Source organism: Symphalangus syndactylus, chromosome 8 (genome assembly GCF_028878055.3).
Source record: "Symphalangus syndactylus isolate Jambi chromosome 8, NHGRI_mSymSyn1-v2.1_pri, whole genome shotgun sequence".
Lineage (NCBI taxonomy): Eukaryota > Metazoa > Chordata > Mammalia > Primates > Hylobatidae > Symphalangus > Symphalangus syndactylus.
The window spans coordinates 114,968,734-115,040,822 of NC_072430.2; the positions used below are offsets into that span (position 1 = coordinate 114,968,734).

Genomic DNA, 72,089 nt, shown 5'->3' on the forward strand with positions numbered 1-72,089 from the left:
TGGATATAATATTAGTAGTTGACAGTCTGGTTTTTCTTTCAGCACTTTTATTACATCATCACTCTCTTCTGTCCTATAAGGTTTCTACTGAGAGAGCTGCTGATAGTTTCATGAAGACTCCCTTGCATATGACAAGCTACTTTTTTTTTTCCTGGCTACTTGCAAAATTCTTTGACTTTTGAAAATTTGATTATGATGGTCCCTGATTTAAGATGATTCAACTTGGTATTTTTGACTTTATGGTGGCACAAAAGCAATATACATTCAACAAAAACTGTACTTTGAGTATACATAAAACCATTCTCTTTTTCACATTCAGTACAGCATTTAATAAATTACATGAAATATGCAACACTTTATTATAAAATAGTCTTTGTGTTAGATGATTTGGCCAAACTGTAGGCTAACCATGTTCTAAGCATGTTTAAGATAGAGTGGTCCAAGCTATAATATTCCATAGGTTAGGTGTATTAAATGCATTTTTGGCCTATGGTATATTCAACTTATGATGGGTTTATTGGGATGTAACCCCATAGTAAGTTGAGGAGCATCTGCATAATGTATCTTCATGTAGATTTCTTTGGGTTCATCCTAGTTGGAGCTTGTTGGTCTTCTTGAATCTGGATGTCTATTTTCTTCCCCAGATTTGGGAAATTTTCAACCATTATTTCTTTAAATAAGCCTTCTACCCCATTCTCTCTCTTTTCTACTTATGAAACTCCCATAATTTGATTTCACTTGATGATGTCTCATAATTTCCTTAGGGTTTCCTCACTCTTTTTGTTTCCCTGACTGGGTAATTTTAAGTGGCCTGTATTTGAGTTCACCAATTCTTTGTTTCTTTTTCTTTTTTTGAGAAGGAGTCTCACTCTGTCGCCCAGGCTGGAGTGGAATGCAGTGGCACAATCTCAGCTCACTGTAACCTCCGCCTCCTGGGTGCAAGTGATTCTCCTGCCTCAGCCTCCTAAGTAGCTGGGATTACAGGCACTCGCCACCACACCCGGCTAATTTTTGTCTTTTTAGTAGAGACGGCGTTTCACCATGTTGGTCAGGCTGGTCTCAAACTCCTGACCTTGTGATCTGCCTGCCCTGGCTTTCCAAATTGCTGGGATTACAGGCATGAGCCACCACACCCGGCCTATTCTCATTTTTTCATGCATTGTTTTCTTGATGTTTTATTTCATCTTTACAACAATTATTTTGAATTATTTGCCAGGTAATTTGTATCACTTAATTTTATTAGATTTGTCTGGAGATTTATTTTGTTTCTTAGTTTGGACTGTATATCACTGTTTTTTTTTTTTTTTTAATGTGACTCAACTTTGTGATAGCATCCATGCATTTGAAGAGACAGCTACCTCTCCCTGTGTTTACACACTGGCTTCATACAAAGGAAGACTTTCACCAAGCTAGACATTCTGGGAACTTCAAAAACCTTTTTGGGAGAGATGCCACTTCTCTGGGTCTGTGCATATAATTTCTCAATTAGAGAAGCTTGCCTTTTTTTTTTTTTTTTTGAGCTTGTAATCTTTCTCTCTGTGTCTCTGGTGTCTATATGTAGGACTACACATTCTCTGGTCCTACAGTAGCAATCTGCTGCACTCTCACTTGTTCTCAGTGGCCACCAGGAATCCAAAGTATGCTGTTTTCCTGTCAGCACCCTGTATCAGGAGAGGCAGATATCCCTCAGTCCTCTAGAATGTGCGATGCACAGTCCACTTCATTTTCCCTCTTAAGAAACCACAAGCTGTGCAGCTCCTGATTATGTTGAGTCATGCCAGCTGCAGCAAGCTGGCCCATGACTCTCCTTTGTTCTCAGAGACCCCCCCAGGTATACAAACTATGCTGGTTAAGTCAGTAGTCCGAGAGGCAGAAACCATTCCCTTGGGGCAGTCCTCCAAACAGTCAGAATATTGGATGCAGGCTTCACTATTTTCCCTCCCTCCCAAAAAGAGAAGCCTCAACTTGCATACCTTCTCTCAATCACACTAAGTCTTTCTGGCTGCAGCAAGCCTCCCTCCACTTGTTTTTGTTCTCAGTGATCCTTCTCCTGTCCCACCCCAAGCATCCAAATGATACATGGGGTAAGACAGAAATCAGTCACCAGGTTAGTTTTCCAAAAACCCTGAATGCTGAACTCATGCATGCACCACTCTTTTTTCCACCTTAGGGGAAGTCACAAGCTGGGCTGTTCTCTCCCAGTGCTAAGCTTTGCTGATGTGGGTAAAATCAAATTGCTCTTCTTACCTATTCAGTGTGGATATTCTGGTTTTGTTCCTGCCAGGGACAACTTCTTACCTGGATTCTGGAATTCTCCTAAAGGTATTTTGGTTTGCATATTGTTGTATCAGTGTTTCTGTGGAGAAACAAGGGCTGGAACTTCCTATTTTGCCATCTTGATAATGTTTCTTCCTAGCAACTCAATTTTTAACTGGGTAAGAACTTGTAAGAGATCAAATAAACATGTTGGACATTCACTATTATAAGTGGTAGAAAATGCATTATGTGAATCAACCAAACTTGGATCAATTCTAAAAATAAAACACCCAGGGAATATGCTTTTGTGAACAGGAAGATAGGGTTATTAATAATCACACTTATTGTATCAGGCTTCAATTTAGAAGTTGAGGAATAATGAGTTTTTCCTATTTATAATTAAGTTTCCAAACTTCCTGGGTCAGCTTTTTTCTTAAGCACTGAAGTGTTCCTGGTTAAATGGCCTCTAAGGCACTATAGACCATCATTTTATGAAATTTTTATATATGAATAATGGTGAATGACAGATGATGGCAAATAAAGAAAAATGAAACCTCTAGTATACAACTACTACTCATAACATGCTAACTTTTTTTTAAAGAATGTGATTGATCTGCTTTTGTGTTTAATATCTTTAAAAAGTTGGTTGGCTAATCTTGACTCCTTATAAATTCTAAATGAGAAGCAGAGGGACCTCATTCTTCCCATAGGAGCCTTGATGATTCTAGATGACTCAAATGAATTTAGTATAGATATCTTCCCTATCATTCTAATATTACCAGAAGTATGTGAGTCTTTGGATTGGAAAAACATCTGATTCAAATTATAAACACATTTATTCCAATTAATTTTCTTTTACTTGCTGAAATCACCAGTACAGAATACTGGCCACCTCAAGACCATCCCCTTTGCCTTGAATTTGTGTCATATCAGAAATCGGACCCCAATCATTCCAGCTCTTTCATGCTCCTGCTGCTACTACATAGTCCTTTGATTTCACAAACATCATTTAATTTCTTCAACTCATAAGCCACTCCTGAGTTTACTTTTTCTCTATTTAGTTGAAATTTATGATGGATAATTTAATTCCATGGTACTCAAAGTAGGCTCTGTGGCCAGCATGGGCATTATCTGGTAATTTTTTAGAAATGCAGAATCTCAGGCACTTCCTGATCTGCATTTTAGAAATTACTTAAAAAGATCCCCATGTAATTTGTATGCACATTGATGGTTGAGAAGCTTTAATTTCAAAATTTCTTCAACCAGTTTCATTAACTCACATATACTTTCTGGGTCAGCTTTGTTCTTAAGCACTGAAGTATCCCTGGATAAATGACCTCTAAGTCACTTTAGACACCCCCCATCACTTTATGAAATTCTTCCGTATGAATCATGGTGAATGGCAGATGATGGCAAATAAAGAAAAATGACATGTCTAGTATATACATTTGCTACTCATAACATGGTAGTGCTGGTGTAGTTCCACAGCACAGTGAAATTACTTGTTTATACTCATCACATCTAAACAGCCTTTTGTGAGCAGATATCATTTTATCTTTTTAATCTTAGCTAGATGCTGTTACTAGCATGTTCTAGCAACACAGTGTTGTTGAGTTCAAGTTAACTTCTAAGTCATGAACCAATTAATAAGCTGCTTATGACATAGCAGGATCAGTAACTATTCTAAAATAGATCAGTAACTATTCTAAAATTTGCATCTTAATGGAGGATTACTGAAGAAAAATGAATTTAACCTAAATTATTAATAGTAATACTGTGAATTTTTGAGAAGTTGGCTGAGTTGAAAATAATTTTGGGGGCTACTGGGTGAAATTCACCCCTGATATTTCACGTAGGTTCTTTTCTATTTTCCTTAAGTGTCAGCTGTTCTGAGAAATAAAGGGACAGAGTACAAAAGAGAGAAATTTTAAAGCTGGGTGTCTGGGGGCGACATCACATGTCGGCAGGTTCTGTGATGCCCCCTGAGCCGTAAAATCAGCAAGTTTTTATTAGTGATTTTCAAAAGGGGAGGGAGTGTATGAATAGGGTGTGGGTCACAGAGATCCCATGCTTCACAAGGTAATAAAATATCACAAGGCAAATGGAGGCAGGGCGAGATCACAGGACCACAGGACCAGGGCGAAATTAAAATTGCTAATGAAGTTTTGGGCATGCATTGTCATTGATAACATCTTATCAGGAGACAAGGTTTGAGAGCAGACAACCGGTCTGACTAAAATTTATTAGGCGGAATTTCCTCGTCCTAATAAGCCTGGGAGTGCTACAGGAGACCAGGGCATATTTCATCCCTTAGCTATGACTGTAAAAGACAGCTGTCCCCAAAGCGGCCATTTCAGAGGCCTCCCTTTAGGGTCACATTCCCTTTCTCAGAAATGTTCCTTGCTGAGAAAAAGAATTCAGCAGTATTTCTCCTATTTGCTTTTGAAAGAAGAGAAATATGGCTCTGTTCCACCTGGCTCACAGGCAGCCAGAGTTTAAAGTTATCTCCCTTGTTCTCTGAACATTGCTGTTATCTTGTTCTTTTGTCAAGGTGCCCAGATTTCATATGTTCAAACACACATGCTCTACAAACAATTTGTGCAGTTAATGCAATCATTACAGGGTTCTGAGGCAACATACATCCTTAGCTTAGGAAGATGACAGGATTAAGAGATTAAAGTAAAGACAGTCACAGGAAATCACAAGAGTATTGATTAAGGAAGTGATGTGTCCATTAAATCTTCAAAATTTATGTTCAGAGATTGCAGTAAAGACAGGCATAAGAAATTATAAAAGTACTAATTTAGAGAACTAATAAATCTCCATGAAATCTTCACAATTTATGTTCTTCTGCCATGGCTTCAGCCGGTCCCTCCATTCGGGGTCCCTGACTTCCTGCAACATCTCTCCCTTTCTTTTTTTTTTTTTTGAGACGGAGTCTCGCTCTGTCCCCTAGGCTGGAGTGCAGTGGCACGATCTCGGCTTACTGCAACCTCCGCCTCCCAGGTTCACACCATTCTCCTGCCTCAGCCTCTCCGAGTAGCTGGGACTACAGGCGCCTGCCACCACGCCCGGCTAATTTTTTGTATTTTTAGTAGAGACGGGGTTTCACCATGGTCTCGATCTCCTGACCTCGTGATCCGCCTGCCTCGGCCTCCCAAAGTGCTGGGATTACAAGCGTGAGCCACTGCGCCCAGCCTCTCCCTTTCTTTTTATATAAATGTGCCATGGCAATGAAGGCTTGTTCGTTCTCTCGATTTTGATGCGGGATTCTTTGACTGGTCCGGCACACTAAAGACAAGCCGATTAAACAGAGAAACATAATTTCAAAATTTACTACAGTGGAGCCCCTAATAGACTTCATCTAAGTTGTGGGGTTTAGTCTAGAATGATTTTCTGCCACCTGATCTAACGCCTCAGCTCCAGGCACAATGGGTGAGCTTGAGAGTCTTCAAAAATTTGTTTTAGTTATGTCCAATGATAAATTATCTTCCCTAACCAGAAGGTGGCCTTTGACCATTTCCCATGAATGATCAGTCTTGTTATAGGAATACAGGTTGATACAGAAATCCGAAGTATTCCAATCGCACTGCATTTGCATGTGATGTTCGAGACTCACCACCTGATCTCCAAGCCAAATAACAGACTGTCTTACATCATTAATTTGATTAGCCAATTTTTGATCAATGCCTTGTTGAGAATTCCACATTTGGGTGGACTTGGCTTGCCAATCATTAACAAAATGAGCCATTTGAATAGATTGATGTAACGCCATTCTCGCAGTGGTGGCCATTGCAGTGACTGTAATTAGGCCCACAATAACAGCGATTAAAGTGAAAACAAATCTCTTAGATCTTTTTAGAATTTGCTGTAACACTTCATTAATTAAATATATTGAGGGAGAGGATTCCCAAGGTCTGGGTAAAGTTACCAGAATCCAGATTCCTTCTTGAGCTTGAACCAACATTACACTTTTCTTGGAGTCAAAATGGGAGTTAATACAAGTGTATAAATGACAATTAATGCATTGGACAGTTTGATTGTTCATCCAAATTTTGATATTTCCCACTAACAGCATGTAAGGAAGCTTAACACAACTCTGTACGTGAACAGTCAGGTTGGAGGTAAGTGAAGTAGAATGTCTGGATCTACGCTGATACTGAGAGAGGGGGACGGTAGTGGGGACAACAGAATAGTTTCCCCTTCCCATACTCGCAGTCTGAACATGGCAATAGCCAATTTCTAAAGTTCTGGGTGTTCTGGGCTCAGAATGGGGAGTATCAGATGAGGCCTCATGGGGGTAATGCCTTTATCTTCCTATTTTAAGGGAAAGAATGAGTTGAACCTCCTATGCAAAGTAGAATGATGATTCTCATTCTCCCTATAAGAAATAAAATAAGTAGCCTCCAGGCATTCCCTTCCACTAGAGGAGCAATTGTTTTTTAAATAGCCCTTTGGTGGCCAGTCTATTTCTAAACCATATGAGTCATTTTTTAATATTACTGTGTGTGAGTTAACACAATCTTCCCAAATTAAAGTTTCAGATGGGCCCTCAAAATTTTTAGGGCATGGTTTTCCTGCAGGTTTATATTGAAAGTATGGGGTATCTCCCATTACTCCACATGCATGGACCATGTTGTGTGCCAGATATCGGGTGAAATTCACCCCTGATATTTCACATAGGTTCTTTTCTATTTTCCTCAAGTGTCGGCCATTCTGAGAAATAAAGGGACAGAGTACAAAAGAGAGAAATTTTAAAGCTGGGTGTCTGGGGGAGACATCACATGTTGGCAGGTTCCGTGATCCCCCCTGAGCCGTAAAACCAGCAAGTTTTTATTAGTGATTTTCAAAGAAGGAAGGAGTGTACGAATAAGGTGTAGGTCATGGAGATCACATGCTTCACAAAGTAATAAAATACCACAAGGCAAATGGAGGCAGGGCAAGATCACAGGACCACAAGACCAAGGCAAAATTAAAATTGCTAATGAAGTTTCAGGCACGCATTGTCATTGATAACATCTTATCGGGAGACAAGGTTTGAGAGCAGACAACTGGTCTGACTTAAATTTATTAGGCAGGAATTTCCTCATCCTAATAAGCCTAGGAGCGCTACAGGAGACCAAGGCTTATTTCATCCCTTAGCTACAACTGTAAAAGACAGCTGTCCTCAAAGTGGCCATTTCAGAGGCCTCCCCTTAAGGATGCATTCTCTTTCTCAAGGATGTTCCTTGCTGATAAAAAGAATTCAGTGATATTTCTCCTATTTGCTTTTGAAAGAAGAGAAATATGGCTCTGTTCCACCCAGTTCACAGGCAGCCAGATTTTAAGGTTATCTCCCTTGTTCTCTGAACATTGCTGTTATCTTCTTCTTTTTTCAAGGTGCCCAGATTTCATATTGTTCAAACACACATGCTCTACAAACAATTTGTGCAGTTAACGCAGCAATCATCACAAGGTCCTAAGGTGACCTACATCCTCAGCTTACGAAGATGACAAGATTAAGAGATTAAAGACAGGCATAAGAAATCAAAAGAGTATTGATTGAGGAAGTGGTAAGTGTCCATTGAATCTTCACAATTTATGTTCAGAGATTGCAGTAAAGACAGGTGTAAGAAATTATAGAAGTATTACTTTAAAGAACTAATAAATGTCCACGAAATGTTCACAATTTATGTTCTTCTGCCATGGCTTCAGCCGGTCCCTCTATTCAAGGTCCCTGACTTCCTGCAACAGGGGGCAAAGGACTCTTTGTCTTCAAATTTCCCTCCACCTTGCCCATCATCAAGGTGGTCCAAATGAAAGAACTCTGAGTGCTTCTGGGCTGGCTGATTGGCTTTTAAATTGTCTTCCTCCTATTAGAGTTCTAAACTCCAGTATCTCCACAGATAGAAACCGCAGGCCATATGAGAGACCCAATATACATGAAGTTATGGAATAATGGGAAGAGTAGTTGGAGTGGTGATAGGATTATTATAACACATTTCCTTGCAATTACTTATCCAGTCACCTGTCTTCACCAGACTGAGTTGCCAGAGTAGAGATGTCTACCTTATGCAAACAGATCCCCTAGCCAGTACCTTGCACATAAAGATAGCATGTTTAATGAATTTTGGGGATAAATGATTTTAAGGCATTGGTCATGGGATGATTAATAAAATGGCATATCAGCATCATAAAAACTGAAAATACCAGTAGTTCAGATTGTATCAGCAAGAGAGGGCATGTTCATTTCTGAATGCTGAATCCTGAGAAAACAATATCATCTTTCACAATGAGCCACATCAGTATTTTCTGGTTTATAAATGCCTTTCTTAACATCCCGGCTCCAGCAAAGAGAAATTAGGCATGAGACTTATAAAGTCTCATGTTTCCCTACATGACTAAGTGCCTCACAAATGCTTTGTCTAACACTTACTTGTTGAGTATCAGAACATTAGTTGCAGACTTAATGTCACCATGTTGTAATTTTCATGTGGTTGAAAAGTTAACATAATGTAGAAATGTGAAACTAAACTGGTCAACTATGAGCAGCAGCCCTGCTAAGATCCATTTCTCAATCCTCATTATTTCAGCTCTTGGCTTATTGTCTTTGCTGCCTTCTCCCATTACTCACAAAATTGCCAAATAAGTCCCTGAGGATGCACTAGCACAGGGCTTCTGGAAAATAGTGTTTAGACAGTTTACATCATGGGACCAATAAAGCCAATATGTTTGTCATTGTTACAAAAAAAAAGAAAAAAACAAGCCTGAGTTCTCTTGTTTTGTTAATTGACCCACAGCTTTAGAAGGAAGAAGGCAAATTTGGATGAGAAACAATGAGAAAGCAAATTTTCAGGGAACTGACTTGTAGGTTTTCAGTTTAAATGATGCTTAATAGAATAGAGAAGACATGAGAATTTTAATAACTTTGAATCCACAGTGGGAACTATCTTGGAAAAAAAGAATGACAGAAAAATTATTATTCTTTTCTATTCAGAGAGTGTGAAGAGGAGGAGAAAGGCTAAGATCTTTTCCAATGCAAAATTAGGAAAAAATATACTATAGGTAAGTCACAAAAAACAAATATCTTGAGGTTTTCTTCGTTCATGAGGTTACAACTGTGGTGCAACTTATTGTGCCTGTCATTATTTTTCTCGTAGTAGGAGGATAAGCCAGGGAGCGGTAAACTAGAGCTGGCCTTGCCAATGGAAACTAACCTCGTAGAGTTAGCAGGACCTTTCTAAGCATCATTTTGCAATCTCTGTGTGGCCTTTGCGAGGTAGTGTCCTCTCCATGCCTCAATGCCTACATCTAGAGTCTTGATATTACCATACATACCTTTACTTCATTCAAATGAGAGAAATAAATGTAACTCTGCATTTATCCTCAGTATTATCAGTCATTCGATAAATAGACTTTGGGTATGAAGGACATTTTAATCACATGTACCAGCACACAAACTGTAATTTAGAGATGAAAACAAGTATTTTATAATTTATCAAATCTCTGTTGTGGTAAGTCACACTAACTAGCTGTGTCATAAAAAGTAGTGGCACAAAGTCATCCCAAGTGACTCAGCAAAATTTTTCTAATCTCTGCATATATATTTTATAATTATGCCTCATTTAATCCCCCCCTTTTCTATTCAAAGCAGAATTGATCATCAGGAAAATAAATTTCTAGAATTAGGCCTTTAGCTATTAATCCCACAGTAGATTCTTATGAGATGGTTAATACACTTCTTGAAGCCTAGTAGATTCCTCCTAATTCTATAATGATCAGATTTAAAAATATTTTCCACTTATAAATCTCTATTTTCAGACAGTAGTGCAAATCTTGTTTTATCCAACAATGAAGAAAAAGGAGCAAAGCCTAGGAAATATGTGTATAGAGAAAAAAAACCTTCACTTACTTGCTGTAGGGAGACCCCTTCAAACTATTGCTATAGAATAAAAGATGAAATGCTCCCGATTATTGTAAATTAAAGTTGCATGCAGGATTGTGTAAAGACAATGCCAGGTTGGACTGCCAGAATGAGCCAACAGCACGTGATGTGCTTCCCCCTGCAGATAGCCTATGAATGGACGTGCAGTCAGGGAGGTTTCACATCACCAAGATTCCTATCCCAGAAAAGCAGATGTTCATAGCTCTGGGAATGGAATGCCACCCTTGTGGAGAGTCTATAAACGGACGCAAGGGGGGGTGCCTGTCCATATGGATAAGATAGGGCTATAAACGCCCTCATCTTCCCACGGCTCTTCTAGGCCTCTTTAGGGTTAAGGCATACTCCCTTCTGAGAATTTCTGGTCTAACCAGTTGTCTAGCTTCACGTCCTGTTTCTATGGATTGTTTGTAACCAGCTTTTGCTGCAACTGTTACTGCTGATTAATATCTTGCTAATCATAGGTTATGGAAAGACGTGTTTCTGTTTTAAGGCTCTGTTAGAAATTACTGATGCACACACTATATTGTAAATTCTTATCTCTGTATACTGGACTTCTGCATACAGATGTTATGTTAAAGAATTACTTCATCCCCATGTGACCATCTCACCTCATAATCAAATGACCCTAAATTCCTCACTAACCTACCCCTGCCCTCACTAAACTTAATAATAAATGCTGGTATATCCAGCGCATTGTTGGCACCGCAGGACCAGAAGGCGGTGACCCCCCGGACCTGGCTTTCACTATCTTGTGTGCGTCTATTATTTCTCAACCTGCCAATCCACCTGGGAACAAAGAGAGAGCCCCGATGCAATGTGGGCTGCTGGCCAGATCCCTCAATAACTTGCCATTGAGGGAAAATATTTCTCAAGTTTAAACCAAAGAAAACAAAAAGCACATGATGATATATAGTCCTAATAAAATTTTATTGAGAACTAGTAAGTCAAATACTTTACAGAGCATAGAAATACATATGATCCCAGCCTTTCCCATTAAATGACAACATTGGGGTAGTTTCCCTGAATATCCCAAACAGTTTGCTTTATAATTAGAGAAACAGTTCGTCTACAGCTCAATAGTAAACACAGGAATGAGGTGCTCTTATTTAGCAGAAGCAGAAATGAAATTGGAATTCAGTGTAAATAATAAAGGACTACAGATGAGTTCTAGCAGCCAAAGGAGTATATGTGTAAATAGTCACTCTTCACATTTTCTATTTCTAAAGTAGCTAGTAAAAGGCAGGGCATCATAAGATCAGACAAAAATTAACCTGAGGACATAGTAGCAGAGTATGTCTCTCAATTCAGTTATTAAGGAAATGTTAATAAAGAAAGTAACCCTAGATCCACTTTTACCTAAAACTCTACCTACCATAAAGGTTTCTGATGCCAAATAATTGGAACTGACATCAAAGATGAAAAGAGAGAGCCACATGACTCAGGATTAAAGACTGACAACTCAGGCCACACCACAGTCCATGGTATCTATGGAAATAGGATAATGTTAACATTTTTTACATGATGAAAAGGTAACTATTTGCAATTTCGAAATTACTATAGAAACAGAAACATGTGACAGGGTAAATGAACACCGCTTGACAACCTTTGAAGGCGTTATTACCTAGTCCCTGTACAGAGATAACAGATGGTATTGAGTTTTCTAGGAACCAACTTATGGGAAAGATTTTTAAAGAGGAAAAATACCTGAGAGAAAAATACAAACTAGAACTGAAACAATGATGCCACTTCCTTTTAAAACTAAGAAGCCTAGTATAAAAGTTTCTTTAGTTACTACCATGTTGTTAGGGGATTGTCTCTGCGTTGTAGGCTTTGCCTGAATTTAAAATCCCATCAAAACTTTTTTGCTCTTAAACATAAATACAACAAATAGCATACATATAAAATTGTGCCAGTTTAATAAGTTTTGAAAAGCTTAAAAAAAACAAACTTGAATTGTGTTTGTGTGGATGAATTTGCTAACAGATGACAGTAGCTAACCCATTTATGCTGGGGGTTGCAATTTTTTGTGTGAAAAATCAGACCTTGGCAATGACTTTGAGCAGTAGGATGTAAATGACTCCCACAAGCTTAGCGTTCCAATAATGGAACACTAGGCATAAATGGGTTAACAAGAATCTTATTTGAAATGTTCTTCTCCATGCCTTGAAATCTTCCTGGGGTTAAGCATTGCTATCACGATGCTTGGAGAACTGTGATCACGTCTGCTCTGGCTCAGAGAAAGTGTTATTTTTCCCTTGCTTAGTAACACAGCTAAAAGCATAGGCACAGTAGAGTAAGACATTTAACTAAACCAAATGAGCTTTATTCTTTCAAGCTGAACACCCCAGGCAAAGGCAAATTAGCTTTGCTGTGCACTACTTTTACTTCTTACTGTAAGTGCTGATATCGCTGATTGAAAACTTTCACTAGAAAGGCAGAGCATGCACATGCTTAGCAGCAGCACTTCAGCAATCTGAGAGGCACAAGGTAGTGCCAACTTACACAAGTCACAGAAGGAGGAAGCTGATCCTAGAAACTGAGCAGTGGGCTGCTTTTTTAAATCCTACTGCCAGTGGCCTTTAAAGGGTCAGTTTCCAATAATATTAGCTCTTTTGGTGCTAAACAGGAGATAATAGGAGACTGCCACCTGCAGGAACCAGTACATACTCAGTGGGGATTTTGTTTGAAGTTCCAATAAAAATAGCATGTTTTTGTGACCAAGAGAGCTGTGAAATAGGCACATTTAAAATACTTAGACCCTGTTATTTTAAAGCTACAATTTTTTTCTTGCAAAATCAGTTGCAAAGAGACAAAACAAGCCAGGCAAAGGCAGTAATAGAAGGAGTAGAAGCTGATGAGTCAAAACACTTGTACAGAATTTGAAGCACCAGAAAGTCTTTATCTACTACAGAAAACCTGATTCTGTGGTCTCAGAAACTGATGAATTGTTAAGCCTAGGATACGCAAAGATGCATTTGTTCTAAGCATGAACTCTGGATAATACCTCCTCAATAAAAGGCATTTCTATTAAAAGCTTAGTTTAGTGTTTTTGTTCAAGTTATTGGTTAAATAGTATTCCCTTTCTCATCCCCCCTTTTTAAACAGAAGTAGAATACTGTACTGTTTAGTGAAAAGACCAAAGTTCAGATAAATTGATAGGAAGGAAAATATTTTATGGCTTATACCAAAGAGTCAGCACTAATGCACAGTCACTGTAAAAACCCAAGTTAAAGTTTAGAAAGTCAGTCAGAGTGGACTGAAATCCTAGGTCAAAGCATATTCATACATAGAAAATTGGCTTCCTGATCTTATTTGAATACTGGAAAACAAACATATTTAAATAAAGAGTTCCAAAAAACTCAGATTATTTTAGAGAAAACACAGACTGTTATTGTTAGCTTATCTTGAACTAACCTTCAACTCAGAATTTTCACAATGATCATCATGTTTTATAAGTTTTTGATTAAAAGTGTTGGCTTCTGAAGGCTGTATGCCTTACCGACAAAAACAGGCAAATTTGAAAGTATGTTTACCTCTAGTCCAAATAGGCATCAAGAATTTAAAAAATGATATTTAGGTCCCAAGTCCAGATTGCAACTCTCGGAATTTTTCTCCCAGGAGCATTTAGTTATATTTCTGTCCCCTTTCAAAATGAACCACCTAGAGAAAAGCAAGTCATAAAATTGCCCTGCAGTTGGAGGAAAAATATTAAAGGTAAGTGAAGTGCAATACCCAATAATAGTCACATATTTATCTTTATCTATATTGAGTTTCTTTAAAACATTTTTAGAATAGTAACAGATGGTTATATTCATAAACTTAAATAAGATTTCCTCCAAGTTCTGGAATATATGTATACAACCTCAAAACTCTGTACATATCACTCACTCTCCCTTTAGGAAGAAATGGAAATTAAAGTTAAAAGACTTCCTTGGATACTTCTAAGTAAAAGTAAATGATAATGGAAAGGAACTAAATGAAAGACAAATTCTGAAAAAAGCTAACAAAATCAAGTCCACAGTTTGACTCTTTGTTTCCTTGGAAAGCAACGAAAGCACTTAGCTTGGGTTTGAATATACAGAAAGGGTCATGCAGTGAGTTGCAGATGGCATGCTTTCCTTTCAGAGTTCAAATGCAGGGAACCTGGCTTTTGTGGGGACTAGCAGGTCGGCCAGGAAATATATTGTTCCAGCCATTCCTGAAGGAAGAGAAAGAGGCAAAAGTTATTATACCAAATGACTCTATTTCACAGGATGGTTTTTTTCCCCCATATCCTTATTGACAAAAAAGGTCACAGCATTTCAGTCTATTCAAACACACAAACATCAACAAAGGGTGCCCACCAGTGACAGCCTCATCCCTAAGGTCTGGATCAAGGCCACACTGGAGAGTGGGGGTGTCCTCCTGGCCCTCCTCCTTCGGCATCCTATGGCTTTTTCCTCACCTCACTGACACCCCCCGAGAGCAGTTACAACTCTGCAAAAATGAAGGAGGGCTCCATTTTTTAACATTAACAACATTACACTATTAACGGCAATGATTTAAATGAAGTGTGAATCTATGTTTACATACACTGCAGTTCAACATTAGAAGAGATCACTAGTGAGGTGCTCAGCCTTATATCCCGGTGGAAGACTGGAGAAAGAATGGAGCCAGACAAGTTCAAGTCACAGCCCTGCCATTTACCAAACGTAAGCTCCTGAGCCTCAGTCTCCTCGGCTATGACATGAAGGTAGTAGTGCCTGTAAGTTTTTGCTGAATGATTTATGACGGCATCTGCAAAATGCCCAACATATGCCTGGCTCCATAAAAGGGAGTCACCTGATGACTACCAGTATTGGGACTGTGGTATTACATGTGCTAATTGATTTTTAATATCGATTTAGCATATTAGGAAATAAAAACGTAGTTTAAGAATAATTATAAAATTTTTTGCTAAAACTTAAATTCAAATACATTAATTACCAAGCAGAGAAGTAGATGCTGATATTATAAGGCAAATAAATAAAGTGTACAAAATACCTTCAAAGAGAGAGAAAGGGGTGTCTGGTGTTCTGCATCCATGTTCTCCATACTCTAAGCACCATTCAGCAAACTGAAAATGAGACCAAGTTAAATAAGTATAGTGATTTCTTCCAGAGACCCCCCCAAAAGTTAAGAGGTTGTCTATACAAATTACTCTGAAAAGTCAAACACTACCTTCACATCAGAGAAAGGAGATTAATGCGGAGAAAAGGATGGTTTGAAAGAGAGTACACAGCATGGGAGGAATTTAATGAGCTGTCTGAGTCTCATGTATCTCCAAGGTTATTCAAGAAGAAAGGCACAAAATCACCCTACATCTTTATTTTTTTCTCCCATTAATGCTGTTGAGTAGAATTATGTCCCTTTAAAGGAATCCTAATTTAATTGAAAAGCTTTTCAAGGTTTTCCTTAAATAACTGTATTTGTTATCCAAGACCTATGGTTTTAGGGATAAATGAATTAAATCAGATGAACTAGAACACTTTCTACAACCTCCTGAAAGACTTTTTTTTTTTTTTTTTTTTTTTTTTTGAGATGGAGTTTCACTCTTGTCACCCAGGCTGGAGTACAATGGTGTGATCTTGGCTCACTGCAACCTCCGCCTCCTGGGTTCAAGTGATTCTTGTGCCTCAGCCTCCAAAGTAGCTGGGATTATAGGCGCCTGCCACCACACCTGGCTAATTTTTTGTCATTTTAGTAGAGACCATGTTAGCCAGGCTGTCTCGAACTCCTGACCTCAGGTGATCCGCCTGCCTCGGCCTCCCAAAGTGCTGAGATTACAGGTGTGAGCCACCGAGCTGCTTTCTATTTGGTGGTTCTGACTCCTACCTTACAGGCCCTATACAGGTACTTCATATCCTGCGTGAGGTTGTAGAGTGTCAGGAAGGCATAGGCATTCCCTGCAGAACCGTGGCACAGCCCATATCCCTTCTTCAGCAACCCATATTGCCAGATCACATCAGCACACTGATAGGCATCACAGAGATACTTTTCCTCTCTGAATACCTGCAGAGGCAAACGACATGCATTTTATTATACGGGATATAAAAGAAGTTCCATTGATATTCCTTCCTGATAGATAAGGAGGAAAGAGGGAGATGGCTTGGCAAGAAAGGGTAAAGGATTTAGTGACAGAGGGATGTGTTATATTGCTAGTGACAATTACTAAAATCGACTAGTTTGGCTTTAAAAAAAACTGCATGACTATAGGTACAGTCTAAGCTTTCTGTGCATGTGTGTTTGTTTATGTGGGTGTTACTGAGGAAGCAGCATTATTTAATTTGCAACTTGCTTTTATCATGAGTGACTTTCCAAAGAACACATGCTATCTTCTTTGTAACTCTGATGCCCTCTTCACTATTAGGAAGTTTCTTTACACACTGGAGAAGAACAACTGTTCTTTATTAAATATGCAGTCAGAAAAATAGAGATAGACCTTTACAATCTTTTACTGCCTCCTATATCTTCATCAAAGACTTGGGAAATATTCTGAGTAGATATTTTTAATATCTCATTGCAACCTAAGTGTTCTTAAAAGTAGGATAAGGCGGTTTAAAAAGTTTTTCTATTATTAATATATCTAATGCTCTGAAATGTAGAATATGATACACTAAAAGCTTATTTATGAGATTCCAGTGCCCAGCAATAGTCTGAAGAGTTGTAATCTGTTGATTCGGCACCAATGGTCATAGATTTTTTTTTTTCTCAACTAAAACTCTTCTTTGATTGCAGTTCTGTGAGGGCATGCTTTTTATTAGTGTTATTTATGCACTACAATGGAATCATACAATATTTGTCCTTTTATATCTGTTTATTTCACTTAGCATGTTTTCACGGTACATCCACGTTGTAATATGTATCAGAAAGTCATTCTTTTAATAGAATAATAATCCATTGCATTGTGATATGTTCCATTGTATATATGACATTTTCTTTTTATTATTATTATTATTATACTTTAAGTTTTAGGGTACATGTGCACAATGTGCAGGTTTGTTACATATGTATCCACGTGCCATGTTGGTGTGCTGCACCCATTAACTTTATCAATTCATCTGTTGATGAATACTTGGATTATTTTCACCTGTGGCAATTATAAATAATGCCACTATGAATGCTGGTGTATAGCATCTGTTTGAATTCTTAGTTTTGGTTCTTTTGAGTACACACCTAGGAGTGGAACTGCTAGATAATATGCTGGATCATAAACAATATCTCATTGCAACCTAAGTGTTGTTTAAAGTAGGATATGAAACAATGCCTGCTATGGTACAGATAGATGGTGAGAATGAATTATAATTCATTTAGTAAAGTGATCTTAGGTCCCACAAGAGATTTATTTATTGTTCCTTTATGGATTAGGATAAAACTAATTTTAAATTATAAATTTTTGGTTATTTAAAAAAATTTATTTCAAAAATACACACAGTACCTTATAGGCCTGGATGAGCATGTAGATTACCCCAGGGGCACCATGGCACCAATGGACAAGCAGATCTCGATTATCACCTATACATGGAGGGTAATTGCCAGAAGGGAATTTCAGGTGGCAGACGTAGTCTACACTGGGCTTGACCAAACTATGTAACTTCCCTTGGCTCACTTGAAGGCTGGGCTAAAAATGAGAAGGAAATTATTAGTTCTGCTGAAGCAAATAAACCTTCCTAGGTCTCAGTATATTTAAACCAGAAAAAAAAGCATGGCTAAGAGGAAATGGAAGGTCATCAAGAGGTTTTGGATTTCATCCAATTTTTCCACCTATTGGATGCCTTTATTTTAATCTTTTGTGATTTCATTTAAAAATTTTAAACAATGGGACAAAGTAAAATTGCTATCAGTTAACTCTTAGGGCCTTTTGTATATATTGCTTTTCTTTTTTCTTTTTATTTTTTGAGATGGAGTTTCACTCTTGTCACCCAGGCTGAAGTGCAATGGTGCGATCTTGGCTCCCTGCAACCTCCACCTCCTGGGTTCAAGTGATTCTCCTGTCTCAGCCTCCCAAGTACTTGGGATTACAGATGCCTGTCACCACGCCTGGCTAATTTTTCTATTTTTAGTAAAGACGGGGTTTCACCATGTTGGCCAGGCTGGTTTTGAATTCCTGACCTCAGATGATCCGCCCACCTCGGCCTCCCAAAGTCCTGGGATAACAGGCATGAGCCACTGTGCTCGGCATTTTGTATATATTGTTTGTCAATATTAATTGTTATCTACATACATATAAGTAATTTTCCTAAGTCAATGCCTATGAATGTGAGTGTAAGAGAAGTTTCCCATGGTTTCAATATATAAAGCAAGCTTTAAAAGTCACAAAGAGATGTACTAGACAAACCAAGCATGACTTTTGTTATTACCTTTAGAGAAGAGATAGGTGGTATTTTCAATAGAAAAAGGGTACTAACGTTAAGAGACCTGGAATCTAGATTCCAAACTACAGCATGCCTCTAGATCAAGTCTTTTTGCAGAGGATTTAGGACTGATCTAAATGCCACATTATTTTGACATAACAACGTACAGATCCATAGGACATACTGACATACAGCATATGAGCCACCATTTTTGATACACGTTTTAGTTTCTCCTTTTGGTCCTGTTCTTAATTCTATGACTGCTAATGTCTTTAACAGATTCAAAGTGCTGTTTTGCTAGGCAAGGTGTGGGGCATGTGGTGGTGAGGGGTGGGCAGTGGTGTGAAGCACAGGCAGGAGGCGGTCGTGGTGAGGTCAAAGTAACGCTGACAATACGACTTTCACAAGATTCTGAAAGTGCACTGAGTTATTTAGAAGACAGATTTCATTTTATACAAAGAATAGCATTTAAGCTCAGATTGTTACAGTAGAATGAGTGGACTCTCCTCAAACTTGCAGGAATTACCCAACATGGCCTAAAAATAATGATGTTTTATTTTATGTTGATGAAGGGGTACCTACTAGAATAGACTTTCAGGATTAAAAATTAAATCATTTCAAAGAGATGATAACCTGCAGATGGAAAAATCAATACTTGGGTTTTCAGAGTTCTTACTACAGCTAACATGAGGAGGCAGAGTATGTCTCCTGATTATTTGTTTCAATGAAAGTTTGATGAGGCTGTCTAGTCACTATGTCTCCTGATTATTTGTTTCAATGAAATTTCCATAAGGCTGTCTAATCCTCTTTGGAGAGGGCCTCTAATATGTTTGATTCTAACTAACCTTGAAACTTCAGAAGACTCTTCTTTCCTGAAAACTTTTAGGAATCTACATTTACTACTGGGAATAGAGACGAAGATATGTACCAGAAAAATAAAGAAATTTAAGTCTAAATGTCAACATCCTAATTATATAACCTCTAATTGAAAAGTGTAGAATACGCCAGTTAGTCTCTGATTGCCACTAACACTCAATGTGTGACTCTGCATTCAAAAGTATTAATAATCTTGAGTTTTTCAGTTCTGTTGTCCTTGTTTATTTATAGGTAGAGGGCAGGTCCAACACTGATCTTGTATTATAAGAGCCAGCTACTCAAAGAGCTGGTAGTATGTATATCCAAGCACTCCTGCTGAACACGTTAATGAAACACTTTTCTTTATGCCACAGTGTGCCTTGGGAAGGTGACAGGGGTACTCTGCTGCCATTAAAAATCAATTTTCTTTGCCATGAATTCTTATTCAGAAGTGCCAATTTCTCCTTAAAGAGTGCTTCATAAGTCCCCCAAAATGATGCTCTCCTGAGAAGTCCTCTTCTGATCTCTCCCAAGTTATGTTTGCTGCAGTAAATTCTATCTGTCTTTAGTCTATTTGACTTTGGTTGATGTGCCCCAATAGTATTAGATCCTAAGAACTGTTGGGCAGAGCATATTCAGCTGTTTTTCAGGTAAGTAAAAGTCTCCTCAGCTTTGCTCTCTAAGTGAGCATTAGGCAACAAGCGCTCATTTGTTTTCTATTGATTTTGTTCTTATTCCTGGAATTTGTTGGAATCAGTTGTGCCTTTTAATGTGGAATAATATTTTTAATTCAAAGCACTGGCTGAAAGAGCAGAGGCACTTCATACAGAATTATAAGTCAAAATACTTTAGTCTGCACAAGTGGCACTAAGTGGGCAAGCAGGTCACCTGCAAATCAAACATCATCTCAAAATGCAGGGCCTGTAATGTTTATGCACTTTTAAAGGCACCTTCGTAAACGTTACTTTTGTTTGTCTACGACAAGTAATTACAAGGAGATTACTGTAATGCAGTGGTTGACAGAATGACAAACTAGAACTAGAATATCTGTTTTCTCACCCATTATAGTACATGGGTCAGGAAGGACATTTTAAAGTTTCACCATAATCACTCCTTACCTGCATCAGGTAGTAATAAATTCCAGCCAGGCCATGAGCAGCCCCTACATAATATTCCTGGTACCATTCATACATCAGTGGAGACTTTGCTGTGAAGTTTCTCTTCCTAGCTAGGTTTTCTCCAGAGGTTAAAATTGTTTCACAAATCTACAGGGAGAAAAACCAACCAAAATAACAAGTTAACTGAACAAAAACCTTCCTGGAGGGGTAAAGACGTTTTTGCTAAGAGGTACTGGGGAACATGACAAATTAGACAACAGCTTATAGCCAGGGAAAGGCACAGTTTAATTCTCCATCAGAGAAGTGTGTGGGACTATATTTAGCCTAGAAGGGGGAGGGCATAGAGCATTTTGAGCTCTTTGCATTACAGTTTACAAGAGTTCACCTGTCAAAGAAAAGCATAAACTCCTCTAGGCACCACCAAAGGAGATCCTCCATCTGGGAGGTGAAATTTGGCTCTAATCCTCTTTGGAGAGGGCCTCTAAATTCTGAAATGAGCAAACTGGCCTTCTGACTCTGAGTCAAAAATGTTTCCAACAGCACTCGTAGAAAGCTATTGGTTCTTGGACTGTGCCCAACCTTTAGAGGTCCAGATACACCTTCCTTTATATGGAATGTGCTAACTACAGAGGCACAAACAATAGTTTAAGCAGGTAGTAAGTAAATGGGATCCTAAAAAGACTCCTGAAAACACAAAAACGTGGTACCTGCTGAATATGGCTTTGAGGAATCTTTTCCACTCCAAAGTTCTTATTGACAAAAAGAAGAGCATAGATGTAGCCTATTCGCCCATAGAGCATTTCATTTGGAGCATGAGGATCAATCTTATTTAGGTGAATTAGCCTAAAAATAAAAATACATGCCCAAAATAATTTGAAAGGAACCAGGTATTGGTGTATACTTAAAAATGGTACATTGAAAAAATATACATGCACACAAAATATGTATTTATACATATATAATATCTATCTATAGAACAGTCACGGTTCACAGATTACCCCCTCTATTAAATTTTTTCACTTAACAATGGAACTGACAAATACATTCATAAAATGAAAGAATACAAACGTATGGCTGAGGCTATCTGAAATCTCCCTAGTTCCTCATGGAGGCAGGCCCTAAGGCGAGTATTTTAGCAGTTGGGGTCAGAGAAGCCAAGAACTGCTGGCTCTTAGGGCATTTAGCCTGGAGAAAGGACTAAGTCAACACTCAAATGGCCCATCATCTCCTTCCTTGGTTTATTTCTTAATGTGTCACCAGGCCTACCTGAAGTAGGTCTCATCTACTGCAGTCAATAATACATGTAAAATTTTTTTTTTTTTTTTTTTTTTTGAGACAGTTTCACTCTTCTTGCCCAGGCTGGAATGCAGTGGCGTGATCTCGGCTCACCGCAACCTCCGCCTCCCAGGTTTAAGCGATTCTCCTGCCTCATCCTCCCGAAGGGCTGGGATTATAGGTACACACCACCACACCTCGCTAACTTTGTATTTTTAGTAGAGACGAGATTTCTCCATGTTGGTCAGGCTGGTCTCCAATTCCCGACCTCAGGTGATCCGCCTGCCTCAGCCTCCCAAAGTGCTGGGATTACAGACGTGAGCCACTGCAACTGGCCAATACATGCAAATATTAATAGTTACAGAGGTGTCAGTCAGGTCTCCATCTCCTCAGTCTCCCAGCCTTCTAGTTCTCCTCAGAAATCACCATGGTTACCATTTTTTTGTGTGTATTCCTAGATTTTATGTACACATAAGCATAAATATACATATGTATAAATATTCTACAGCTTGCTATTTAACAATACATCTTGACAATGGTTCCATAACAGCATGCAGAGTAGTCACGTTCTTTGTAATACTTGCATAGAACCCCACTGAATGAATGTATTATAGTTCATTCAGTCCCTACGGATAGACTCAGTTCAGCTTCTCATAAAAAGTTACTTTCAGTTCTGGTTTCAGGTAAGATGGAGCAAGCATGCTCTGCACCTTGTGTCTCCCTCAAAATGTGGCTCTAAAACCTGGACAGGATAGAGCAGCTATCTGAGGTCCCTGAAAAGCAAACGGTAACATGCAAAAAGGGGAAGAGGACAGGAATCTGAAGTAGCACCAAACCAGTGGTGAGTTTACCATTTTTTCTCTCTGGTATTCCCCTGGTCTGAACCCAGTACAGCCCAAAACCCAAAAGTAGGCACAAGTAGGCTGATAGAGACCCAGCAGGAGCCCTCTAGTGCTGTCTGAACAAAGAGAACTCCTAATATCAGAGAGAATGGGTTAACCCTCCATTTTTCTTTATTTTCCTTTTCTCAGTTCTCTTGTGCCCCAAGCTACAAGCAATCTCATGCTGGGAGCAGGTGAGAAGACAAGGGGAGCCCTGGGAGCCTAAACTCTGAGGGAGGGAAATTTCCCCACAGATTGGAGGAACTGTCTTAGGAGGAACAGTCTTAGGAGGGGGTTATAAGACCCCACTGCTTTACTTCTCTGTCTTCCACATCACCTGGCCCCAGATGCATGCATAGTCATAGACATGGCACAGCAGGGTCATCAAAGCCCCAGCCTTTTCATCAGAGACCAAAAGGGGAAGCCTCAGGAACCAGCAAGTAGGGGAGAAGATCACAGAGGGAAGTCAGTTTAGGAAAGTAACCATCTTTGGTAGTTTTACCTCTGAGAATGTTCCCTTTTTGCGGGGAGGGGAGTGGGCAGCAAATATGATAGGGAAGAAAAATGTCCTTGCTATTTCGGACTTTTTGTCACATGAAATTTTGAAGTGCATCTCAATCATCCCTAAATTAGCCTATACATTTGATATGATCCCATTTAAGTTAAAACATTTTAATTTTTGGTGAAACTTAACAAAATGATATTAGCACAAAGAGCCAATGAAACTCTGGAAGAAAGTAGTAATGAGACTTTCTAGCCCTAACAAATGTTATCAGGTAGCTTCTGACACTAAATCTTTGTTCTTAAAATTTTTCATCTGTGAAACAAATAGTCCCTTCCGGTTTAGAAATTATCTTGTTTATCTATATGGAAATTTAATTTTAAAGTAGTTAAGCAGAAGCAGTGTGCCGTGCCGGTGCATGTCTGTCATCTAACTTCAGTCTATACACTAGGGATGGTTAATTGGCATTTGAAGTAACAAACATCAGGTCCCTCCAACCCCCACCCCAAAGTGATGTATTTGAAGTACTCTAAGCAGCAGTCAACATTCAGAGGTACTCAGCACTGAAGTGCCTCTTTTTCATATAGGAACTTTATCAAAATCTACACCAGATAATTTGTTATTATTAAGGAAGGATAGAAAATGGTTTTTCATTGGTAGAGTGAGTGGTAAAGATGGGCTGGAGGTTTGGGAGATGGTATGGGCTTTCCCACTCTTTGATGAATAAAGTCTAAGAAGAGCTTGAGGGCAATGCGACTTTCTCTGAGCTACAAAAACAGGGTAGGAGACTGTCTGTATGTCTAAACAGTATCTTCTAAAGAGTATCTTCTTCCTAAAGTGTTTGCACAGTTGGCAGAATTGGGCACCCACTTGTGCTTTCATTTGAACATACTCAGAAGGTAGGGGTACAGCTGAGGGGGTTTACAGCTTCTACTGCCAATCTCTGGAGACCACCAATATTTACAACAAAAACAAAATCAAACAAAATCCCAAGCAAACAAAAACCTAACAATTGTTACCACCAGGCTATAGATACAGTGAGTGAAAACATCCTAGCTCAGCAGGGAGAGCAGATATGAAAGAGAACAATCTTCCTCTCCCATCTCCCTCTCCACTACTTCCACACGCTTGTGGTGAGGGGGGAAAACATTTAAAATGAAGAGGATAGGTTTTAAATAAGCAGAATGAGATGACTTTAGTGAGTGAAAGTGGCTGACAATTATGAAAGAAAGACTGAGAGAAACTTATGAAGGAGTCTTTAAGGGAACTGCAGGAAAGGAGGGGTTGAAAACACATGGCTAGTTGCAGTTAGTGAAAAAGTTTAAACTTTTTCATATTATTTCCTCATCAAATTGAGGCAACTCAAATTAGTTAAATATGCAAATGCTGGCTCATCCATTTTTTTCTTCTACAAATATAGGCAACAATTCATAGTGAAACAGTGGTTATCTTAGGAAGAGATATACTGAGAAATAGATAACCAAGAAACTTGGCTAGAGGTTTCTTTCCTTTTTCTTCTAATACATTTTCTTGTATACTTTGACCTTTTTAAAACAACAGGGCTTATGGATAGAATTATGGGCCATTTTGTTTTCTATTTCGATACCATATATATCTACACAAACACGCTCCCTTAATTTTTAAAAGTAATTTTTAATTTTTTAATAAGAATTTTAAATTTTTAATAAAAACATTTATTAAGAATTTTTTTTCTCATGCCAGAACTGGGAGCTCAGCAATGTTGGGGCCATAAGAAAACAAAATCTGTTTATTAGATACAAACTCAACTGTTACAGTAAACAATGAATGTCTCAAGTTTGATATGAACCTATTTTTAATATAAATGTGTCAAATCATATAGAATTTCAATATAAAGTACTTTTGATTTACTTTTGCAAAGACTGAAAGAACTATGCAAAAAAATTACTGTAATTTTTTTTAAACACACACTGCTCTATGAAGACTTACACAGAATTACTGCATTGATTCCAATGATATTCCAACTGAAATAAAATATTTGAACCATGGCATTAACTCCATTCCTTTTTTGCCAATGTTATGACATACATTACCACTAGGTGGCGATATATAATTAGCATTCCACTTACTTTGCAGCCAAACACATTTGCATTTGGAACATTCAAAGTAGGTAGCAAATACTTTTCAAATATTTATCTAAAATACAGTATTGCTCAGAGCATCTTATTAAAACAATACAGTTTAGGGTAATAAAGGAAGTATATCCCTTTTTTTCTGGATTTGAATTCAAATCACTAAAATTCATTAGTTGGGTTCGATGATTACTAGGACTTAACTGCAAGTTGTACATGCTATATTCTCAAGATAAAATAAAGAAATGATATCACTGATAAATCATAATGGTTATTTTATGTGTTTTCAGAAACTCTCAAACTAACAACCACTTTGTTGCGGCTCCATTTATTTGTTTTGATATGTTGATATTAATGCAACCCATCTTTAGAAGAGATAAGCAAGTCACTGAAATGTCACTGAATAAAGAATAAAGACACACAAACAGGATAGTTCTGTTCCACTCCTCACAGTACTTCCTCAGGGTGTTACTGGGGAGAGTTTCTGGCCTCGTATTATCAAAAGGTTTGTAACTTTAAAAACAGATGTCCAGTGTCTGGGCAGGGCATCTCTGAAAAAAAGGCAGCAGCCCCAGTCAGGGGCTTATAGATAAAACCCCTATCTCCCTAAGACAGAGCACCTGGGGGAAGGGGTGGCTGTGGGCACAACTTCAGCAGACTTAAACATTCCTGCCTGCCGGCTCTGAAGAGAGCAGTGGATCTCCCAGCACAGTGCTCGAGCTCTGCTGAGGGACAGACTGTCTCCTCAAGTGAGTCCCTGCCCCCCTGCCTCCTGACTGGGAGATAGCTCCCAGCAGGGGTCGACAGACACCTCGTACAAGAGAGCTCTGGCTGGCATCTGGCAGGCGCCCCTCTGGGAAAAAGCTTCCAAAGGAAGAAACAGGCAGCAATCTTTGCTGTTCTGGAGGCTCCACTGGTGATACCTAGGAAAACAGCGTCTGGAGTGGACCTCCAGCAAACTCCAGCAGACCTGCAGCAGATGGGCCTGTTAGAAGGAAAACTAACAAACAGAAAGAAATAACAGCAATATCAACAAAAAGGACATCCACTCAGAAACCCCATCTGAAGGTCACCAGCATCAAAGACCAAAGGTAGACAAATCCACGAAGATGGAGAGAAACCAGTGCAAAAACGCTGAAAATTCCAAAACTAGAATGCTGCTTCTCCAAAGGATCACAACTCCTTGCCAGCAAGGGAACAAAACTGGGTGGAGAATGAGTTTGACGAATTGATGGAAGTAGGCTTCAGAAGGTGGGTAATAACAAACTCCCCTGAGCTAAAGGAGCATGTTCTAACCAAATGCACGGAAGCTAAGACCCCTGAAAAAAGGTTAGAGGAATTGCTAACTAGAATAACCAGTTTAGAGAAGAACATAAATGACCTGATGGAGCTGAAAAACAAAGCACAAGAGCTTTGTCAAGCATACACAAGTATCAATGGCCGAATCGATCAAGCAGAAGAAAGGATATCAGAGATTGAAGATCAATTTGATGAAATAAAGCATGAAGACAAGGTTAGAGAAAAAATAATAAAAAGGAACAAAAGCCTCCAAGAAATAATGGACTATGTGAAAAGACCAAACCTACATTTGGTGTACCTGAAAGCGATGGGGAGAATGGAACCAAGTTGGAAACACTCTTCAGGATATTATCCAGGAGAACTTCCCCAACCTAGCAAGACAGGCCAACATTCACATTCAGGAAGTAGAAAGCACCACAAAGATACTCCTTGAGAAGAGCAACCCCAAGACACATAATCGTCAGATTCACCAAGGTTGAAATGAAGGAAAAAGTGTTAAGTGCAGCCAGAGAGAAAGGTCGGGTTACCCACAAAGGGAAGATCTCTATGGATCTCTGTGCAGAAACCCCACAAGCCAGAAGACAGTGGGGGCCAATATTCAACATTCTTAAAAGAATTTTCAACCTAGAATTTTATATCCAGCCAAACTAAGCTTCATAAGCAAAGGAGAAATAAAATCCTTTACAGACAAGAAAATGCTGAGAGATTTTGTCACCACCAGACCTGCCTTACAAGAGCTCCTGAAGGAAGCACTCAACATGGAAAAGAACAACTGGTACCAGCTACTGCAAAAACATACCAAATTGTGAAGACCACTGACACTATGAAGAAATTGCATCAACTAAGGGGCAAAGTAACCAGCTAGCATCATAATGACAGGATCAAATTCACACATAACAGTATTAACCTTAAATGTAAATGAGCTAAATGCCCCAGTTAAAATACACAATCTGGAAAATTGGATAAAGAGTCAAGACCCATAGGTATGCTGTATTCAGGAGACGCATCTCATGTACAAAGACACACATAGGCTCCAAATAAAGGGATGGAGGCATATTGACCAGGCAAATGGAAAGCAAAAAAAAAGCAGGGGTTGCAATCCTAGTCTCTGATAAAACACTTTAAACCAACAAAGATCAAAAGAGACAAAGAAGGCCATTACATAATGGTAAAGGGATCAATGCAACAAGAGCTGAATATCCTAAATGTATATGCACCCAATACAGGAGCACCCAGATTCATAAAGCAAGTTCTTAGAGACCTACAAAGAGACTTAGACTCCCACACAATAATAATGGGAGACTTTAACACCCCACTGTCAATATTAGACAGATCAACGAGCAGAAAATTAACAAGGATATTCAGGACTTAAACTCAGCTCTGGACCAAGCAGACCTAATAGACATCTATAAAACTCTCCACCCCAAATCAACAGAATGTACATTCTTCTCAGCACATCACACTTATTCTAAACTTGACCTCATAATTGGAAGTAAAACACTCCTCAGCGAATGGAAAAGAATGGAAATCATAACAGTCTCTCAGGCCATAGTGCAATCAAATTAGAACTCAAGATCAAGAAACTCACTCAAAACCGCACAACTACATGGAAATTGAACAACCTGCTCCTGAATGACTACTGGGTAAATAACGAAATTAAGGCAGAAATAAATAAGTTCTTTGAAACCAATGAGAACAAAGACACAGTGTACCAGAATCTCTGGGATACAGCTAAAACAGCGTTTAGAGGGAAATTTATAGCACTAAATGCCCACAGGAGAAAGCAGGAAAGATCTAAAATAGACACCCTAACATCACAATTAAAAGAACTAGAGAAGCAAGAGCAAACAAATTCAAAAGCTAGCAGAAGGCAAGAAATAAGTAAGATGAGAGCAGAACTGAAGGAGATAAAGACATGAAAAACCCTTCAAAAAAAATCAATGAATCCCAGAGCTGGTTTGGTTTTTTGAAAAGATCAATAAAATAGATAGACCACTAGCTAGACTAATAAGAAAAGAGAGAAGAATCAAATAGGCACAATAAAAAATGATAAATGGGGATATCATCACTGATCCCACAGGAATATAAACTACCATCAGAGAATACTGTAAACATCTCTATGCAGATAAACTAGAAAATCAAGAAGAAATGGATAAATTCCTTGACACATACACCCTCCCAAGACTAAACCAGGAAGAAGTTGAATCCCTGAATAGACCAATAACAAGTTCTGAAATTGAGGCAGTAATAATAGCCTACCAACCAAAAAAAGTCCAGGACCAGACAGATTCATAGCCGAATTCTACCAGACGTACAAGGAAGAGCTGGTACTATTCCTTTGAAACTATTCCAAACAAGAAAAAAAGGGACTCCTCCCTAACTCATTTTATGAGGCCAGCATCATCCTGATACCAAAACCTGGCAGAGACACAACAAAAAAAGAAAACTTCAGGCCAATATCCCTGAAGAACATCAATATGAAAATCCTCAGTAAAATACTGGCAAACCGAATCCAGCAGCACATCAAAAGGCTTATCCACCATGATCAAGTCAGCTTCATCCGTGGGATGCAAGGCTGGTTCAACATATGCAAATCAATAAATGTAATCCATCACATAAACAGAACCAAAGACAAAAACCACATGATTATCTCAATAGATGCAGAAAAGGCCTTCAGCAAAAATTCAACAGCCCTTCATGCTAAAAACTCTCAATAAACTAGGTATTGATGGAATGTATCTCAAAATAGTAAGAGCTATTTATGACAAGCCCACAGCCAATATCATACTGAATGGGCAAAAACTGGAGGCATTCCCTTTGAAAACCAGCACAAAACAAGGATGCCCTCTTTTACCACTCCTATTCAACATAGTATTGGAAGTTCTGGCCAGGGCAATCAGGCAAGAGAAAGAAATAAAGGGTATTCAAATAGGAACAGAGGAAGTCGAATTGTCTCTATTTGCAGATGACATGATTGTATATTTAGAAAACCCCTTCATCTCAGCCCAAGATCTCCTTAAGCTGATAAGCAAAGTCTCAGGATACAAAATCAATGTGCAAAAATCACAAGCATTCCTATACACTAATAATAGACAAAGAGCCAAATCATGGGTGAACTCCCATTCACAATTGCTACAAAGAGAATAAAATACCTGGGAATACAACTTACAAGGGATGTGAAGGACCTCTTTAAGGAGGACTACAAACCACTGATCAAGGAAACAAGAGAGGACACAAACAAATGGAAAAACATTCCATGCTCATGGATAGGAAGAATCAATATTGTGAAAATGACCACACTGCCCAAAGTAATTTATAGATTCAATGCTATCCCCATTAAGCTACCACTGACTTTCTTCAGAATTAGAAAAAACTACTTTAAATTTCATATGGAACCAAAAAAGAGCCTGCATCGCCAAAAGAATCCTAAGCAAAAAGAACAAGGCTGGATGCATCATGCTACCTGACTTCAAACTATACTACAAGGCTACAGTAACCAAAACAGCATGGTACTGGTACCAAAACAGATATATAGACCAATAGAACAGAACAGAGGCCTCAGAAATAACACCACACATGTACAGCCATCTGATCTTTGACAAACCTGACAAAAATAAGCAATGGGGAAAGGATTCCCTACTTAGTAAATGGTGCTGGGATAACTGGCCAGCCATATGCAGAAAACTGAAACTGGACCTCTTCCTTATACTTTATACAAAAATTAACTCAAGATGGATTAAAGACTTAAATGTAAGGCCTAAAACCATAAAAACACTAGAAGACAACCTAGGCAATACCATTCAGGACATAGGCATGTGCAAAGACTTCATGACTAAAACACCAAAAGCAATGGCAACAAAAGCCAAGATTGACAAACGGGATCTAATTAAACTGAAGAGCTTCTGCATATCAGAAGAAACTATCATCAGAGTGAACATGCAACCTACAGAATGGGAGAAAATTTTTGCAATCTATCCATCTAACAAAGGGCTAATATCCAGAATCTACAAATTTACAAGAAAAAAAGAAACATAACTCCATCAAAAAGTGGGCAAAGGATATGAACTGATACTTCTCAAAAGAAGACATTTATGTGGCCAAGAAACATATGAAAAAAAGCTCATCATCACTGGTCATTAGAGAAATGCAAATCAAAACCACAATGCGATACCATCTCATGCCAGTTAGAATGGCCATCATTAAAAAGTCAGGAAACAACAGATGCTGGACAGGATGTGGAGAAATAGTAATGCTTTTACACTGTTGGTGGGAGTGTAAATTAGTTCAACCATTGCGGAAGACAGTGTGGCGATTCCTCAAGGATCTAGAACCAGAAATACCATTTGACCAGCAATTCCATTACTGGGTATATACCCAAAGGATTATAACTTATTCCACTATAAAGACAAATGCACACGTATGTTTATTGCAACACTGTTAACAATAGCAAAGACATGGAACCAACCCAAATGTCCGTCAAAGATAGATTGAATAAAGAAAATGTAGCACATATACAACATGGAATACTATGCAGCCATAAAAAAGGATGAGTTCATGTCCTTTGCAGGAACACAGATGAAGCTAAAAGCCATCATTCTCAGCAAACTAACACAAGAACAGAAAACCAAACACTGCATGTTCTCACGTATTAAGTGGGAGCTGAACAATGAGAACACATGGACATGGGGAGGGGAACATCACACACCGGGGCCTGTCAGGGGGTGGGGGACTAGGGGAGGGATAGCATTAGGAGAAATACTTAATGTAGATGACAGGCTGATTGGTGCAGCAAACCACCATGGCACCTGTATACCTGTGTAACAAACCTGCATGTTCTACACATGCACCCCGGAACTTAAAGTATGATAACAAAAAAGGAAAGTAGAAGCATAAGCAATGATTTTTACAAGCCATAATAATAGGTAACATTTATAAGCACTTCCTCAGTTTAGGTGCCATAATTTATGCTAAGTGATTTCCATCAATTATCTCAAATAAATAATCTGTACAACATTCCTTATCCCTATTTTACAGATGACAGACTGAGGTTTAGAGTAATTTACCCAAGATCACACAGCAGGGAATGCAGCTGGAATTCCAAAGCCCCCATAGCACTCACAGCCCCACACTGGCTATACAGCTCCAGGCTTCCTTCTCCAGAACCTACTAAATGGCCTTTTAAAAATTCCTTTTCTGAGATAAAAAAGAAATGTGGTATATACATACAATGGAATATTATTCAGTCATTGAAAGGGACGAAGTTTTGATACATTCTATAACGTAGATAAACCTTGAAGACACTATGCTAAATGGAGTAAGCCAGACACAAAAGAACAAATGTATAATTCCACTTATATAAAATATCTAAAATAAGCAAGTTCATAAAAAAGTAGAATATAGATTACCAGGGGATGACAGTATGGGGCATGGGGAATTACTTTTTAATGGGTACAGAGTTTCTGTTGGAGTAATAAAACATTTTTTGAAAATAAATAGTGCTGATGGTTGTACAACACTGAATATAATTAATGCTAATGAATTGTACATTTAAAAATGGTTAAATTGCAAATTTTATGTTATGTATATTTTACCACAATAAATATTTTTAAATCCCTTTTCTTATTTAAAAAAAAAAAGATGTCCATTACTGACTTGTCACACTATAAGAAGGGAGGTTATACATTTCTGGACCAGGAAGCTAGAGGGATTCATCATTCTAAGTACTGGCCCCAAAGCACTATATATGTCAGGTTAGCCATCTAATTGGGAACAGGCAACACACACTATTCATGTTGTGGCACCGATGTGTAGAAGTGGGTGGGATGAAAACAGATCTGACATGTATCAGGCAGTAGAACAAATTAGTGCAATGTATTGTCCTCCCCTCCACCCCCGAGCCATTTGTAGGACAGTTTGAACATGAACATACACACACACCCTCCTTTTGGGGAGTTACAGATCCCTTTAAGAAAAGCACAAATGCTCTCTCCTTGCTGAATATAATTTGGGGGTTTTATACACTTCCAGAAACCCTAAGATTCTCAGAGGCCCAAGGTTAAGAATATTTCCTTGGATTTCAATTTCTTTAAGGATTAGACTTTTGATGATCTCAAAGGACTGTTTGGTCTCTAAAACTTAAAAATTATGCTTTTGAAAGAACATTACATTAAGAAAATGTAGAAAAAGCAAGCTAGCTAGAACATGATGTTGGCAATGAAGCACAACAAAGGCAGTACACAGAGAATGTTGAGTGTGGGATCTCAAAAGGTCTGTAAAATGAGAAAAAAGGTTTAGTAAAAAGTTAAAGGTTTACTAAATAACTGACATTAAATAATTTTGGATTTCTTGAAATTAAGTCAAATTTCTAGATTTTTCCTTTGAAAAGATAAAGCAAACTCCGTAACTTACAAATCATTCCAAGTCATTCTTTTTCTGTTTTGTATAAAATAAAAAATCTGAAAAAATCAAAGCTATAGCCACAAATAGTGTATTTTCCTATTATACTCACATACTAGATTTTTAACCTTAACAAGCCTACTGGCTATAAGTACTGTCGAAATGTCAAAATTTAAAAAGGTAAATGACAAAAACACCTTTAGTACCAATATACCAAAAACAACAAAAATCTTAGCATACTCTTACGAGCATTTTAAATACACTAATATTGATATTGTACCATTTCCCAAAGAGTGTGTTAGAATAGGCCCTCAAGATTTCATGAAGAAGAGGGTTGTATAGGTGAGTTAACATTGGCAAGTGCTGCTCCCTAGAGTTGCTGTGTTGTCCCCAGGTATACAAGCTACAGAAGACTCTAAGCAGCCGGTAAAGACACATATTTCATTTTGTTTAATTAGCGCTTTGATACAAATTCCCATCTGTTTAAATCTATGAATCTTGGTCTCATTGAACACATTAACATTTCTCACATAGCAAACTATTAAAATGTGGCTGCACATATTTTGGAAAGGCTGGCATTATATATAGAATATTGGGAGCACTACAATTTATCTGATGGTACTTAACAGTGATTCACTGAGTGAGAGTATCCTGTGGACCTCTAAAGCAGTTGTTCGCTGATGGCTTTAAACATCAGCTATGTAAAAAAAATTAAAAGGTAGTCTCTGTGTTTCAAATTTAGGTGAGTATGGAACAGTTTTTGTATTGGCAAGTCTTATGCAAGTCAGCTACTATGGAAGGAACACACTTTAATTAAACTTTGGGGGAAATCACTGTTTTGTTTCATCTTTCATTTTGGTCGAGCTTGGTGACAGGTTTTATATTAAAATCTTCTCGGCTCTGGAGTGGAATGTTCAGTTTTTTTCCTCTAGATGCACAAAGTAATGTGTTTTTAAAGTTATACTATGTAATGTCTAGCCCCTAAGAAATGTAGTATAAGCATGTATTTAAAAAAAGTGTTTTGAAGTATATGTCAATTCAGAAAATGATCCAATATAATGATTCCCAAATCATTTTGGGTGGAGCAAAAGACTCCCACCCCTTCTTTTTGTTACAATTTCCAGTGGAAAAAGTTAGTTACAATAAGAAAATATCACTGTATGGGAAAAAATTGGGAGAGAAGGGAGATATGCATACACACACACACACACACGCGCACGCGCCTAAACAATAGGGGTATAAATCATTCCTTTTTTGAATACAGCACTATCATATTTTAAAAAGTCCAAAAAGCCTGTTGTTGAAATATACACCAGCAAACAGTATAAGATTAGCCAACTGATCGTAGACAAACTAAATTGGTGATGGTAATGCCATCCTAACAGTAATCTATAAGAAAGAATAGTGGGAATCAAACACCATGGTCAACTAAGGGACAGACACTGGTTAAAACGTTGTTGGGGTGTTAGCACGCGCAGTGGGAGCCTAAGAGCGATGCATGCAGAGTCGCATGGCAGCCAGGGTTCTTAGAACTCCGAAAGAGTGCTTAATAAACTCTGGTAAGGCAACAATTATAGTCTATTAGTACAAACATTTAATAATTCTTCATAATTCACCAGCTTCTAGTGGACCACCATAATTTATACCAAAATGAAAATCAGGATGTGCATGTCATTGCCTCTAAGAAAGGCTGTTTTGAATCAGTCTGTGGTCCCTTAGAAGGACTCTCCCAGCCCACCTGTAGGAACTGAACTGCATTTCCTTGAATTACAGATCTTGGATAGCACTTTGGATTAGTAATCATATGTTAAGGCTTTTGATCTCGTTTACATTGTTGAACTGATATTTAATCTGGAACATGACAGTGTCTTTTATCTTGCACTAAAATAGGGATTATAATCATTGTTCCTTAACTACAACACAGGAATAATATGAGAATTGATCAAATGACAGCAGTGAGATTTATCTGCTAAGAGAAAAGGAAACTCACTAGAATGTTCTTTTGTTAACACATGCAGAATTAATACATAATGATGTCTAGAAAATAATCCTCATATAGAAACGATTACCGTGTGATGCAATCTTCTGCCTGCTTCTCATTGTTCATCTGGTGATACAGCACAGCGGCCACTGCCAGGGGGCCTGCATCCCCGCAAAGGAAGGTGATGGAACGCTTGGTTAAGCAGTTCAGACTTTGCTTTACATAGCCATGTGCTAACTGTAGGTAGGCAGGGTCCCCAAATACATCATAAAGATGTAAGTAAAGCACAGCAATACCTGAAAAACAAAAAGAAAACAATGTAAAGATGAGGAAAGGCAGTTATTTTATTATTTTTGGCATGGTGTCTACTCAGCAGCGATTTTTGATAACCGATAGCAAATATATTAATGATCTGGAAGTTTGGGTGACTTTAATTCTAGGTTCAGCTCTATTAGTAAGCAACTCTACGAACCAGCATAAGCCAACCACTTACTTGTCCTCAGTTTCCTCATTATGACAACTCTATTAAATAATAAGGTCTCTAAGGCTCTGGCCAATAAAGAGACACACAGCCTATTTTTAGTCTTTGTTGTACTCTAGTTATTGTGTTAATGTATTCTTCTTGATGGCAAAATGATGTGTCATTAAACTAGGGTTCCAAATAAATGTAATCAATTTACCAATAATTATTTAATAAGAAATGGTTTGTTGTGAACTAAAGAAATTCAAAGACTAGGGAATGAAAACTTCAATTTTTCTTTACGTAAAAGTTTGTTTTGTGTGTGTGTGTGTGTGTGTGTGTGTGTGTATTTTCGTGAAAAGGTAGTTAATGTAACCAAATCCCCTGCCCCAGTATCCTTCCAGGCAGGGATTATAAGAAAGTTATTTGATAGCTGAGAAAAAATATTCAACCGCTCGATTCTTTTCGCTGTCAAGGACCCCCCTACTTTGGTAACTGTAATGTAAAAACCGCCAATGACTTTTGCCTTGGGCTTTACTTGATCAGTTTCTTACCCTACTCTTGAAGCCTGAAATATGTAATAGAGGCATTGTCTGCATGTCCTTATTTCAAATGCCTGTCACAGTGGAAAGAGCCCTCCCTCTGAAGCCAACTGGTCTCAGGGCAGACTCAAAGATGTGGAGTAGGAAGCCTGCCTGCCTGCCTGCCTGCCTGCCTGCCTGCAGCATTTCCAGAAACCCATTTTTTCCCTTGAAGTACATTTTCCATCTCATTTGCCATTTTTAGAAGACACAGAACCTCTGTTTAAATTTAAATTAATAGAGCCAATCTTCACGGATTTCAATGCAGTAAAAATGCTGTCTGCAAAATTACTTTCCCTGTACTGAGGACAATTTTAAATTTAGATAGTTTTCTCATTTTGCATGGGTAATCTCCAAAGCTTTGTGCTACAGACAATTCAATTTCACATGTATATTAAGGCCAAATTCTCACTTCCTGCCAAAGTTAATAACCTTGACTGCTCTTTCAAAGTGGCTTGGTGTTAGTAATCCCACAAGCTGATGATCAGATGCACCAACGTTTAAGGTTTGTAGACAAGTGTACAAAACCCTGTGTGTAGGTAAGAAAAAAAAATCCCCTTTTCACAAATGATTGATGTCAAGAGCTTCTTCTAAAATTAGGTCCTTAATGGGCTTCATCTCCATCCATATCACGCATCTGCAGGTGATCCATTTAAACTGTTACCCTTTCATTTTGCCCTCCTATTCCCATTGCTGCCTGAACTCTCCTAATTAAGTTATGTAAGCACCAAAGCCAGATAATGACAAGATGGAGATCTGAGAAAATAAAAAGTGATTAAACACAAGCCCAATGATTGTTTTTCTTTCAGATCTTTGTCTCTCATTAGCAACAATTCCTCTTGGCTTAACAATCTAACTAACAAAACCTATTAAGGCTTGCAACTCTAAGATTTGGTGTATTTCTCATGAAAAACAGGTAATCATTTCTCAAGTCTCACAAGAGTACATTTGGATTAAAACTTTCTTTTTGATAGGCAGAGAATTATCTTTCTAGTTTCTGGGATTCCACAACCTCATGTTCCAGTTCTCCCCTACCTCTCATGTGGGCCTCTGGGTCTGTGGATTTTGATAAGCAATCTGCAGATGATAGTTTACTGTGTCTACATTCCCTGTCACAGAACATCCATGGAGGAAAAGGACTTTAAGTGGTGAGTGCTGCTGCCAATTAGAAAATGTTTCCTGCACATACTTATTATAAATCAGGTCAGGAAAATAAGACAAAATGTATTATGTCACAGACATTTAATACCTCATCAGTATTTTATATAATAGAAAATAATAGAATGTGTCCTAATGACAGAAAAAAGGGAGGACTGCTTGTGGCCAAATGTCTTAAACCTGATCTTTATGATCCTCAACCGTTGACAATAACCATGCATATACCACCACCTTTGAATCAATACCAAAGACTCAGGGATGGTTGGCAAGGTGGGAAATAAAAACATAACTTCACAGGCTTTGCAGGGAAAATTCACCCAGTCCTAATACATACTCGTGGGCCTGGCTTCAGTCAATGCCTTAAGAAATGCCTTCAAATGCAATGTTTATCAAAATATATATGTTCTTCATGGAAAAAATTATACAGTACTGAAAGATTTAATATGCAAAACACCAGTCCTCTGGTTCACTGTGTTCCTGCCTTCCAGAGGCAACCATTTTCAACAGTTTCAGCCATTTTCTCTAGTATCTGCCTTTCTATTTCTAATAATATGCTTATGTGCTATCTGTTAATTTTTCTATGTCAGATATTTCTGACTCATATTCTACTCTAGAAAACAAGGAGTTAGCTCTTGTGATGGAGACTAAGTGGTTTTCTAAATGTATCTTGCCTTTCTCTCAGCAATAATGCCCTGGATTTTAGCTGGGCACAGGCTGCTAAGAACCATTTTCTTCACAGCTGGGTATGGCTATGTGGCGAAGTTCTGAACAACAGGATGCAGTGGGAGTAGTGGAGGCAACTTTGGAAAATGTTCTTGAAGGGAAGGCACTGGCGATTTATTTCCTTTTCTACTTTCTTTCTGGCTGGAATGCAGATGTGATGGTGCAGCTAGAGCAGTCATGGTCTAAGGACCATGAGTTGGAAGCTCTGTGCTGAGGGTGGTAAAGTTTCAAAGATCAAAGCCACCTAGATCCTGGAGGACTGTGAAGCTGCCACACCAGTCCATGGATTGCCTACTTACACAAGAGAAAAATAAACTTCGGTTCTGTTAAAGCCACTGTTATTTTAGATGTACTGCCATGTCCTGGTAGGCCTAATCCTAAAGAAGACAGCTCTTCTCAAAGCTAGAGAGGCAGGCAGAAGCTAGATTACACAGGGTCTAGCAGGCCAGTTAGGATTTGGAGTTTCATTTGAAATGCACCCATTTTAAGCGTGGGAAGAATATACTTAGATTTGTTTTGTTAAAAGTTCACCATAACTGCACTGTAAGGTTTGCAAGGGAGTGTATGAAACAGTGGATGCAGGAGGAGCAGTTAGGAGGATGCTTCAGGAGTAGGAGCGAGACACAGGATGGGTGGTGCAATACAGATGTTGTCAGAATGAACTGGAAAGATACCTGTCTAGAAAGTAAAATCAGCAGAACCCGGTGGGGGATGGCGGAGAAGGAGATGTCAAAATGCCTCCTGATGACTAACTTCAACAGCTAAATGGGCAATGGTGCCATCCACTGAGGTGGCAAACCCCTCTGTTGGAGAATCAGGTTTGGGAGGAAGGAAGACAGTTGTATCCATTAATAAATTCATCCCCAAATATGATTCTATTCTCTGAAGGACATTTAATGAGAAAAAAATATTTCTACTGACTTCTAACATAACAGCCAAAACTGTTCGAGTTTTGACAAAGAATGATATAGGCAGTTTCATCTTTTTAATATTTTCTTTCATCTTTTTATCAAAGAATATGCATCTACTTTAAAATGTGACAAAAGCCAATTTTAGCCAAGTGTATTCTTGGGCTTAAATTTGAATATCACATTATATTTCCTTTTGTGCTGGAGACATGCTTCCTTCCCTTCATCTTCTCTTCTAGACCAGAAAACACTTGAATGAGATTTAAATTTTGATTGAATTTAATTGTAAAAATCTGCTCTAAACTGATCTAGAGTTTAGAATTATTTTATATTTAATAAATGGTGTTACTGAATGTCATATTCGTAAGTATGAATATTCTGTATATCCACATGCAGAAGAATAAAATTTGAACCTCATTTCACACTATATACAAAAGTCAACTCAAAATGGACTAAAGACTCAGACTTAAGACCAGAAACTGTAAAACAACTAGAAGAAAACATAGAAGAAAATCTACACATCCAGATGTGTAGTACTTTGAATTACTACTCCTGCAACCTGTCTGGTTCATCTACAAGTGCAGTGTCCAGTATGATACCCTCTAACCATAAATGTCTACAGAAATATAAGTTAATTAGAAGTAAACACAATTTAAAATTCAATCTTAGTCACGCTAGCCACATTTAGAATGTTCAATAGCCACATGTGGCTAGTGGCTGTCGCGATGGAAATAATAACATTTCCATTACTGCAGAACATTCCAAGGAGAGTACTGCTCTGAAGACCAGGAATAGATATCATTCCGTACAAGAAGTTCAGGAAGTCTGGCACTGCCTGTCAGTTTACCCTAAGAATTTCTTGGTCTTGAAATGTTGATAACTATTAAAAAACAAAACAAAACAAACAAAAAACACGCCGTGAGGACCAAATAAAATTCTGTTGTAATAGCAATCAGTCCTGGCTTCAGCATGAAAGCTGTGAACTAGATTTTTTATTTTTTTTTCCTGTAGCTACTACCCTGGGATGGGAGGGTAAATTATTTAGGGACACTTCTAAATCTGCAATTTCCTTACTCAGCAACTTATGCCAAATAGTACTATGAATACAGCCAGCTGTTGAGAAGTAATTAATACTAAGCCTTTGAATTTCTGAGGGATCATTAGTCCTATTCATTTTGGCCAATCAAGACCTTGCTGTGTCTCATATGCATATGGAGATAAAAATCTCCACAGATACATGAATCTCTCAAAATACTTTTCTGCGATTTTGCATTCTACAGATTATTCCTCAACATTTTTCATTTGTTTTATGACCAGCTTACAGTGATGTAAAAAGCTTTGTGCCACGGTACTTCAGCTCTGCGAGGCATTTTCGTGCAGTTCAAGGGCATTTAAAGACTCCCTTCATGTACTCTGGTAGGGAAAATCATGTTCAGATTTTAGATCTACAAGGCTCACTGGAGGTGCTTAACTAACACTCATTAGTTTAGAATGATGTGGAGACAGGAACTTCCCAAAGGAGGGGCTTGGGTGTTCCAATCTAAGTTCAAATACATTTTTCCCTACTTGAAACTTTAGTGGCTCATCAATTATTATGTTTTCTTTTCAGATTTATGAAAAAATAAGAAGTAAAAGTATTCTCTGACTGCAAGTATGACCATCTGTCTTTCTATATCAGGTTGATAATTTCTAATATGTTCCTTTGTAATTGTTTCTCAATTTTGTGCTGAATGTTGACCATGTGCATTTCCATTTCTTCAACAAAATCACATTTGTCTTTAGAGCACTGTTGTCACTGTGCACAGCACTCTCCCCATGCCTGAACTGTAAACAATCCACTGAGTAGGACATCTGCCCAGCTGTCTGACTAAAGCTGAGCACTGTGGGTTGTGGCTTTCAAATACTCCAGTGCTTTTACAGGTGATCTGGGGAGGAAACTAGTCATGACTCCACACCTTTAATTTAATAATATTGCCCCAAACAAATGAGTAAAACAGAATAAAGAGGGCAAATAAGTACTCTGAAGAAGTGTCTTTTCTTTTCTTCTTTATTTCAGGGCTGACTATCCAATAGAAAAAAAAGATGAAAAAAACAAAACAAAAAAACAGGGAAACACTGTTCTCTTTTCCTTCCCCCAGTGCCCTGCAGCCCACCAACTATGAATTGGGCACTGTGCTAAGTGTTGACGTTACTGGAATGAAAATGACAAACATAGCCTTCTTGGTGTTGGCTGTAAAAGTCAGATTGTTTAGATATGTCTTCTTTCCTTCCTACTTTTTTCTGATCTGTGTCACACTCTCATCCTACTCTGGTTCACCCAAGCCCAATGGTGGTGTCTAAACTCTACAATTGCATTCATCTATATAGTGGCCATTGTGAAGTGCTCTAATGAATCCAGCGTAAATCCATGCCCATAGCTCTTTCTACTTGTCCTAACACCTCTGGCTGGGTGGGATAGGTGCATCTAATGAAGGTGAAGGACACTTGGCCAGGGCTCAAATTAAACACTGAAATGCTGGCTCTGATGAAGAGCTACTTACAAAGAGATCAAATTGCAAAGAGAAGACACCTGGCCAGAGTGCCGCCTTTCAAGTAAGTCTGGTGTCAGCAGTAACTAACACCCACATGCGAAATCTGCAGTTCAAAGGCTATACATTTGGTAGATCAGAGGAACAGCATCTTGAAACACTATAATGACTTGCATTTAGAGTGCAAGTTAATATTACTCTAGGGATTATGCTACATATCCTCTTGTTTAAAATGTTATCTAATATTTGAAAAGAGGAAATACATGCCAATTTTAGCCACATTAACTTTGTGAGTCGGTTACAGAAGACTGGGTCATGTCTTTCAGAACTAAAGTCCCTAGAGTTCTGTATATATATTTTTTTTTTTAAGTGTGAGCTGATCATCATTTCCCCTAAGAATCATCATAGTTAAGAGTGGGAAAAAAAATGAAATAAGGGCTGGCATTTTCCCTTATTGTCTCTTAAAGACAGTAGTGAGATCAGCCATCCCTTGGGTTTACTTAACTTTTCTACTACGTTATCTGCAAGGGAAGGAATCTTTTTGATTAAATATTTATTTCTAACACAAGAACACTTGATCTGCTCATTTAATCCTTTACAACAACAATTCCTTACCAGTGTTTTGTGGTTTCCATTTTATAAAGCACTTTAGAATGTTCTCCCCCCTAGCACCTACAGTCTACCTGGATCAAAACCCAGACCAGCTCCATGGCAGGTAGCATTATGTTCTCTGGTGAGTCCCCAGCGATCTCTGGACACCACTGGGAACCACTCAGTAGCTGACCAGTGGATTTGATCTTAAGGGGCCTCCAGGCTTGCTATTTTTCTGTACTGTCTGCTGCTATGTGTAGAGTCATATATAACAACTCTTAATGGGGTTCCTAAATAACTAAAATGTGTCCCCTGCTACACAAGCCATTAGCACATAATTCCTGTAAGTCTACTGGGAAAAGATTAAGGCTAAAAATGAACAACTCAACGCTTATTGCAGGCATATGTTGTACATCAATATCATGATGCATTACGCTCCCATGTACTAAATTTTACAAAGGAGAATTTTGGTGAAAAGAACTGAGGCTGTTCATTCAAAATATCACTTATTAACAGCTGCAAGAGCTACCAATTGATTTCAGACTATGGATGATAATTCACTTGAGAAGATCTTTAAGCCTTTTCAAAAACAAGCAATTATGAGGAAAAGCTTCTGTCTCGGCCCAATTAATTTTCTATCCTGAAACCATGCTGAATATATTAATACAAGATTAGGAAGGGGAAAAACACCTTCTACAGAAAAACACTGGAGATTTTTTCATTTTTCTAGCTGCAAATGCCCGTAAGTCTTCTCAGGGTTTATATCCGATTCTAAATAACTTTTTAAATAGTAATTACTCTTGCCTAATAAGCCTTGTTTCCTTCTTACTTTCCAAATTCCTTTCATGCTTTATCAGGGCTTACTCTGACTCATTTCTTTTAATAAAACACTTAAATCTGACTAGTCATTAGCCATTTCTACGAAGTTTGTATGGAATGAGTATCATGCCATTGTTCACACTACTCCATCTTATAGCTTATGAATAAACCTTCTTCACTTATAAAGTGTACAGAATAAACTCATATGTAGAGGCTGAGAGTAAACACACATATACACACACGCTCATAGGGTAAAGAGCAGGACTCAAGAGCCAGGCTTGTTTGGGTTGAATCCTAACATTGTCACTAGCTGTATAACCTTGAATGAAGTACTCAGCCTTGCTTTGCTTCATTTTTCTCATCTGTGAAATGGGGATATGAATGGTATTCAGGCCATAAAGTTTTTTTTTTTTTTTTGGAGATAGTCTCCCTTTGTTGCTCAGGCTGGAGTACAGTGGCACGATTTTGGCTCACTGCAACCTCCGCCTCCCGGATTCAAGCGATTCTCCTGCTTCAGCCTCCTGAGTAGCTGGGATTACAAGCGCCCACCACCAGGCCTGGCTATATAAAGTTTTTTTGAGGTTTAGGTTAGTGAATTAATGCAACACACTTAAAATGGTGCCTGGCATACAACAGTAGTTATTGGTGTAGGTGCCTGCACCCTGTCTTGTCATTCAGATGTTAACTGCAGTAACATTTTATCAACAGGAAGAGTGTTTTAATCTTACTCCTATCCTCCAACAGTCAAATGATCATAAAACTGCATACTGATGATCTTTATTCCCTTGGGAACCAACATTCAGTCAATCTATCTTATTATTCTTTTTTTGAACATTATAGAAGTAATTTGTTAAGTCTAAATTACTGTCTGAAAAATTGATTAATCATAACATCTCATTCCTGAATGAGCATGAGAGAGACCAGAGGGATTTATGGTAATAACTGCCTCTTTTGACAATATGAGATAGCTACAGGGTTTTTAAAATTCTTCCCTCCTTTCTTTCCCAGGGTCAGGGCATTTTTACCTCTGTTGTGAATAAAAAAGGTAAAAGTCAGGGATACAGCCTGTAAAATTGCACTACGACAACTCACAGGTGTAAATATGTAGGCTTCAGTGGAAATGACGTTTGAGTTCTATTAAAAGTTCATGTTAACCAATCTCTTCACTATTTCATACCCTCTGCTTCAATTTTAAAATAAAAGCTAAGATGATTTCAGTTGTAAAACAGTTTGTAAAGTAAGTGTAAAGTACTTTCTTAAGCAATTATTTGCTTCTTTTACATTTCTATTTAAACCTGTACATATCACCATTACCAACAAAGAATTTTGTATATACTACTTATTTGGAATAATCCTATTCTAAATCCTAATCTTATCTGAACTAGCGTTATCAGGCCATCTACATACTACTGGGGAATGAAACAACAAAATAAAATTGTAAAGTCCTAACTAATTGTAATAATCATTTTACTAAGCATGTTTAACACTCAGAAGTACTTTAGCAGAATTCTAATAAGTACCTTCTATTAGTTTTAATTTTTGTTGAAAAGATAGATGGGGAAAAAAAGGAGTCAGTTTTTCAATTCCAAGTACAGTGGGCTCTTAAACAACATGGGTTTGAACTGCATGGGTCTACTTGTATACAGATTTAAAAAATATATATATAGTGGAAACTTTTTTGGGCATTTGTCGACAATTTGAAAAAACTTGCACATGAACTGTGTAGAACAGAAATATCGAAAAAATTGTGTCATGAATGCACAAAATATATGTAGTTACTAGTCTATTTTATCACTAGGATAAAATATACACAAATCTATTATAAAAAGCTAAAATTTATCAAAACTTATGCATACAGACTGTACATAGTGCCACCTGCAGTCAAGAGAAATGTCAACAAATGTAAAGATGAAATATTAAATAACTTCGTAAATTAACTCATGCATACTGTAGTACAGCAATAACTTCTTAGCCACCTCCTGTTGCTGATGTGAAATCAAGTGTTGCTCCACTTAAAATAACATGTGATGTGAATTATCTCTGCTTGAGATCATTGTCTCTCCAGTAAATTACATATCACAGTAAAGAGTAATCTCTTCTGATTCTTGCATATTTTTAATTGTTTTTAGTGCAATATTGTAAACCTTGAATAACACCATGGGACACACACAAAGTGCCACTAGTGATGCTGAAATGGCTTCCACGAAGCAGAAAAAAGTCGTGACATTACACGGAACACCTGAACTGCTTGATATAATGTAACCATAGATTGAGGTCTGCAGCTGCAGTTGCCTGCCATTTTAAGATAAATGAATCCAGCATAAGGACCACTGTAAAGAATGAAAAGGAAATTCATGAAGCCATCACTGCAGTTACAGCAGTAGGCATAAAAACATTGCATTTTTAGTGAAACTGTAGTACATATTGAAAATGTAGCCTTTATGTTGGTGCAGGACTCTAAAATGATTCAAGAAAATGTGAAGTCAATATACAGCAACTAGAAACAAAACGATCTAAAGCTGTATAATTTAATGCCAGCAAGGGTTGGTTTGATAATTATAGGAAGAGGTTTGGCTTAAAAAAATGTCAAGATAACAGAAGCAGCAGCTTCTGCCAATCAACAGGCGGCAGACTAGTTCCCAGGTACGATGAAGAAAAATTGAGGAGAAAGGATATCTGCCTGAAAAGGTTTTGAACCCCATTCTGGGGGGAAAAAAGCCACAAAGGACATGCATTAGTAAGGAAGAAAAATGACCACCAGGATTTAAGGCAAGAAGGAATAGACTAACTCTACTGTTTTATGCAAATGCAGTAGGGTTTATGATCAGGACTACCCTTATTTATAAAGCTGCCAACCCCTGGGTCTTGAAGAGAAAAGATGAGCACCAGCTGCCAATCTTTTGGTTGTACAGGAAAGCCTGGAAAACAAGAACACTTTTTAATGGTTTGGTTCCACCAATGCTTTCTCCTTAATGTAGGGAAATATCTTGCCAGTAGGGACTGCCTTTCAAAGTTTTTTCAATAGTGCACAATGCCCCTAGCTATGCAGAACCCAAGAGTTCAACACTGAAGGCATCAAAGTGGTCTACTTGCCCCCAACAGGTCTCTAATTCAGCCTCTACATCAGGGGGTCATAAGGACCTCTCAGGCTCATTATAAATAGTACTTTACGGAACGGATTGTCAATGCTATGGAGTACCCTGTGGAGATAAAAGTGACTCCATCTTGTAGGCTAATCCTCTACGCTGACTTCTGATTAGCCCTGGCCCCGTGAATGCCTCCTGGTTTTTACTTTATTTACTGCCCCTAGCATAAGAACAAAGGACCCTTGGTGCTAATGCACAAATTATAGGCTATGATACACGTAGTAGTCTTGCCTTTTGAGGGTTGCCTTTCCCTATGGTATGTAAGCCCTGGGTCTCCGGAGTAGCAGTGTTGAGATCTTCCTGCCTTGTGGCTGACCAAGACCGTGCTTGTGTCTCTAAGTTCTCCAATAAAACAGCCTTTACTGACAAATTGGATTTTCTGCCTCCTTCTTTGATTTTTCAGCTACTTCAGCATTTGGGGGTCTCTTTGCATATGTGACCCTTTCACGGAACAAACCAAATAGAGAACATCATGAAAGTCTAGAAGAATTACACCACTGAGATGCCATCATTGATACAGTAAAGCCACAAAAACCATCAAGGCTGAAACAATAAATTCCTGCTGGAGAAAACTGGGTTCAGATAGTGTGCATGACTTCACAGGCACCAATCAAGGAGATCATGAGAGAGATGTGGATATGGCAAAAAAAAAAAAAAAAAAAAAAAAAAAAAAAGTGGGGGGATGGCGATGAGGGATTTCAAGATAGGAATCTTGGAGAAATTCAAGAGCTAATAGACGCCACACCAGAGGAATTAATAGAAAGCAACTTGATGAAGATGAGTTCTGATGAACCAGTGCTAGAGGATGAGGAAGATATAGAAGAAACAGTGCCAGAAAACGAATTGACGTTAGACAGTCTGGCAAAAGGGTTTTGATTATTCAATACTGCTTTTTACTTCATTTCTGACACGGATTCGTATATGGTATGGGCACTGACACTAAAGCAAATGGTGGAAGAATTGCCAACGTACAGATATTTTTAGAGAAATGAAAAAGCAAAAACGTCCGACAGAAATTATGATGTATTTTTGCAAAGTTACACTGAGTGTTCCTGCCTTTCTTGCCTTCCCTTCCACCTCCCTTCACTTCTGCCTCTGCCACCCATGAGAGCAAGACCAATTCTTTCTTTTCCTCCTCTTCCTCAGCCTACTTAATGTGAACACGAGGATGAAGACCTTTATAATGATCCACTTCCACTCAATGAACAGTAAATATATTTTCCCTTCCTTGTGATTTTCTTAACATTTTCTTTTTTCTACCTTATTGTAAAAATATAGTACATATTAAATGTAACACACCAAATATGTGTTAATCAACTATTTATGTTATCAGTAAGGCTTGCTCAGCAGCAAGCTATTAGTAAGTAAGTTTTGGGGGAGATGAAAGTTATACATAAACTTTTGAGAGTGTCAATGGGCATGTGCCCTTAAACTGCACATTGTTAAGGGTCAACTTTACACATCTAACATTAAACACACGAATGTGTCATCTCTTCACTAGAACCCTTTCATTTTCAAGATCAACTGAGCAACTAAGACAAATCTAGACACACCATGAATGAGGTATTAAGAAGTTGGGCAGCCCAGTTTTGTAGCTTTCTTTAGAGTCATGAAGTATAAACAAAGACATAGAATTATGGGGTTTAGTTTGAATTAGTGCATGGTACAAATTAGAAACTTTGTAATTTTTGCAACAGAAAATAAGAGTTTGGGAGAAAGCAGAAAAGAATGGCAAGTAACTAATAAAGCTACAAAAATAGTAATGTTTTACAGTATTAAGTTTAGAATCAATCGCTAGTCCCTTCTAGATTTAAGTTACACTTAGCTCTAGGAAAATTATGATTTGGCATTCCTATAATACTTCCTTTCTGTGGCAGGCTTTACGCAAAGACTTACTGAATGAAAAAAAAAAAAAAAAGTAAAGGTGTTTTGAATCAAAATCCAAATCAATCTCCTTGGAAACAAAGAACAGACAAAATATTGCTTGGAAAATTTCAAAATATTTTATAGACACTGGTAAATTTATCCCCCAAAAAGTGAACAGAAGAGATCCTTTAGCAGACATAAAAATTGAGGCTCATTGTCCAAATGCCTTGTGCAAAACATAGGAGTCAAGAAAAAAATCATTTTTCTTGTTATATAGAAGTTATAGCAGAGATTACTAGGTCTTATCCCAAAGTTCACTCTCCTCTTCCTCCATTAACAGAACCCGAGCTAAAAGACTGCATTTACTACCCTTCCTTGCTAACAAGAGTGACTATGTGACTATGTTCTGGCCAATGCAAAGTAAGCACAACTGAAATGTTGAGTGCGACTTCCAAGAAGGCTTTTTAAAGGGAGAGCATGCATTAATGCATTCTTCTTTGCCTCTTCTTCCCTCTAGCAGCCTGAAAAGCTGATGTAATGACTGGATCTTCAGCAGCCATCTTGAGCAAGAGGTAGAAGCTAGAGGCTGAGGAATGATGGAGCAGAAAGAAAGGAGCTGGGGTTCCTATTTACATCCTGAAGCTACACTATCAGGCCTGGACTGACCAACTCTTTCTGGCCTTCTTTTAGGAGAGAAAAATGCAGTTATTTAAACCACTATACTTCTGTTTTCTTTTTTAGGGTATAGATAACTGAACCTAATCCTGTCCCAAATCCTGATCCTATCTAACCAGTGTTAGCTATCAGCCCATACTTACACTGGAGAATGACGTTTAACAAAATAAGATGTTAAAGTTCTAACTAATTGTAAAAATCATGCAGTTTTCTCATGCTGATCAAAGTTAAAGAAATATAATGTGTGTTTCCTAAAGAGTGCCATTTTTTGGAAAGATAACACGGGGCACAAAGTACCATAAAAATCTACACATAATTATATAAACATTGCTTTGACATACAACACCAAATATTTTTATTGTGTTTGTGAATGCATTTCTTGGTAACAAAACTGCAGTTATGAAAAAGTGATACTTGGAAAGCTATAACATAATGGGAGGAGAAGGTATTAACACTGATTTTATGGGGTTGTATCAGTTTTAGTTTCTTATACAACTCAGAGCTTTATGTTATTTAGACTGTCTGAACACTGGCACAAGGTAGCATTTTACTTATCAAAACACTGGAGGAGGCAGTCTATTTTATGTGGGAATAATGGCTTTTTAACAGTGTTCGACATTAACATTAGGAACCTCGCCTTGAAAACCATTAGTAAATTTATCTAGAAGATTTTACGTTACATCCTAAAACAACCAGCCACTAAGGACACCCTAAACTGCTTAGTGTGCCAATTTGCCTCAGATGCTTGCCATATAAGCTGCTTTCAGGGCCCAGCAATGAGTATCATAGATACTTGAGGATAAAAGGTTGAAGGATATTGGCATTCAATGATGAAGCCAGAAACCCTGTACAGCCAAAAAAATTAAACTTGCATTTTACTTTGGAGTGAAATTTCTTTGCTATTTCCAAAGTTTTTAACTTTTGGTTTCTCAACTAGCCCTAGCAATATAAGGGTCTGACTAATGACTCTTCCCAACATTGTCAAACTTAATTCAAACTTGAAATCAATGCCCTTTTTTTTCCTCCTAAAGCAAAGTACCTCACAATAATATGAGTACATCTGAATGTCCAATTTAAAAGTTTAATTCATTCTTTTGTAATCAGTGCTAGAATTAACTAGTGATCTGTTTCAGTGTTTTTTTTTTTTTTTTGCCAGGAATAACAAAATAATAGAAACTCCCTATATATTAGAAAAAGATCTGTAAGTTTGAGTCATATATTATCACAATGTGGCAATCAAGAGGAAAACTCAAGACAACTGTGCACTGTGCTTGTCCTGTTTTGTTCGAACCCCGATAATTTTAAATAAACAGTAATGTTCAGCATTCACTGATGACATTATCTATCAACCACATCACACCTGGAACACAGTAGATAATAAATGACAGCTGTTATACCTTCCTTCTTAAAACAAAATCCTTTCATTTCATTCTCATTTTAACTTTGTGTTAAGCTTCTACAATCCATAAAAATCATAAAACAATAAAAGGAATGGTCCAACATTATCTAGTCCAGTTTTATTTTTACAAAACATTGACTTTAAAAGTCCCTGAGAGTTTAATTTTACTGGTTTAATCTGTCTTCCCTACCCTTGTTAAAAAAAAAATAGAATCATGTGTCATTATCGGTTGAGTACCCCTTATCTCAAATCCTTGGGACAAGTGTTTCGGATTTCAAATATTGAAATATTTGCCTTATATTTACCAGTTAAGTATCCCAAATCTGAACATCGGCAATCCTAAATGCTCAATGAACATTCCCTTTGAGTGTTACATCAGAGCTTAAAAAGCTTCAAATTTTGGAGCATTTTGGATTTCAGATTTTCAGATTTGGGATGCTCAACCTGTACTAAAGAGGAAGACGAACAGATGGCTATTATTAATAAATTTCTCTCAGAAAGCTTTCAAACTGCAGTCCATAGATCACCATCTGCATCAGGACCACTAACGGTTATAAAAGGCAAATTCCTGGGTTCTGCTCAAGATCTACTGAATCAGAATCTCTGCTATGAGGCCATTTTTATGACAAATTCCACTCCTTAAAATCAAATTAAAATTCCCTGGATTGCAAGCTTATTCCTCCTTGCCCACTCTTTAAAGAGAATGGGAGACACTGAATCTCTAGACTATGCTTTCTTCCAGATTACACAGCTGTCTTTTTGTTTCTCTACATTTGGCAAATTAATTGCAGTTCTTCAACTTTTGTTCAATTTTTTTTTTTTTTGAGAGAGTCTTGCTCTATCACCAGGCTGGAGTGCAGTGGTGTGATCTCAGCTCACTGCAATCTCCACCTCCCGGGTTCAAGCGATTCTCCTGCCTCAGCCTCCTGAGTAGCTGGGACTACAGGTACAAGCCACCATGTCCAGCTAATTTTTGTATTTTTAGTAGAGATGGGGTTGCACAGTGCTGGCCAGGATGGTCTTGATCTCTTGACCTTGTGATCCACCCACCTCGGCCTCCCAAAGTGCTGGGATTACAGGTGTGAGCCACCGCGCCTGGCCTCTTCTTTGATTTTTCTCTTTCTCACCTTTTTTTTGACATCAATGCACTGTTTCTTCCTAAACTTCCTCCAACCTCTCAGTGATTGAGATTGGCAATGCAGCAACTGCAAACTAACCAGCAATGACCATATAGGAAGATTAGCTCATGGAAGTAATACTTTACCCTGTGTTTCTGTATGGATTCCTGTTATGGGTTAACTTTTTAAAACATGCTTCTGGACATGTTTTATTCCTGAGATCAATCCTCATTACCTCTGCTTCAGGCATTGTATTTTGGAACTCTTCCCAATTCTTCCCACTGAAATTACATCTGCAAATTAACTATGTAATATTGAAAATCAATTTTTCTCCTCACAAGTATAGCAGCCATCCAAATGTCAGGCATGAATTACATGAATATGCTTACCATGCCCTAAATTCAGGGCACTATTAAAAACCCAGAAGATACCATGGTTGGGCTGAGGGCACAACACTCTCCCAGAAGCAATTACTCATATGCAGATGCAGGAAGCATTTGAGGGTGTACCATTCAGACAGACAGCTCTTGGAAAAATGCTCTGGCTCTTAAGCAGAATGCTTATGCCAGCTCACAGTCAGCACTTCATACCTGCCCAGCCAGTGTAACCGGTGCCATCCCGAGGGTCTGCTGATTTCAGGCCTCTCTCCATTTGCTGAAGAAGCTCCCGAATCTTATTGGTCAAGCGTTGTGAGAACTCAGGAGTCAGCTAGATATTAAAGGAAAACAAATATCAAAATAATGTGGGTCACCCAGCTTGCTGGACTATAAGCTATCAAAGACAGGAAGGCATTTCTTTTCCACTTAGCACATATTTTTCTACCTGGGAGACTAAACAATTTATTATCTATTCTTAAACAACAACAATATCACATTAACAAAATTTATAAAATACTGTTGTAACTTATAAATGTTTTACATAAAATTTTTAGTTAAATACTAAAACAGACTGCCAATGATAAACTGGCTCACAGTAATTTTCCACCTAATAGTAATCATCTATTATTTAAACCAATATTATAATAAAGTCTTTTTATTAAATTAATCACAAATCAGATGTTTGCTGCTTTCAAACTACTGGATTTTTAGTATTCAAGCTGCAGCAAGGTAAATTCCCTAAAGAAACATCTAATTGCTCTTATTTATTTAAAAAAAAGAAGTAGCCAAAGGAAAGCAAAACAAATTCATGTATATCAAGAGCCTCAAGCAGAATAGAAAGAATATCAAACTTAGCATCATAGACCCACGTCCAGCACAGTGTCTGGCAGAGAATACGGGCTTCACAAATGTTTCTCAATGAATGAGCCTGTCTACATCCTTACCCGCTATTAGCTGATCTTGCTCAACTCATAACTTCTTTATGTTTCAATTACCTCCATAAAGTCAGCATAATAATACCTGCCACGCCAATTTCAAAAGGTACTTTGGGGATTAAATGAGATAGTGTATCACAAGTCTTTCTCATTCAGCGATGTAAATGTTGACATTTTTACTAATTCTTTAGCAGATCAAGGGTCTAAGGCAAGTAATAGTTTAGATATGGATTGAAAATACACTAACGCTGGGGCTGTGGGGTTAGCACCACCCATATGAAGGTCCACAGATGCTGTGCAAACAGTGAGGCTCACACAATCATTATGTTATTCTTCTTAAAAGCAAATGAAAAATAATTTTAAACTTCTGCACACACAATCAGTGTCTTAAAAAGTCACCATAGGCTGGGCACAGTGGCTAATGCCTGTAATCCTAGCACTTTGAGAGGCCGAGGTGGGCAGATAACCTGAGGTTAGGAGTTCAAGACCAGTCTGACCAACATGGAGAAACCCCATCTCTATTATAAATACAATTAGTCGGGCATGGTGGCGCACGCCTGTAATCCCAGCTACTCGGGAGCCTGAGGCAGGAGAATCCCTTGAACCCAGGAGGCAGAGGTTGTGGTGAGCCGAGATCATGCTACTGCACTCCAGCCTGGGCAACAAGAGCGAAACTCCATCTCAAAAAACAACCACCACCACCACAACAACAAAAAACCCGAAAAAAACTCACTTTATTGTCTCCCTCAATAATTTTAAGAACTTGCTGTGATTCTAAGACTTGAGTTTCACAAAGTAATTAAAATTTCAGAACAATGTGGGGGAAAGTTACAAGGGTATAAACATTTTATTTTACCATGTAAGGACTGTAGAAATAAACCTAACCACTCACATCAGAATCTCATTTTTAAAAATGGGATAAAATCTTAACATTGAAAACAGCAAGAAGGCAGTATCAGAATTAACAACAACAACAATAGTTTAAGGATACATTAAGATTCACTTTGGAGGAGCATCCTTGATAAGGCAAATCAGACTTTCAACCACATCTGGATTATTTAATCTAAAGCACCACTATGATCCCTTATTTCACACTCTTTAGAAGAAATGACATTGTTTGACAGATACACTCCCATTATTTAACGATTTCTGCAAAGAGGTTAAGATTTCAACCAGACTTGAAAATACATTTAGTAGGATAAAATATACTTCAATGTTAATATAAAAGGCCTATAAATCTCAGCTAGATAGAAGAGTGCATCTATATTGAGTACACGTCATCTACTGTATATAGATCATATATAATTTATCATCTTGCCTGGCCTTCAAGAGATCAAGAATAATGAGCATGTCTCAGCCTCATGAAGGGAAGTTACTTTCTGTTTGGCACATTCTGCATTTAATAAAGGTGACCTCTGTGAGAATATTGATTGCTTGTGGTAGACCACCAAATTATTCAAACTCTAGCAATAATCTGAAGTCTCTAAAAGTCCTTTTTTCTTTTCTATTTTTTTTCTGACAGATGCCAGAAAACAGACCAGTTCCTTATTGAAATCTTGTGTTAAGAAATTAAGAAGGACAAATCTCCAGGGTTTGATCCTCTGTGTTCAATATTACACAATTTTAGAACTGGTATTCTACTTCCTTTCTAGGACCTGTCCAAAAACTACGTTAGGCAATAAATTACATTATTACCCTTGGGTCAGGGTTTAAATTTGTGAATTTTTCCCCTTAGAAATAAAGGGATAAATTCGGCCAGGCACGGTGGCTCACACCTGTAATCCCGGCACTTTGGGAGGCTGAGATGGGTGGATAACTTGAGGTCAGGAGTTCGACACCAGCCTGGCCAACATGGTGAAACCCTGCCTCTACTAAAAATACAACAAAAAAAAAATTAGCCAGGTGCAGTGGTGTGCACCTGTAATCCCAGCTACTTGGGAGGCTGGGGCATGAGAACCACTTGGGCCTGGGAGGCAGAAGTTGCAGTGAGCCAAGACTGTGCCTCTGCACTCCAGCCTGGGCTCAGGGTGAGACTCCGTCTAAAAAAATAAAAATAAAAATAAATAAAGGGTTAAATTCATAAAAAGCATTTACTTTATAGGCAGTCTAAATAGCTACATTTTATTGAAGGTTTCTGTCACTAGGACAATCCTCAAGTGTTCCTTTGCCAGGTCAGCATGAAGCAGCAAGTCGTCCTCCCGCAAGACAAGACACATACTTCAGCTTGAGAATCTGCACAGCTAGGCAGAATGCAGGCCCAAATGGCCAAAGGGAATCCATCTGACCTGAAGATAATTATAAAAAGCTTTGTTTGGGCAGCTTAATACTAGTCTTAAAATAATAAGATTGACTCAAACTCCATATACATTTTGGTAGCCTTTTACCCTACACCTCTTTTTCATCTCTTTGATTCCTCCTACCTGCATTACTGACCCAAGTTAATCTATAATGTGACAAGTGTTTTAAGGAAAAAAACAACCATCAGATCCACAGATTAATTTGACAGGGATGAAATCTGTAAGGCCATTATATCACATAAAATGCCTTTTGTATGGCTGACAAGTTTCAAAGAAATAAACTAGTAAAATTTTTAAAGTGTGTGCCTTGCTTCCAACTTAACTCATTTTCAAAACTAAATTTTATTTTTATATTTTTAGAGACAGGGTCTCTGCCACCCAGGCTGGAGTGCAGTGGTGCAATCATATCTCACTACAGCCTCGAATCTCCTAGGCTCCAGCAATTCTCCCGCCTCAGCCTCCCAAAAAATTTTAGTAGAGATAACGTCCTGCTATGTTGCACAGGCTGGTCTCAAACTTGTGGCCTTAAGCAGTCCTCCTGCCTTGATTTCCCAAAGTGTTGGGATTAATGATGTGAGCCACTGCACCCAGCCAAAACTAGGTATTCTTAAAAATATCTGTATTCCCTCTTAACAATTATGTTCACCCAAAGAGGCATGAGAAAACACAGGCCCCTAGTATTTTACATCCAGCTTCTCTTTTGCACAGTGATTTGTGACATGCTAACCAGTGTAATTTACAAGTTTGTTTTTTTTTTTCCAGCTGTGGATATGCCCTGTGGAGTGACACCGGTACAAAGAACTTCAGGTTTCCTATGTCCCCAAATTCTCTAAGCACTAACAGTTTAAAGATGTCCTTACCATACACCACCGTTTGCCCTCATCATTACCCTGACCGCACTTGTGTATAATCACAAAGGAGTAACACGGCACATGTGAATACCGTTAGGATTCTTCACCTCTCTTTAAGAAGCAAACCAAAATACATTAAAAAATGCCAGTAACATAGAAAACTACATATTTGCCAATTTTTAAAATTTATACTATCAATAATTGGGTTTATTTCAATTAATAATGTTAACAATGACATATTCAACATTATGTTAGAGCTCAATTTGTATATATTAACATGTATTTTAAATAATTTACATATTTATCGTCGAATCATGTATTTTTTTTTTAAAGGGGGATGCTCAACTCTTTCAGGCAAAAATGAGCTCCTTTCCGAACACCGTGGGGAGAGGCAGGGATGCAGGCAGACATATCCCAAACTCACCCTCCCGGCAGCATCAAAGTAGCCTTCGGCCAGGGATTTGTTATAATCAGCATAAGGATTCGGGAAGGCCCTTTGAGCCATGACGCCGGAAGCGAGCCTGCAGAACAGGGGAAAAAGAGAAACTAGGTTGAGAAAGGGGCCTCGGCCGAGTTGCAAGGGCGGCGGCCAGCGCCCAGGTATCCCCCTTCCTCCAGCTCCAGGGCCATCGAGCGGTCTCGGCGGTCCGAGTGGACCTCGGGTCCACTGCGGCCCAACTGCTAGGGCATGGCGCCTTCGCGAAAAAGCTGCCAGGGCCCTTAACCCACCCGGATGAAGAGGACCCGTTTTGCAACCCCGTTCCCACGCCCGCGACTCGAAGCAAGGGCGCTTCCCCCGTCCCGAACCCCTTCTCGGCCCTGGCCTCTCACCCTGCAGCCCTGGACAATAATCGAAGGGGCTCTTTTACCGCCCAGTTCCTGCCAGGAGGACCAATCAGAGCCTTCGCCGCTCCCGAGACCCGCCCCCTTCTCTCTTACAGTTTGTTAAAGAGACAGGAGTGTAATTTCTAAAGGATAACACAGGGTATTTTAATTACTGGGTAGCAGAAGTGAGGACCTAGAATCACGCGGAGATGTGACCAATATTTCCTACCCTCCTTTAATTTTTCTTATTTTTAAAAAGTCAAATTTAAGTCCAGAGTCGTAAGAAGTAGATATTTTTTTTAATCTGGAGAAGAAAAAGACTGCTTTTAGATCTGAACATGCTGATATTTCTGCTGTTCGCAATAGATAAAATTTGGTGGGGGGTGGGGGGATAATGTCTCTCCAGGGACTTGCCAATCTTTTCCTTTCATTTCTTAAAACAAACAAAAAAAAGCACCACCATCATTAACAACAACAACAACAAAAATATGCTCAAAGGACAGGATATCAAATAGCAGTTGATAATACTTTGGGGAAAGCACATGAAAACAAATCACAGCTCTTAGGAAATTTATTCTGCTCCTTAGCCTAAATTGGACTATAATACTGGATAACAAAGCTCTAAAAAATACTGAAAACCAACAAAGCAGGAGATCCACAACATTCAATTTCAATGTTTTAACAGTCCCTGCTATCTGAAACATTTTTCTTTCATTTAAAATTAAATCCCACCTGGTACATATTAGGCCCATTCTATTGCTCAGAGAATTTTGGAGTTCAGTTAAAAAGTCAGCCTCACTCTCTCGTTTTCCTTCTCTCCGGTTTCAATGAAGAGTCCTAGCTCCAGACCTCCAACTGGAGAAGCTCAATCTCCACCCCAACTCCCTCCCACCTTGGCCTAAGTTTGTCCTTCTGAGGCTGCCATCCCAAACTTTACTCCTAATCCCTCCCCACACCCAGGTTTGCTCTTTTAAAATAGTTGCTTTCTTAGGAAATTTAGTTCCTTTCTTAACCTCAACAAATTCATGAAGGTTTAGCCGAGGCCCATGGTGAGTCTTAAACTGGATATCTCTCATGTTTTAAAAGATGGGTGTTTGAAGGAGTAACTCACAAGAGAGAAAAGGAAAAGGAGGGACTTTTTATCAATTATTTTTTCTTTAATGATTAAAGGCTATCCATTTATCCCACTCACAGTCTTTAAGCAATTAAATATTACTGTTGTTAAGCAAGGCAGGATGGGAATTGTATATTTTCATAGTATGCCTCTATCTTATTTTAGTAATCCTTTCCCGTAATGATGGACATTGTTTTTAACTTCCATACTACAAATAATATTCTTGGAACATGTGCTTTTATGAATCTGTGTGAGTATCCCTGAGACATATACCCAGCAGTCAATTGCTGGATCATATGAGATTCTGTACTTAATCTCCCCAATGTTGTTAGATTGCTTTCCAAAACCGCTGGACTAGTTTATATTCCCTCCAACAGTATCTATTGTTCACTCCAAGAGTATTCACTCCAACATATCGTTTCTGTCATTTCCACCTCCTCTCTAACACTTGGTATTATCTAGTGTTCTAATGTTTGCCATTCTAATGAATAATGTAGAATCTCACTGATGTTTAATCTTTTAGTTTTTCTGTGGCTAATGGTGTTGGACTTTCCTTCATATAACTGTTAGACAATTGGGCTTTACCTGTTCCTTTATTTATTTTTCTATTAGTGATTGCATGTTTTCCTGTTGATTTGAAAGGGTTTTGTTTCTTTTTTTCCTGTGTATGTGGGGTATATTCTATATATTAATCTTCTTTCACTTTAGTTATTGTAGATACTTTCTTTAGTTTGTTCACATTTTCTAGGATATCCTTTATTGAATCCCAATCTTTCATTTTGATGAAGTTAAACCCGTCTAATTGTGACACTGTGATTTGAGGATTTAGCTTCATATTCAAAATGTCTTTGTCTACTCATGGGCTGCAATGACTTCCCACATTTTATTTTATTAGCTTTTTACTTCTTATAGTTAAGTCTTTATCTGGAGTTTACTTCTGAAGATGATGTGAGGCATGTGTCTAAACTTATTTTGGGAAGGGAAGTAGAATTATTTAGAATTTAAATATAGTCAAAGCATGTGACTTGTAAACACCCAAAGATTTTAATTGCTGGAAATAATATTTCCCTCCCTCTCTCCCCCCTCCCCTCTTCCCTTCCTTCCCTCCCTCCCTCCCTGCTTTCCTTCTCTTTCTTCCTTCCTTTTTTGTCAGAGAACCAACCCAGAGAATCCCTCCTTGGCTCTGATACAAAAGAAAAGTATTTAACATTTATTGTTTGTATTTGTCTACTCAGGCTGGCACACAAAGAACCATAGAAAGTGGCCTAAAACAACAGCAATGTATTTTCCCACAGTTCTGAAGGATAGAAGTCTGGGATTAAGATGTTGGCAGGACTGATTCCATCTGAGGCCTGTCTCGTTGGCTTGTAGATGCCATCTTCTCCTATCTTCACATGGTTGTCCCTCAGTCTCAGTCTGTGTTGTCTGTGTCCTAATTTCCTCTTCTTACGACACCATCATAGTGGATTATGACTTCATTGAACCTTATCATTCTTTGTTTTTTGTTTTTTTTTTGAGACGGAGTCTTGCTCTGTTGCCAGGCTGGAGTGCGGTGATGCGATCTTGGCTCACTGCAACCTCTGACTCCCTGGTTCAAGCGATTCTCCTGCCTCAGCCTCCGGAGTAGCTGGGATTACAGGCACGCACCACCACGCCCAGCTAATTTTTGTATTTTCAGTAGAGATGGGGTTTCACCATGTTGGCCAGGCTGGTCTTGAACTCCTGACCTCAAGTGATCTGCCTGACTTGGCTAACCTTACTTTTCTTTAAAGACCCATCTCCAGCAGCCACATGCTGAGATAGTGAGAGTTAGGACTTCAACGTATGAATTTGGGGGGCAACAATTTTAGCCCCAAATAGTACCTGTGCTTTCACCTGTGGCTATGGTGGCTGAACACATTTGTGGCTAACACAAATTTGACAGTTATAATTTTTTATGGATCATTCTACTTTTGATAAATTTAGGATGATTTTTAAAAAAATGTAATGTTCCTTCTTTTAATTAATGTAGCTGTCTTATTTGAACTTTAAGGAAATAATCATTGTATTATTGCCTCTAAAACTGAATACTTCTGGAAATCTGGGACGATTGATAACAGAGAAAACAACTATAATCTGAGGGCATTTTAGTTCCATTCTCAGGCTTTAATTTCAAAATGTTATAATGTGTATTAGGGTGAAAACTATATTAGTTACAAAGAGGCCTCAAAACATAGTCTCCAAAATACATAGAAATGTATTTTTCTTAGTTCAGATTAGATTTGCTCCATGTGGCCATTCAGGATCACAGATTCCTTCCATCTCTGTTCCCACCTCCCTCAGTGTGTGATGCTCTCAGCAAGTCCGTGCTGGTCATAGGTGTGTGTCAGTATTGCAGCTTATGAGAAGGTCAGGCACACCCAGAGGAGTGCACAGACCAGGGAGTGGGATTTGTCACTTCCCTTGTGTTCCACTGGTGAGGATTTAGTCACTTGGCCACCTCTAGCTGCCCGGGAGGCTGTGAAATGAAGTTCTCTGCTGAACAGCTGTGTGTGCAGCTACAATAAAAGAAGGGGAAGACTGACTTTGGTGGACAGTTAATGTCCTCCAATACATAATGGCAGTTTTAGTAACTGATAGCACCTGTCTGCCAGCAAAGGTGCAGCATGCTTTAGTGTCTGTGGTGTTCCTTTTGCCTCTAACCTTCTAGCAACCATGCCTTCTCTGTTCTTCCTACCTATTCCCTTGATCCTTGTTAGCTGGTGACCGGTCTTTGGGGTAAAAGATAGATCTTGAGACTCCATATCCTATATTTTTTCTAGAAACTCCCCACCTGCTTTCAAACACACATATACGCACACAGACAGACACACACACACAAAATCAAGCAAATGGTTTTTACTTTTTTCACTTTTCTCCTAAGTACCACTTGTCTCTTTTTTTGTTGTTGAGATTACCTTATTTTCTTTTCAGCTCAAAGAAGTGTAAAGCAAGAGTATCTAAGCTTGAGTCTAATATCACCACACTGCTGGTTTAACACCCAGCTGGGACTATGTACTACTGAAGCAATTTTCTGTTTTGTTCATAGTATGGAATTCATGGATTGACAGGAGCAATTGCCAGTGGAGGAAACAAGAACATAAACAGATGTACACCAAGCGCACTAAGGAACACTTTTAATTTCCTGGAGACAGTATTTCTTATGGCACTGGCAGCCTTTCCTCCCTGCCTTGTCAGGATGTTATTAGTGTGCTGACAGATTCCTTTCTCTCAATGTACCTGCTGGGTGAGAGCTGCTATTATATGGAACACAGGTGTGCTGGGGTTTCCTTGGGAGATTAAAAAAGATTGTGAGTACAGAAAGTTGGTAAAAGATGTACAAACATTTAAGCTTTTTCCTTTCTCCACCTAACACTTGTGATGGGCTCTTTATCAAGCAGTGTTAGTATGTGTCTTTAAAGAGCAAAAGGAAAAGGAGACTTCCCCCTTTGTTGTTGAAAATATGTGTCTATATTGCGTTGTTAAATTTATGCAGGTCCCCATTTCTCTATATGATTGAATTTCATAAAGATGGGAAGGATGGAAAGTATTCCCTACTGGAGGGGTCTTCTCAGGACGATGAATTGTTAATCAAGCGGATTATTTTTGCTTCCATCCCATCCAACCACACAAAACTCAGCCATGGAAAGAGATGATATATTACCAAAGCCCTGCATTGTCCCATTCTGATGTGTTCTTTTGGCATATCTGATAGTTGTACACCCTGGCAGGGAAGAGCAGCCAACAGAGAGATACTCAGGCCTTTGCAGTCCTTTGTTTAAGATTTGGAATTGCCACACAGCAGGTGCTTTTCAGTCATTTGAAAGAGAAACCTTAACGTTTTCCAACTTGCCTAGTAGCCACGTTATTTGTGCTTCATTTTTCCTTTCTATTTGCCTTGAGCTCAGGTGTACAGGTGAGTAACTGTAAGTAGAATGTAGTTCATAAGAAGTGGAGAAGCTGCTACTTCAGGGCAATAGGAATTTAGCTGTGGAATTTACAGACCTAAGAGGACACTTCAAGAATCCAGCTGGTTCATCCTGTGATTGCCTTGTGGGATGATCTTGAACTGACCATGCTACTGGTCAGCCAGTGGCTATGGCAACAGCCAGGGCTGCAGCTGCAGAGAGGAGCTGGCTTCTTTAATTGGCTCTTATACATCATCATAACACCTGGGCTAAGCCTCAAAGCCTGGGCCCACGACTGTTTTTGGAACTGGCTGAGAAAGGGAGGATGAAATTCTCAGGACTAATTTCTTGCCTCCTGAGGGACAGGACTTGGCATTCAAGGAGTTATAGAAAACTTTTTTCCCTGGGTAACTCCAAGTTCAGAAGCAGTAATTCTCATACATTATATCAGGAGCTTGTTTAAAACACAGATTCCCAGACCTCAGGAGGTTTGGGTTGAATCTGCATTTTAAAAATCTTCATATGAAACTCTTGCAGACTACGTTGAATCCTTTTTTTTTTTTTCTTTTGAGATGGAGTCTCACTCTGTCTCCCAGGCTGGAGTGCAATGGTGCGATCTCGGCTCACTCGGCTCACTCTCGGGTTCCAGCAATTCTCCCACCACAGCCCCCTGAGTAGCTGGGATTACAGACACGCACCACCACACCTGGCTAATTTTTTGTATTTTTAGTAGAGACAGGGTTTCACCATGTTCCCCAGGCTGATCCGCCTGGCCAAGTGATCCGCCTGCCTCAGCTCCCGAAACTACTGGAATTACAGATGTGAGTCACTGCTCCCAGCCTGAATCCTAATCTTAATGTGATTCTTTTGCAGACTATAGACTAGAGTTTGACATATGCTGGTGAAAGAGAGAGAGAGAGAGAGTGCAATTCTAAATATAAAAGCCATGGTTCTAAAGGTTAACAGACTGAAATTCTGTGAGTTATCATGCCCATCAATTTACATTTGTTACGTCATAGTCCCTAAAGTATTTCCTAGACTAATGTTTAAAAAGAAAAAAAGAAATATCTTTTCACTGCAGCCTAACCCAATGCGTACTTATAGGTGGTTATTTCACCTGGATACTTTCAGAGAAAGAGCATTCATAACTTCTTTTGGCAGTCAATTAGGGTTCTTAATACCCTCATGTTTCCAGGAGTTTTTTTCTTAGATCTAGACTAAATATTGATTAACCAGAAACTTAAACATATTTTGGGCAGAATAAAGAACAACTAGTCAAGGTAAGTCTTTTTAAGTTATAAAAGTTTAATTTGATCTTCTTCAGGCGGAGTAATTCAATTTATATACCCTTTCATCTTGGGGCCTAAGCTCTTTAATAAAGATCTATACCTTTAAGCCAGGGGTAGGCAAAGTAACGCTGAGGGTACCAGGAGGCATGCTGTCGCTCTGTGTGTAAAGACTCATAAACCTTCCAGGGCAATTAGTGGTGTTGGTAGGAGCACGTAAACGCCAAGAAGGGGAGGTTAATCCACATCCCCTTCCTAATAACAGCATCTACTGTTTACAAGACTTTACTGTAGGATAGGTACTTTACTCGAACTATTTCCTTTCATCTTTGGAAAGTAGTCTCATGAGTAATGCTACTACTCATCCCTCTTACACGTGAGAAAACAGAGACTTACATAGTTATCTCACCGTTCCAAGGTCACCATCACGTGAGTGGTGACCCCAGACTTTCTGACTTGAGAGCCAATATGCTTAGCCATCTACTGTCCTCCTCCTTCTGCCCAGGTAGCTCCAGCCACCAGCATTTCCTCCCCCTTTTCTCCCTGCTGGACATCAGGGCTCTTATATGCTGCCTTGACTATATGAGTCCTCTCGTAACTCCCACTCTCCATTATAAATTCCTAATTTACTCTCTCTGCTCCAAGTCTGTATTTCCCTCATTCTGAATATTTAAGAACACAGTTCAAATAAACTGGTATAGTTATATATGTTGCCAGACAAACCTTTTACATCTGTCTGCAAAAATCACATTATATCTGTTTCCATGTATCTTGTTTATTCACAAGGTTGGCCTTACCTGGATATGTCAGGATTGGGCCTCTAAAAGGTCTCTGAATTATATTTTCTGATTTATTTGTTGGTTCTTTTGCTCATTCATTGATCCATTTACTTATTCTTCAGATAGGTGTTGCAAAGTGTCTATGGAGCGCATATTGTGTTCTAGGTTTGAGGAGTGGCTTCTGAACTAAAATATCTCACAAATAATCAACTGAATAAGCAAACAAATGACTACAATGTGCATAAATGTTATGCTTTAAGATACTGAGGAAACCATGAGAACTCATGGTGGGAGAGTCACCTTACCTGACCTGAGGCAGTCAGGGAGGTTTCATGGAAGGTGACATCTGAGTTGAGTTTGGAAGGAAGCATAGCAATGAGCCAAGTGAAGATGATCCAGGGGAACATCTCAGATGGAAGGGTCAACCTGTGCAAAGATGAGTTAGGCAAAGTCACAGCACTTTTACATAAATGCCAGGAGCCCAGCTGGAGCACAGAGAGGGGTCAAGGCCCAGAAAGAAAAGAGGTTGCAGGGAGACAATGGTCTTGGAACTTCTTATAAGACATGACAAGGAACTTACACTTTATCCTAAAGACAATAGAGAGCCATGGAATGATTTTGAAACTGGCCAACTGTCCCATAGAACTGATGTTTATGATTTATTTTGAATAAACATAGAAATTGACCCTCCTGGTTTTAAAACTTGAGACATTTACATTTGTCTTATCTGAGTTCCTTTTTCAGGAAACCAACCATCAGGACTCCCAGATAGTATCAAGGGACTGTAAATTACCAGATCACCACATCTGGACGATGAGATGCCAGAACGCTCACCTATCATGACTACTTAACTGACTACCTGCTTTCTGTTGACAAACTGCTCTTCCTTACCCCTCCCTAAATTCTGTATTCTCATATATGATTGCATTTCTTTCCTGCTATAAACCCCCCTAATTTTAGTAGGTGTAGGAGATAGACTTCAGACTGATTTTCCATCTCCTTGGCACCTGATTGAAGCCTTCTTCCCTGGCAATACTCATTGTCTCAGTGATTGGTTTTCTGTGTAGCATGCAGCAGAATCTAGACTGAACCCCTAGTGTTTCAGTAACAGTTTTTAAAAATAGATCTTGGCCAGGCATGGTGGCTCATGGCTGTAATCCCAGCACTTTGGGAGGCCGAGGCGGGCAGATCACGAGGTCAGGAGATGGAGACCATCCTGGCTAACATGGTGAAACCTCTGTCTCTACTAAAAATACAAAAAAAAAATTAGCCTGGCATGGTGGCGGGCTCCTGTAGTCCCAACTACTCGGGAGGCTGAGGCAGGAGAATGGCATGAACCCAGGAGGTGGAGCTTACAGTGAGCCGAGATGGTACCACGGCACTCCAGCCTGGGCGACAGAGTGAGACTGTGTCTCAAAAAAAAATAAAAAAATAAAAATAGATCTTATGAGACATAATGGACATAAGTAAACAGTATATAAAGTATACCATTTGATAAGTGTTGGCTTAGGTATATACCCATAAATCATCACCAAAATTGAGATAATGATCATTATTTATCACCCCCAAATTCCCTCATACCATTTATAATTCCTCCTTCCTGTTTTTCAGTGACAATCTCTGTTTCCTAGCCATGGACAATCACTGATCTGCTGTCTGTCAATATAGAATTTCTGCATTTTCTAGAATTTTGAGTAAATAGAATTTTATAGTATGTAATTCTGACTTTTTTCACTCAGTATAATTATTTTTAGATTTATCTAGATTGCAGGTATTAATAGTCAATTTCTATTTGTCAGTTTTATTCCATTGTATGAATTTGCTTATCAAGGTGTATTTATCCATTCATCTGTTGATGAATGGTTGAGTTGTATCCAGCCATTGGCTATTACAAATAAAGCTACAAGTAACATGTTCATACTTTGTATGGATACAGTCTTTCATTTCTCTTGTGTAGGTATCTAGGAGTGTAATGGCTGGATAGTATGTTAAATGTACTTTAAGAAACTAATAAATCATTTCCCAAAATGATTGTACCATTTCACATTCCCACCAGCAGTTTATGAGATTTCTACTTCCTCCACATACTTACTTGTCAATACTTGGTATATTCTGTCCTTCTAATTTTAGTGTTCTGGTGGATTTGTAGTAGTATCGCATTGTGATTTTAAATTTCATGTCCCTAATTACTAATGCTGTTACATTTTTTAATGCTTATTTGCCAGCCAAATATATATATATACACACACACACACACACACTGTATATATATATATGGTAATGTGTTTGTTCAAATCCTTAGTCCCTCCCCCCATTCCCAACTTTTAAATTGGGATGTTTGTTTACTTAATATTATTCATAATAGCTTTGAGAGATCTTTATATATGTCATTTATGAGATATATGTAAAAACATTTGTCGATGTTTTTTCCTTGGCTTCAGCTTGTCTTTTCATTCTCTTAAATGTCTTTGAAGAGCATCTAATGACTGCTCACTCACAGGAGTACACGTGCCCAACACCCTTGCTTCAATCTAGGACCATCTTATGTCCTTATATCATCTTATCATCGTAAATTTTATATCCAGAGCTGCCCATAGGATGGGCTGAAGCCTCTTTTCCTTTTTTGAGATGAAGTTTCACTCCTGTTGCCCAGGCTGGAGTGCAATGGTGCGATCTCGGCTCACCGCAACCTCCGCCTCCTGGGTTCAAGCGATTCTCCTGCCTCGGCCTCCTGAGTAGCTGGGATTACAGGCATGCGTCACCACACCCAGCTAATTTTGTATTTCCAGTAGAGACGGGGTTTCTCCATGTTGGTCAGGCTGGTCTCAAACTCTTGACCTCAGGTGATCCGCCCGCCTTGGCCTCCCAAAGTGCTGGGATTACAGGCGTGAGCCACTGCGCCTGGCTAGCTCTTTTCAAATGCATTGTAGGTCAACTCCTCCTTTGCTCAATCTGCCTTTCTCACACTCTGGCTTTTCACAGCTCTTATTCCAGAGGGCACTCCATGATAACCTCTTACATGCCAATTTCTACCTTGAGTTTGTTTCCAGGAACCAAGCCTAAAAACAGGACCCATGGCTTTTATTTATTTATTTATTTTTTTGCTTGCTTTGAATTCTTACTCTGTAAATGAATTGTGCTCTCTACACACAGAAAAATATACACTGAAGCACATCTTTGTTTATTCCTAGTCACATTTTTTGGAAATGAAGTATAACTCAAGAATATTCTTAACCTACATTCTCATTTCCTTATATAAGCTATTCTTAACTTTCTCAGAAGGATCTACTGAACAATATGTCACTCTTTTGTGCTTTCATGTGGCTTCAGCTGGAGTGCTCACCCCACCTCGCTTCTTCCCTCTTGGCTTACTGTCACTTCTCTCTGCCCTCTGACCTCAGCCATTTAGATATTCAGTTGGAGGACTTGCTCTCTGTTGTTTTACATCTAGCTGATAGATGGACCTTGATATACAACAGATTCAATATGAGCCACCTGAGGTTTGTGGCACTCCATAATTTGTAAAAGAAGTGGCTTAGGCGCCTATCTTGTGGGTTGGAACACACAGTAGGCTTGTCTAAGCCTGCATTTGCAAAACACTTTACATAAGATAGAAAAGCATCAGTTGTGCATAGTAAGGAATGAGGGGTGAGGACTTTGGTGGAAATTACACAGATCTTCCTCCAAGCCACGACTTGACATTGGTATTCTTCCAATGACTTGATGTCCTTATGTTTAAGATTATTTTAGGAGTTGTTTAGTACATTGTGATGCTTTTTTTTTTTTTTAAAGCTAAATCTGATTTCTTATTTTTTAGAATTATTTTCCCCACAGTTTGGCTTTTCTCATTCAAGTGTTCAGATAGTAAATTTACCTTTGCACATGTTTGTGCTCCCAGCCATACATATCAATTTGTAAAAAGCCAAATGGAGAACAGTTTAGCATCAGTGAAATGTCAGGAAAATGCCCAGAAGGCACCAACACAATACTAGAGTTTCAAATTTGGAGAATGGAATTAGGCCACTAAATCAGTTTTCTTGCCTGTGTCATGGACCATGGGGATGTGTCCTAGTTCTTTTAAAAAAAGGGCATCTAAACCTCTCTCAGTACAACTTACAGGTCTGTGCTGGGGACCTGTGAGAAACCTCTGGATTTGAGACTAATTGAATCTGCGTTGAAATGGCCTTTTCCTTTCTTTATTAAAAATCTCATTTGCTCTACCACCTTTTTCTTTGACTTGCTTGCATTATCCTTTTTTTTTTTTAACTGCAGAAATCATATATTCTTCAAGGTTAGAAGAAAAAAAAAGAAGAGAAAAAATCAGAACCAAATCATACTTTTTGTTAGATCATGCGTATAATATTCCCTTTTGTGGTGGTGGAAAGAACTCACCTCCTCTGGTTTAGAGGGAAGAAGAGTCAGTTGTCAATGCAAAGTTCTATTACAACATCTCCAAAGTCATAGTTTTTATTTGAAAAGCAAGGAAGTATGACAACATATGACTGGGCCCGTGATTATCATTCAGACCCATACAGTGAAAACTGCCTGAATTTGTTCATGACCACATTTCTTTTCCAGGTTTGACAGATTGTAGTTTTCCAACTGTCTCCTTATTAATATGCTGCCTGTTTCCTCTATCTACTTTTGCTGCACCTGCTGTGATAGTGATTGTTTTGTGTATATAGGTACCATTGCCTTCAGAGATTAAAGGCGCACATTGTGAGCAGAAATAAACCAATGGATTTATCAGTGACTGTACAAATTCCACCTATCTTTTGGACAATAACTGAAAGATCTCTCTTGGGAAAGTAATGTTTTTCTTTGGGAATTGTGGGTTAAAAAACTATGTTTACAGCTATGCCTATCTCTGCTTCCCCATTCCTTCATTCCTTCTACTTTTTGATTTATAATTGTATTTCATAGCCAGAAAAATGCTAAGGAGGTTAATTTTTTATATTATACAGTAAAAAAAGTAAAAAAAAAATCCTAAGTAAGTTTACTGAGATTTTTCTAGCAAAACTGGAAGTCTTAGTGGGCTTCAGATTCATACTCATGAATATTCTTTTATTTCTTACTTTTATACAAATCTCGGAAATTAGAGGTACAATAGATTAAGAATTATGAAAATTTATTCATTGGAGAGCTTAGCAAGAAAATTGCTTATTTTAACATTTGACAAATTATTTGGTCTACCTGCACTGCAAATTTATAGATGATGGGAAAGCTTATCTTTAAGGCCTGGATCAGTGCAAACAGCCCTGAAAAAGGAGATCTCGAGTTCAATTTACCTTTCAGTACTGAAGAATATATATTATAGAATTTAATGAGAAAAGGATCTTCTCTCCTATCTCCTAATGGATACTCTTTGTACCTAGGGTCAGTCTGACTTGGTGGGTGAGGTATTTAACTGCTGCTGACCTTGCTTTGAATTTCTGGCTACAGAGCATTTCAGAGGACAGAGCAAATCTTCTGTTGGGTGTCACATAGGTGGATGCATGCTGGTGCTGGTTCATTCACTGGCACATCCCAGGAATGAATATTTTCTTCCTTGCACATTGACTTTACACTAATAGAGTGACACAGAAGCAGAGCTGGTCTAGTTTTATATGTGAGTAGGCAGGAAACTTTTCTTCCCTGGCACACACACCTGCTAGCACTCAGACACTTCTAATTTGGAGGTCACAGGAGCAAGTAAATAAATACTATTTAAGGAGCAGTCAAAGAAGAAAATTTGGTTTAAACCAAAAAAATCATAAAATGGGGAGACAGAGCTACAAACAAGCTGTGGGACTTCAATCATACTTGCTTTCTTCCATACTATTATAAGAATAAAATAAAAAAGGAAGGAAGGGGAAGGCCGAGGCAGGCAGATCACGAGGTCAGGAAATCGAGACCATCCTGGCTAACACGGTGAAATTCCGTCTCTACTGAAAATACAAAAAATTAGCCAGGCGTGGTGGCAGGCACCTGTAGTCTCAGCTACTTGGGAGGCTGAGGCAGGAGAATGGCGTGAACCCGGGAGGCGGAGCTTGCAGTGAGGCGAGATCGCGCCACTGCACTCCAGCCTGGGTAACAGAGCAACACTCTGTCTCAAAAAAAAAAAAAAAAAAAAAAAAAAGGAAGGAAGGAAAGCAGGCAGGCAGGAAGAAAGAAAGGAAGAAAAGATGGAAGGAAAAAGGAAAGAAGGATGAAGAAAGAAATAAACATATTTCACTTTATACATAGCCCTGCTTCAGTTGGAGAGTGATTCAACTACTCTCAGCTTTCTCTGTAACCACTCAGGAATACCATTTAGAAAAACATTCTTGTAGAGCTAGAGCCTATTGCTAGTAGTAATATTCTGGAAAATTATGGGGAGATATGTATGCTTATAGGCTTACCTCTGACCTACAAATTGTCTCTAATAGAGACTGTAATCGTGCACAATCCCTTTTTTCCTCTTCAGCATAGCCATGGGAGGTTTTTCTGTGTAGGCTTATGTGACCTTCCTAGGTTGTCTGAAGTAATCTTGCATCTAGTACATGAATATTACTTAATAAATCCATAAGTATGTACCAAGTGATTTGGCTGCAGAATCAAAATTTTTAAAATGATCCACATTAACAACATCTGAACTTATCCTTGAGCTCCTCTTCTCGTTGTAAAGTGCATTGCACCTATAAAGAGAGGAGTCCAGAATGCTTGTGAAAGTTTGTGGGGGGACAGTGAAGGACATTTATTGGTCTAGTTAATGGTAATAGGATATGTCCAAAGTGGAAATAAAAGAGAGGCTGTCTTAATTCAGTGGTGAGCCAGGGCTATAAGTAACAAAAGGTGGATTTCTTTGGAAATGAATCAATTCATATTTTGTACCATCAAACTGGATCTAAAATATGAGCCCCATGATACACATGTACACAATGAAACTGTTGGTCTGTTATTGTAATTCTTGAAAATCTCAGTTTATACTTTTTGTGTGTAAGATAATATTATCCACAGAATCCTACGTTGGGAGTCTGGTTCTGTTTCTGCTTCAGAAGCCTCTTGTCTCAGAGAAGACCCTTAAAACTCTGTGGTCCCTAGGATCCCTCATCTATAAGATATAGAATGTTCTAGGGGCAAAGTTGGAAAATTCCCTTGAGGACTATGATGTTCCAGACTAGGACACTTTATAATGCTTCCAGGATGCTAATTTCTGGAGGCAATTGGTAGGTTTGTAAACAAATTCTTTTGAAGTGAAGGTTTGAATTGTGTATTGGCAGGAATTATTTGAATAATTGACTTGAATGAGTTTAATTGGCTGTAAGAGTTTCGTTTCTGTTTTGTTTCTTAGGATGATGTAATTACTGCTTGTGTTGAGTTCCTGCAGGAATGATTTAACTGTTGGATATTTCGAAATGTTCTGGTTGTAAAAGCGTGTATTTGGTATCTGTGTTTTTTTTGTTTTTGTTTTTGTTTTTGAGACGGAGTCTTGCTCTGTTGCCAGGCTGGAATGCAGTGGTGCGATCTTGGCTCACTGCAACCTTCACCTCCTGGTTCAAGCGATTCTCCTGTCTCAGCCTCCCAAGTAGCTGGGACTACAGGCGTGTGCCACCATGCCCAGCTAATTTTTTGTATTTTTAATCGAGACGGGGTTTCACCATGTTAGCCAGGATGGTCTCTATCTCCTGACCTCGTGATCCGCCTGCCTCGGACTCCCAAAGTGCTGAGATTAGAGGCGTGAGCCACCGCACCTGGGCGTGTTTGGTTTTTCCTGGTGTTCTGAGTGTCCTGTGGCAATGGGAAGTTACCATCTCACCTCCACTATTAAGGCACCAAGTTTCTACCTCTTGCCCCCTAAGAAATGTGGGATCACCTTGAACAGATCTGTCAGCCTTGGTGAGTTTCAGATACCTGTCTCCTAAGAGGAATCTTCTGCTAGGTTAGGGGAGGGGGTCCTATAACAGCTGGAAGATAGGCCTTCCCTTCATTCTGTTAACCTGAGGAATAGTCATATTATTCTACTCTCTCAGTTGTTTCTTAACTTAGCAGGGAATTCAGTGGAGATTTAAGGGTGGTAGCAATAAAGCTTGTGAGAGTGCTTATGAGCCACTGACAGCAACCAACACTATTGTAAGGGAGTTGCTAGATAACCAGGAACCTGATGGCTGGTCAGAAGCCAACAAAGTTGACTGCTATGAATTTAGATTGTGGCCTACCAATATATGAATAGACAAGGGTTAGACTTCACTGTCCCTCCAGAATTCTTTTTCTGTGCAATACCATTTTGTGATTATATAACATTCATCATTTGGAAATCTCAAAATAAGTTATAAGATATAGCAGCATTTGATGGCTAGAAAACCTTTAGACATAGTTACATAGTTTAATGACCCAAAACTTTCTGATTTATGTACATATGAAAGTAGAGGTTCCAAAAGGTTAAGTTAATTGCTATCATCCTCTAGCAAGTCTCTACAGAAGTCAGAAATAGGACAGCTACTGTGAATAGGTACTGGATAATTTTTCTTTTTTAAGAAATGCAAATAAAAGCATTTACTATCATTGAAGTTTGATCATCTGCAGAAAATAACTTTTAATGTGTTCTTTAGAATGAAGCATACATAGATAGTATCTGCCTTCTTTATTTCACCATGAAGCCTAGAGGGCAACTGGTAGCACAGAATTTAGAAGTACTTTGTTTTTTGCCTATCTTGCTTTTATGAATTTTAGAATCTGTAAGTTCTTTGAGAAAGGTTATATACTCAGGATATGTAGTAAGAGTGCACAAAAATTGAA

The 72,089-nt window shown here is 38.5% G+C and overlaps 1 protein-coding gene across 3 annotated transcripts; it reads right to left on the minus strand.

Annotated features, from left to right (window-relative positions):
* Positions 1-11,088: 11,088 nt before the first annotated feature.
* On the minus strand, positions 11,089-56,979 carry LANCL1 (LanC like glutathione S-transferase 1). Of its 3 annotated transcripts, none has more exons than XM_055290480.1 (10): positions 56,960-56,979; positions 55,827-55,923; positions 51,533-51,650; positions 35,059-35,266; positions 21,233-21,368; positions 20,526-20,672; positions 17,637-17,819; positions 16,034-16,210; positions 15,203-15,275; positions 11,089-14,378 (listed from the first exon to the last, which is right to left on the minus strand). In XM_055290480.1, the coding sequence occupies exons 1-10, from the start codon at positions 56,977-56,979 to the stop codon at positions 14,302-14,304; spliced, it is 1,236 nt and encodes a 411-aa protein (XP_055146455.1). In that variant the 3' UTR covers positions 11,089-14,301. The 3 variants fall into 3 exon arrangements, with proteins under 3 accessions (XP_055146455.1, XP_055146456.1, XP_055146457.1); XM_055290481.2 differs by lacking the exon at positions 56,960-56,979 and adding an exon at positions 56,234-56,316; XM_055290482.2 differs by lacking the exon at positions 56,960-56,979 and adding an exon at positions 56,132-56,227.
* Positions 56,980-72,089: the final 15,110 nt, after the last annotated feature.

Excerpts from the sequence above, each read along its gene's own strand:
- LANCL1 (XM_055290480.1), bottom strand. The coding sequence starts at position 56,979 with ATGGGCCTAATATGTACCAG. Across the intron at positions 55,924-56,959 it reads ATGGGCCTAATATGTACCAG|GCTCGCTTCCGGCGTCATGG; the intron begins GTGGGATTTAAT and ends CCTGTTCTGCAG. Across the intron at positions 21,369-35,058 it reads GCAGAAGATTGCATCACACG|GCTAATTCACCTAAATAAGA; the intron begins GTAATCGTTTCT and ends TTTTATTTTTAG.